This window comes from Brassica napus, chromosome C3, assembly GCF_020379485.1.
Source record: "Brassica napus cultivar Da-Ae chromosome C3, Da-Ae, whole genome shotgun sequence".
Taxonomy (NCBI): Eukaryota; Viridiplantae; Streptophyta; class Magnoliopsida; order Brassicales; family Brassicaceae; genus Brassica; species Brassica napus.
This window is the reverse complement of record NC_063446.1, coordinates 7,727,123-7,798,142: the sequence shown is the minus strand read 5'-3', so window position 1 is coordinate 7,798,142 and position 71,020 is coordinate 7,727,123. Positions and strand designations below refer to the sequence as shown.

At 34.3% G+C, this 71,020-nt stretch overlaps 9 protein-coding genes across 10 annotated transcripts in view; 4 read left to right on the top strand and 5 right to left on the bottom strand.

Annotated features, from left to right (window-relative positions):
• The window catches only part of LOC106346033 (receptor-like protein kinase THESEUS 1), a 2,973-nt gene extending 2,144 nt beyond the window's left edge, over positions 1-829 (bottom strand). Inside the window, exon 1 of the mRNA XM_013785275.3 lies at positions 1-829. This exon is cut by the window's left edge and continues 2,144 nt beyond it. Within this exon, the coding sequence (XP_013640729.1) occupies positions 1-526 (526 nt within the window). The 5' untranslated portion in view covers positions 527-829.
• A 1,056-nt stretch (positions 830-1,885) lies between these two features.
• LOC106346028 (serine/threonine-protein kinase ZRK1-like) lies at positions 1,886-3,316 on the bottom strand. The gene has a single exon (XM_013785269.3). It carries the CDS (start codon positions 3,126-3,128, stop codon positions 2,109-2,111), a length of 1,020 nt encoding a protein of 339 aa, XP_013640723.1. The 5' UTR covers positions 3,129-3,316; the 3' UTR covers positions 1,886-2,108.
• A 10,258-nt stretch (positions 3,317-13,574) lies between these two features.
• LOC106346027 (universal stress protein PHOS32-like) lies at positions 13,575-15,508 on the top strand. Its single transcript, XM_013785268.3, has 2 exons — positions 13,575-14,388; positions 15,139-15,508. Exons 1-2 carry the CDS (start codon positions 13,680-13,682, stop codon positions 15,144-15,146), a joined length of 717 nt encoding a protein of 238 aa, XP_013640722.2. The 5' UTR covers positions 13,575-13,679; the 3' UTR covers positions 15,147-15,508.
• A 13,058-nt stretch (positions 15,509-28,566) lies between these two features.
• LOC106346023 (NAD(P)H dehydrogenase (quinone) FQR1-like) lies at positions 28,567-30,243 on the top strand. The gene is made up of 4 exons (XM_013785264.3): positions 28,567-28,745; positions 28,993-29,086; positions 29,407-29,669; positions 29,761-30,243. The coding sequence occupies exons 1-4, from the start codon at positions 28,723-28,725 to the stop codon at positions 29,996-29,998; spliced, it is 618 nt and encodes a 205-aa protein (XP_013640718.1). The 5' UTR covers positions 28,567-28,722; the 3' UTR covers positions 29,999-30,243.
• Positions 30,244-33,516: 3,273 nt separating this feature from the next.
• Positions 33,517-37,054, bottom strand: LOC111203917 (glutathione S-transferase T3-like). Of its 2 annotated transcripts, none has more exons than XM_022698066.2 (4): positions 36,492-37,054; positions 36,285-36,361; positions 36,117-36,186; positions 33,517-36,034 (listed from the first exon to the last, which is right to left on the bottom strand). In XM_022698066.2, the coding sequence occupies exon 4, from the start codon at positions 35,410-35,412 to the stop codon at positions 34,528-34,530; it is 885 nt and encodes a 294-aa protein (XP_022553787.2). In that variant the 5' UTR covers positions 35,413-36,034; positions 36,117-36,186; positions 36,285-36,361; positions 36,492-37,054; the 3' UTR covers positions 33,517-34,527. The 2 variants fall into 2 exon arrangements, with proteins under 2 accessions (XP_022553787.2, XP_048608302.1); XM_048752345.1 differs by having other exon boundaries at positions 36,117-36,177.
• Positions 37,055-39,411: 2,357 nt separating this feature from the next.
• Positions 39,412-41,789, bottom strand: LOC106346022 (indole-3-acetic acid-amido synthetase GH3.6). Its single transcript, XM_013785263.3, has 3 exons — positions 41,344-41,789; positions 40,305-41,233; positions 39,412-40,143 (listed from the first exon to the last, which is right to left on the bottom strand). Exons 1-3 carry the CDS (start codon positions 41,667-41,669, stop codon positions 39,560-39,562), a joined length of 1,839 nt encoding a protein of 612 aa, XP_013640717.1. The 5' UTR covers positions 41,670-41,789; the 3' UTR covers positions 39,412-39,559.
• A 17,968-nt stretch (positions 41,790-59,757) lies between these two features.
• LOC106346021 (WD repeat-containing protein 25) lies at positions 59,758-61,473 on the bottom strand. The gene is made up of 3 exons (XM_013785262.2): positions 61,070-61,473; positions 60,851-60,997; positions 59,758-60,760 (listed from the first exon to the last, which is right to left on the bottom strand). Exons 1-3 carry the CDS (start codon positions 61,392-61,394, stop codon positions 59,904-59,906), a joined length of 1,329 nt encoding a protein of 442 aa, XP_013640716.1. The 5' UTR covers positions 61,395-61,473; the 3' UTR covers positions 59,758-59,903.
• Positions 61,474-62,185: 712 nt separating this feature from the next.
• On the top strand, positions 62,186-63,617 carry LOC106346020 (organelle RRM domain-containing protein 2, mitochondrial-like). The gene is made up of 4 exons (XM_013785261.3): positions 62,186-62,515; positions 62,968-63,036; positions 63,113-63,219; positions 63,344-63,617. The coding sequence occupies exons 1-4, from the start codon at positions 62,332-62,334 to the stop codon at positions 63,443-63,445; spliced, it is 462 nt and encodes a 153-aa protein (XP_013640715.1). The 5' UTR covers positions 62,186-62,331; the 3' UTR covers positions 63,446-63,617.
• Positions 63,618-66,939: 3,322 nt separating this feature from the next.
• LOC106351078 lies at positions 66,940-68,123 on the top strand. Its single transcript, XM_013790898.3, has 2 exons — positions 66,940-67,696; positions 67,901-68,123. The coding sequence occupies exons 1-2, from the start codon at positions 67,383-67,385 to the stop codon at positions 67,956-67,958; spliced, it is 372 nt and encodes a 123-aa protein (XP_013646352.1). The 5' UTR covers positions 66,940-67,382; the 3' UTR covers positions 67,959-68,123.
• Positions 68,124-71,020: the final 2,897 nt, after the last annotated feature.

The following is a 71,020-nucleotide window of genomic DNA, read 5'->3' as shown; positions in this document are numbered from 1 at the left end:
GGATAAGGGTGTCCGGAACAGAGACGACTTCGATCGCGTTGACGAACGCCACGGAGTAGCTGTTCGAAGGGATGAAAGTCAGCGTTAAGGAGTCTGTGGCGACGTTGACTGTGTACTCCTTGAAGATTTGGTTACTGAGCGAGACGTTGTTCAAGAGGACGAAGTCGTCGGTTAGGACTGTGATCGAAGCGGAGGTTAGGTTCCAGGTGTAGTTTTTGATTGGGGAGAAATGGAGGCGGATCCAATGTCGGCCCGGTGATGCGATTTTGAACCGGTACGAAGCTAAACCGGAGAAGACGCAAGCGGTTTGGTAGATGGAGATATTGCTGGAGTTGGAGTTGGTTGATGCTGCTACGGAGGAGTTTCCGGTTTTGAGGAAGAGAGACTCTGGAACGAAGGTTCTGCCTTGGAAGGTTATGTTCTGCGACGAGCCACAAGAGATTAGGTAGTTATCTGGCGGAGTGTACAAGGCAGAACAAGAGAGGAACAGAACAAGAAGAACAAGTGGTCTTGTAATGAACACCATTGTTTTTTAGTAAATCCCTAAATCTAATCCCAATGCCAATAAGAATCACAGTTTGGAAGGGAAGAAGAGGTGTTGTTTGAGATTGCTCAATGAATTGGGATGTTTGGATTCACATGATGAGAAACCTAATTTGGGTGGGAATGTGTTTTGGGACGAACATGAATCGACCAACTGCTAGAGAGTAGAGACTGAAAAGGGAAAAAGACAAGAGACTTTTGAAGTGGAAGTTTCTGCAGATTTTCTTCTCTGTACCTACTTTACAGGCTGGTTCGTTAGGCTGCACTCAAATGGAGACCTTCACAAGGGCCTACACAAAAGATATTTGTGAGAGTGAGAGACTAATTAATTAGATTAAAGATTAAAGAATATTAGGACAGTTTTCGGTTTTGAAGTTTAATAATGACCTTTTTACATATAGCTACGACCTGCGATTTACAATTAATCTCAAATCTCAGTTTATTGTTTGTTTTGTTGTGTGGCTAATTCTTTGCAGATTATGAGTTTATGTCGTTAGAATTCTAATGATTTAGAATTATTTTCTCTGTTGATTTTGTAATTAACTGATGCGATTAGTTGTAAGATGCGATGGATAGAAAAACATTTGATTATAGCTCGCGGCCGTATGTGAGAGTGACATGATTAAATATTTCTTTTTGTATGTTGTTAACTGATGAGGTTGCATGACTATCAAAACGCGGCGGGTGTTAGCTGTTTTTTTGTAACACTTTTTTTTCGTAACACAACGGGTGTTAGCTGTTAATTTGATTATTTTGTGAGGTCTTTTCCGAAAGATCAGAAGAAAATAAAAACGTCTATCTTTTGGTTATCGTTGTAGTATTGTTGGTCTTTTGGCTATTGTTGTAGACTTTTAGTATTGTGGGTCACTATCTATCAGTCTATCACCACCTCTTGTTTCAGATCTTTCAATGTTATGTTTCCGTGCAACTCTCTCAATCACTTTGTGCTGAAAACTGCATATCTCTGGGAATAAGTTATCCAGATTTATTGCAAGTGTTTTGCATGTATTATTTTGCAAAGTATATAAAGTATATATCTTATGTGACTGTCATAAAGATTGGATTGGATCAGTTCTGTTTTATACCAGTAAACAATCATACATTACCTGACTATGAGACAGTTTCATACCTTGCTTTCACACACTACATTATCATCACCATTCAAAACTTACTGTGGCAAAGCATGTACAACACTTTTATCATTACCTGACTATGAGACAGAAACTTAGAACAACACTTTTTAACAAAACAAATACTAGAACTAGCAATAGTAACTATACGAAAAATAAAATGTTAATGGAAACCTATATAAAACTTACTGTGGCAAAGCATGTACATCTGATAGCTCGAAAATGATTTTTTTGTTTGTCTTAAATAAGGCACACATATATGAGCATAATACAGATTATATACCTAAAAATGATGTTTTGTCCTGAATAAGAGAGATGTTTTAGAAAACAAAAACTCTTTTTTTTTTTTTTTTTTTTGATCAAAGAAAACAAAAACTCTTAAAAATTAGAAATCCAGCAATACACAACCCGAATATGAGCATAATCTCAAAAATCTTAAATTTGACCATCCTCAGAACAATCATGGGATCCTTTTGCTAGTAGCTTAATCTCTTTTGCTACCAAAATCATCTTTGGCCTGTCTTCACTCCTCTCCTTGCAGCATCTCAGTGCCAGATCGAGAAACATTTTCATCTGACCAGGCATCATATCGTTCGAACCACCCACGAATTCAACAGGTTCTCCTCTCTCCTGTAGATCCTTCACATAATCAAGAATATTACAATGATACCCATCTGATCCAGGGAAACTTGCCGGTTTTCCCAACAAAAGAACGAACATAAAGATTCCAAAACTGAACACATCTGTGTATTCCGTCACTAAACCCCTGGAGAAGTAAACCGGATCTATGTAACCGAAAGTTCCCACCACTTTATCCTTAATCCATGACTTCCCCACAGGGAGTGATACCGAAAACGTGAAATCAGTCAGCTTAGCATTCCAGTTCTTATCCAAGAAAACATTAGTCGGCTTGATATCTCTGTGAATAATAATCCTAGGGAAAGCCGTGTGGAGATAAGTCACAGCACTGGCCACCTCCTTGGCAATCTTCAAGCGAACTTTCCAAGGCAATAACGTGCCGTCAACGACGCAAGCTCCTCGCTCGTTCAAAACTTCATTCTCTGGGTATTCGAATACAATAACCGGAAGTGGAAACTCGAGAGAGCATCCTAAAAGTTTGAGAAAGCTACTATGGTTGCTTACCCGAGAAGATAAGACGATGTCGTTGTAAACCTCTCGCTCACTCTCTTCTGAAAACCATGAATCTGTGAATTTCTTGATCGCGTAAGGTCGGTCTTCGATGACGCCCTTGTACCAGGTGAAGAATCTGTGACGAGAGATAAAGCAGTTTGGATGGAATCGATCCGTGGCCTTGAGGATTTGATCCGAAGAGAAGAACCGGATCGGGTTTGAAATACCGTTGGAATCTGCGATGAGTTCTTGTAGGAAAGTGCTGCCGTTTTTCAAGAACCACTCCCTCTGCTCGCTCACCTTCTTTCTTCTCCAGGGTCTCATCCTCCAATAATGTAAAAATGAATATATTAACGAATATGTTGTGTATTAATAATTTATAAAGACAAAGCTTTGTGGTCTTTGTAAGTGAGAACGAGAGATGAATATTTATTATTGAACTTTCTTATGTGATCAAAAGTGACGAGAGGAAAAGAGTAAAAGCTGAAGTCTTTCATTAATTTTCTTGTACACAAACGAACAATATATATAGGGAGGTAAGGTCGGTTAATGTTCAGATATTTATTTAGTTAATAATATAATACTCCATCCGTTTCATAATACTTGATGTTTTGTAATAGTACACAAAGATTAAGAAAATTATATTTCTTAGAAAAATATTTTAAAGATATAATTTTAAAATCGGTTAACCAATTATAAAAAAGACGGTAAAATCTAATTGGTTGAACAGTTTTCAATAAAGTTAAAGTTAACCTTAAAATCTCAAAACTTTCTTAAAATCTCAAAACTTCATGTAAATTGAAACAAAACAAACCTTCTAAAACATCATCTATATTGAAACGAAGGGAGTATGTCTAGTGGATAATCATTAGCCAAACTTAAAGTTATCTCGTAACACTCCCCCTTGATTATCCATCTAGCATTACGTAGTGCCTCGTTAAAAACCTTGTTATGGAAAAATCTATTGGGACAAAAACCATGACTAGGAAAAAGAGTACACTGCCGTAATCTCCCCCTAAAAATAGTGGAACTAGCTTTCTCGTCACAGATCACGCAAATGCCGCATTCCGATACCATAAACGTGTTTTCGGAATGTTGTAGTCGGAAGAGCTTTTGTGAACAAGTCAGCCAGATTGTCGCATGACCGTACATACTCGATGTCCACCTCTTTATTTTTCTCGAACTCCCTTATGTATGAGAAAAATCTCGGAGGTATATGCTTTGTTTTGTCGCTTTTGATGTAGTCTTCTTTGAGGTGAGCGACACAAGCCGAATTGTCTTCAAATACTTTCGTCGACTCTTTCTCGTTAACTATTCCGCTTGATTCTTGTATGTGGTGACTTATTGACCGAAGCCACACACATTCTCGACATGTTTCGTGAAGCGCAATAGTTTCTTCATGATTTGAAGAAGTTGCAACCAGAGTTTGTTTCTGGGACCGCCAAGTGATCGCGGTTCCACCAATTGTAAAAACATAGCCGGTTTGCGATCGAACCTTATAAGGATCTGATAAGTATCATGCATCTGCAAAACAAACCATACCAAACTCGGGTTTTCTATAATAAATCAACCCTAAATCAACTGTACCTTGGAGAGAACGGATATGTTCTCGACGCCGTTCTAATTTCCATAAATAGGAAATGAGCTATATCTCACAAAGATATTAGTGTCTAAAAGTATATTTAATCAAACACAACTCGCAATATATATATAAGCTCATATATGCTTTATTACCATTAGCATCTCCAAAGTACTTATTTATATAAGATTTTACCAGGATCTTTTAAACATCTCTTTCAACATCTAGAGATCTATTTACCATGGGAGTACTCAAAGGAGTCGCTTTATTCATACAAAAGTGTTTCAATAACCTTTTCGTATGATTTGATTGATGTCCAATTATTTTTTCTCGGAGATCCTCTATTTGGAGCCCAAGACAAAACTTTGTCTTTCCGAGATCTTTCATTTCAAACTCCTCTTTCATATGAGTTCGAGCATCATCAACCTCCTTTTGAGTTCCAATTATGTCCAGGTCATCTACATATACAGCAATGATCACAAAGCCAGATGACGATTTCTTTATAATCCATATAGTGATCGCTGTAACTGACCGAACAAATCTCCCTGGATTTTTCTTTCAATGCCCCTGGCATTTTCAATCCCTCAGGGAGTTTCATATACATACATATATACATATATATATATATATATCATTATCCAACGATCCATACAAATACGCAGTCACAACGTCCATGAGATGCATTTTAAGATTTTTAGACGCCGTTAGGCTCATCAAAATCTAAAAGTAATTGCATCCATTACCGGAAAATACGTTTCCTCAAAATCAATTCCCGGTCTCTGAGAAAATCTTTGGGCAACTAATCAGGTTTTATATCATGTTACTTTTCTCACGAATACCCACTTATACCCAACAAGATTTATATTCTCAGGCGTTATGACTATAGGTCCAAAGACATTCCTTTTATTTAGGGAGAATAATTCAATTTGAATGGCCTTCTGCCACTCCTCTCAATCATGTCTTTTTAACATTCCAAAATGGACCTTGGATCGGGATCATCATTTTTATGATCGATCTCTTTGGACACAGAAAAGGAGAACATTCCATCAACATCTTTTATCTTATAACTTTTCATCAAGGGTGTAGTTGATGGAAATCTCATACTTTTCTGTTTCCTTTTCGTCATCCGGATCATCTTTATTTGGTTCATCTTGACCTTTTTCATCTATGACTTCTTTCAAACATTTTTCAGTATCAGGTTCTTTTGGAACCTTTCCACTTATGCCTTCTTTCAGACATCTTATAATATCAGGTTCTTCTCGAACCTTACCATTTATGCCTTCTTTCAGACATCTTTCAGTATCAGGTTCTTTTTGAACCTTTCCACTTATGTCTTCTTTCAGACATTTTTCAGTATCAGGTTCTTTAGGAACCTTGCAACTTTTTTCAACCAATTTCTTTCAGGGATTTTTATCTCTAGAACCCGCTAGTCTCCCCCTCTTTAACTGAACCCTAGGCTCATTCATTTTGTTACCATCAGTTTGTTATTTAGGAACATCAACTCTTGATGGAACATTTTCAGAGGATATATCATGTCGTATCTGTGAACACATTTGGTAACTGGTTTGCCAAATTATGCAAATGCACAATTTTCTGAAGTTCCAGCTCTCCTTGATTCGTAGGGAGATCAAGGTGTAACAACGACGGTGTACACCAAGTAATCTCTTTAGGAATTCTACCAATTCCTCCCCCTAACGCTGGAAATTCATCCTCATTAAAATGGCAATCGGCAAATCGTGCCGTAAACATATTACCAGTTACTGGTTCAAGATACCTTATATACGTGGCTTGTTCTAACTCTTCCAGAGTTTTATACATTCCCGAGAGCATCTTTAACTCTCCAGGGACTACTAAATATCAAGATGCAATCCAACTCGTTTATGTCCTGCCAGACATTTCAATATACTGCATCTATTTTAAAATTTCTCCAGGGACCTTGGAACAAACCGTTTTTCATACCTCAAGGTCATCTTTCATTTCATTTTCTGGAGAAATATATACCTTGGACTTTTGGTCCAAAAATCTCTCGTTTTTCTAACGAGCTTTATATCGAATTGATGGCCAATCAATTCACTCTACCCTCATACATAGAGGTAGATTCATAATCCTTATTTATATAGCGCTTTTTCATTTATTGTCGACAATCTATTTTCTTTTTGGTTTCATCTTTTTATCAGTACTGATATGGTTAATCGAGATCTCTTTATCATCATCAATGATTTACCCAGGTACCTGACTGTAATATTATCCATATCAACGGTCTCATCATGAGATTCATCCTCTATTCATAGATTTACTCCTTTTCGAGGACTCATTGGAACCAAAATGGTTTATCACGTCTCTAGCGTGCCATAGACTTATATATCGTTTTTTTAGGACACTATTTTCTTATTGGAGCATTTTCAGCTGGAATATGAGATTTCATTATTTCATCAAAATGTCTGGCAGGCATTTTGTAAAAGGATTATCCTACTTTTCATTGTAATCCATTTCACATATCTCATTCCATCAGTTTATCATATGCTTCTAGCAAACTTGCGAGCATATTTCTAAGTATCCATATACTTTATCATTTTGGATTGTATATGTCTTTATTACATGCACAATTGCATATTTTCACCCGATCATGGGGATCATCTTATTTGAATTTACTTTATCAAGTTCTTTTTCGAGTGCGAACATAATTTTTTCAATGTTCCACTTACTAGGATTCTTTAATTCTGCCTCTCGTGATGATGACACTCCATGTCTAAAATCTCGTACTGAATCCCACTCTATAACCAATAACATATTCAGTTTTCTCATTTGGGATGAATTAAGTTTCAAATCCTTTAGAGTGAGATCTTAATTTGGGGTCTGCTTAAAGAAATCATATATAGTGAACTTGTTTGATGATTCATCACCATGATGGTTTCCTTTATTTTCTTGACATGCTATATGTGAAAAACTTCGGGTTTTTCAACATTTCACAATAATGTGAATAACATTATTGGAGATGGCTATATATGAGTAAACTTCAGGTTTACCACTCATTTATAATTTTGTCATCTTTTTCTTATGCATGTCTTTTCATCATAAGCTCTTCATAATAATATGTTTATATTACTAGATACTATACTTATTTAGTTTGAGAGAAGAAAGATATTTGTTACCTTTAGTAGTTATGACGATGACCCAATATCTGTTAGGTATATTTATCTCCATCCTTAATCTCAAAATCTTATTCAGGAAGATAATTCTCATATCACATCGATATTTTATTTTCATTTTCTGGACCAACCAGAAAATCTGAATCATCAAGATGAGTATTCAAGCTATGAAATATGGTTCGGGCTCATAAGAGACGAAGTTTGATATACTTCCTTTCTCTTTTTTTCTTTTTGATTCTCGATATAGATCGGCTAAATATTTTGCGTACGATAACTATGTACCCAATTATCTTTCTGGCCGTATCTATAGCAAATCTTTTCTGTTTGCCTTTTATCACCCGACCACTTTCATTTTTCGTGGAAGTTCTAATTGTTTCACATGGACGGAATCTTCTTCCTCGTCCTCTTCCACGACCACGATAGCGATTTCAACCGCATCCACACCCTTGTACTTTTCAAGAAGGACCGATTTGATGGTTTAGTATCATGAGTTTCTTTTCTTTTCAATTCTCACGGAGGATTTACATCAACTCCAACAATTTGGTGAATCCTTTCTTTCAAGGATTTGATTATTCAAAGATCTTCTAGATCTTTCTCATGATACACCTCATCTTATAAACCATCATTAAAGTGGTGTAAATTATCATGGCTTTATCTTTTTCTCATCCGATATAGTTTCAACTTATCGATGATTTCTCAAAGCTCATTTTTTCTCAGGTGCATCTTTGAACCCACTGTCCAAGTCTTATAATTATTTCTCGTAATATTAAGGGCATTTATTTTGAGCTTTGTCAAATTTGACATGATAACCGTATTCATAGAATAATATATAAAGACGGAAATTGAAATGCAGAAACTAAAGACATAAATTTAAATTGCAGAAATTTAAAGAGCATAAATTAAATTGTAGGGTTAGCCTACCACATGATCCGAGGAGTTTTAGAATACCATATTGATCATTTTTTAAAGTCCGAGGAGACATGGTCTACCATTTTGACTTTTACTTATTTCAAGGTCCGAGAAGATTTAGTCTGTCATTTTTGACCTTTATTTTTTTTTATTCACGGAGGCAACGCCTACCACGTGTTTTTCTGATCGTGAAGGCATAGCCTACCATAACGATAAGTCGAGGAAGGCAACGCCTATCATCCCGAAAATAAACGGAGAAAGCCTACCCTCTCACTCCAGAACAATAATAAAATTTAAATAAATTAAGTATATTGAAACATATAAATTTAAACATTACCTCGACTGGTTTAAGAATTTTCGGATTGATAAACCTCAGTTGGTCAGAGTTTTGTGTTGATAATGTGTTGTGTATTAATAATTATAAAGACAAAGCTTTGTGGTTTTTGTAAGTGAAAACGAGAGATGAATATTTATTATTGAACTTTATTATGTGATCAAAAGTGACGAGAGGAAAAGAGTAAAAGCTGAACTCTTCCATAAATTTTCTTGTACACAAACGAACAATATATATAGGGAGGTAAGTAGCCCTGGAACGGATCCGGATATCCGAGAAATTCAGGGTATCCGGATCCGTGAACTTAATATTCGGATCCAGCTTCGTGGTTTTCGGATATCCGGATTTCGGATATCCGTCCCGATATTCTATTACCCGCGGATATCCGGATCCAGATCCGTAAAAATAATTAAAAATATTTTATTAAAAAAAATACTAATTTTTTAATATAATATATAAATCAAATATTTCTAAATATATTTATATATGTCTATAATATTGTAAAAACTAAAATATAATATTATAAGATTAATTCATGTATAAATATCAATATATCAAATATAAATATTAATGAAATTTAAAAATTTAATGTGTTTTAAAAATACGGATCCGGATATCCGAACCTAAAAATTAAGATATCCAGATTCGGTTTGGACGGATCCAAGATTTTACTATCCGGATTCGGATCTGGACACCCCAGATATTATATTTTCGAAACAGATCCGAAGCGGATCTCGGATCGAATCTGGATCTCGGATAATAAGTCTTAGGCCTAATGGTAAGGTCGGTTAATGTTCAGATACTTATTTAGTTAATAATATAATATGTCTAGTGGATAATCATTATCCAAACTTAAACTTATCTCGTAACAGACTGGAGGATTAACCAACAAATGGAAGCCTTTTTTAGGTTCTGATAGGTTTCCCCTTTTTTTTAGGTTCTGGTAGGTAGCAATTGTTGGGTTTTACAACAATTGTACAAAAAGCTACAAATCGTTTTACACCGTTCCAAAGTTCTAAAAATCAAAAGGTGGTTCTAGCTATCGTTTGCGGTTACGAGAGAGTAAATTTTTTTTTATTTTTTTTGTAAAAATTATGTAAATATAAAAATAAATAATTATAAATAAGTTTTTATAAATACTAATCTATGTATAAAATTTTAATACTATGATTTTATAAATATAATTTTTATATTTATTATAATAATATGATTTATACGTATAGTTTTTATATTTATTATAATAATATTATAATACTATATTTTATATTTATTATTTATTATTTTATATTAGATTTTAAAATTATCATTTTGTAATTAAACTTTTTTTCTATTAAATATTTTTTATTAATTGATTTTTGCATCTGTGGGTAAACCAGTAAAAAAAACCCGCAAACGCAACAATTTTCAAACGTTATGCCATTCGTACGAAACTTTTAATAACGTTTTAAATCGCAACCACCCACTTTCAAAAACTCCCGCAGCCGCGATCACAACCGATGCTTTTGAATTAGTCAAGCACTTATTAGTCTTTTAGTTTGACTAGTGCGACACACCATGATGTCTAAATTTCAATTACTAACCATTATAAAAATTAATAAATAAAAAGTTATCCAAAATTTAACGGAAAATTAAGCTATATAACCAAAAAAAAATTATAATTCGCTAAATAATCAAAATCCTCGCTCTCCCTTCGTTTTTTTCTTATTTCTCATTTATCTGCAAATCTAATTTCTCCATGTTTTTGTTATTTCACAAAGAATCCCCAATTCAATTGGAACTATTTGCGTGAATATTCTTTTTTTTTAACAGCATAGACGTGAATACTCATGAAACAATTCATAATGGTACAGATAAAACTACTAGACTCGAAGAAAGGTATATAATTTGTTCTAAAAAAGTATATAATTATCATACATAACATCATTTACAAATCAATATGATTGTTTCTAAAAATATACAAAAAAATATTTTTAAATCATACATTATATATTAAGGGTCTGACTGGTTCAAACGCAGCAGTTGCGGTTGTGGAAGTTTACGGATGCGGATGTTACGGTTTCTAGCGGTTTTAAAAAATTTGTATGACTGGTTATGCGGTTAAAAATTGGTGTGTTTGCGGAATACTTATGATTGGTTAACTACCAAATGCAGCAGCGTTTAAATGATAAATTAACAATATTTATACTTTATATAATTATAAAAATATCAAAAATCATAATATTATAATAAAATATAAAAATTATATTTAGAAAGTTATAGTTTTAAATTTTTAAAAATTATAGAAAATATTTTTATTTTTAAATTTTATAATATTAATTAAAATATAAGAGATATATTTTAGTATTTTTATAATTCCAATTTAAATTTTTTATTGAATATTTTTTTTTGTATTTTTTTTTAAGAAAAAGAAATATCTTTCCGCAACCGGCTGCAACCTCAAACGCTAGCTGGAACCAGCTTTTGAATTTATGAGGTTTATAGCGGTTTGAAGCGGTTTGAGCGATTGTTACAAAATGCCAACAATCGCTATCAACCGCAAAAGCTGCGTTTGCGGGTGGCAGCGAGAAAACCAGTCATACCATAAATCGATGATAACTTCTAAGTTCAACATTATGACTGGGTGACCACATACTTTGCATATTTTATGAATCTTCTTCCTTCACTGGATTGCGCAAGTACTCGAGGGATGTCTTACTTTATCGTGGAGTTGCGTCAACAATATTACTAACACCTCTTCCTTCAGTGAATGCTGTATACGTAGAAATTAAAGATCTATAAGTAGAAAACTTGGCATATTTTTTATCAGGTCTCCTCATCGTCGGCAACGATCAGCCAAAATGGTCGATTGGATACATATATCTAGAACGTTTTTAATGGTAAAAGTTTAATGGAATAGTTAAAAAGTTTTTTAAATAGTACAAAAGATGGGTTTATGCATTTGGATACAAGAACCACCAAGCTCATCACACCCTTCTTGAAAGACTCCTTAGGGTTGCCAGAAGCCTCTTTTATCTCACAACTAATCTCCACCTCCATTAGTCTGTGATTCTCCTTCGACCGTTCATTACCAAACCAATATTCAGATTATCACCTTCCCCAACAGTTAGTTATAGGATTGGACATAATGAAAAACTGCCACATTCACATCATACATGTCCTTCCAGTTTGAAGCCTTAATCATATCATAGAGCAAGAACTCGGAAAGTTACGTACCTGTTGTCCCCAATGAGGGCAATGCTGTTCACTTGGAAGCTGAGGTTAACTCAATTTCTTGCTGCGCAGGATCTTCTTGTCTCCCCTAGTTAGAGAAAAAAAAAAGAGTATAAGAGTTTCTTCAACATGACACACAAACATGATGCAACACTAAATGAACTAACCGGAAGTAAACATCAAACCATCCACCAAAACCACATAGCCTCGTGTTCTGCGGTTAGGCCAATTCACTACTCGCCAATTGGTTTTAAATTGGAAATTCATAATAACCCGAATCTAACATGGTATCAGAGCCCAGATCCTAAATACCCTAAACTCCTAATTAACATTAACTCTTCCAACCGGGTATAAAGGTCATGACTAACCCTTCCGACTGGGTACAAAGTCGTATTAAACTCGTTCGACCGAGTATAAATGTCCTAAAGTTCCGAAATTTCTGGCCGATAAGAACCATCATCTCGAAGAGGGATATTAGGGATATATATCCCACATCAGGAATTTTAAGGGACATTAAGTAATATATAAAGGGTTATGGTCAGTCCACTAATCGTCAATTGATTTTAAGTTGGAAGCTCATAATAACCCTAATCTACCATGGTATCAGAGCCAGATCCATGTAATCCAACCAGATCCACATCTACCTGCCCCAAAGTTAGCTCTAGATCCTTACCCGAATATTCCGAGATTGACGCTTAAAGAGTCATCTTCTCGAGGGGGCGTGCTAGGGACACATGTCTCACATCGATAGTTGGAAGGGATCCTTAATAATATATACGATAGATGGACCACTCCTCTTATCACTAATTAATTTTAGGTTGGAAGCTCATCTAGCTTAACGATTACATTCGATTTGACTCCCTCGATTTCACCGACATGCTGTCAAACAATCCATCTCTTTGACTACCGTACGTGTGCCTATCACTTGAAGTGGATTCAAGTCATTCCACATTGCTGTCTGCCTCCAAAGAAAAGTTTAACAATAACAAATGTTATGAATCAAGTTGCTTTGGTCTAGTGGTAAAAGAGTTCCAGCTGGAGTGTCCGCCTCTGGGTTCAAGCTTTGGCCCCTGCGGAATTTACATATGGGCTGCAGCATCCGAGACCGAAGACCATTCACGGTGAGCCACCTGGTGATCTTCGGGTCCATGCTCACTTCGGTCTCTAGTCTGGACCACCACGGTGGGGTCAGGATACTCGGTTAGCAAAAAAAAAAAAAAAAAAAAAAAATGTTATGAAACAGAGCAAAGGGTTGGTGAATCATTTTGTGAATTGTTGAGACCATATCTTAAGTCTCTACCTGTATGTAATACTTTTCTTGCTCTTCAGTCAAAGGTTTAGTTGAAACGTTCATATCAACCCCACAGAAGCTTTTGAACTCATCTGAAAAGTTGTCCCAATCAGTCAATGCCCCATCAAATTCATTCTTCTTCCGATCTGCCCTATTAGATCTGATAGGTGCAAGCCACATGCGAGCATGACCAGGGTACCTACTGGATCAAAATGTACCAAATGCTTTTTAATGTTAACCAAAAATGGACCGATCAAAAGATAAATAATTTAATAGTATTTTTTTTTAACTCTATATATTAAAGTTGATTAATAAGCGAGAAGACACACTCTTCTTCTTGTGCCTCTCCGTTAGTAAAAATCTCACTCACACTTTCCGACGATCAAAGAACAACCTCGAAACCATGGATCCAGATTCCGACCACCCTCACCTCCCCACGATCAAAATCCACCACCCTCCTTCCCCTCGCCACTCCCCCCACCACCACCACAACCACTCCTCCTCCGCAACCCCAACTCCCACCGCCGGCGCCCGCCGCAAAATCGGCGTCGCGATCGACCTATCCTACGAAAGCGCCTTCGCCGTCCGCTGGGCCGTGGACCACTACATCCGCCCCGGAGACGCCGTCGTCCTCCTCCACGTCTCCCCAACCTCCGTCCTCTACGGCGCCGACTGGGGACCTCTCCCCCTCAAAGCCCCGCAAGATCCTCCCTCCCTTCAGCCTAGCCAGGAGGACTTCGACGCCTTCACTTCCTCCAAGGTCGCGGATCTGGCGAAACCCTTGAAGGAGAGTGGGTTTCCGTATAAGATCCATATAGTGAAGGATCACGATATGAGGGAGAGGCTGTGTTTGGAGATCGAGAGGCTGGGGCTCAGCGCTGTGATTATGGGGAGTAGAGGGTTTGGTGCTGAGAAGAAGAAGAAAGGGAGTGATGGGAGGTTGGGGTCTGTTAGTGATTATTGTGTTCATCACTGTGTTTGCCCTGTTGTTGTTGTTAGATTCCCTGATGATCATCGTGATGGGCCTGTTGTTACTGTCAAGACTGGTGGGGATGATGATGGTGATGAAGATGGTATTGGTGTTGCTCCTCATCATCATGAACACATCAAAGGTCAGGACTTGTTTGATTGGGTTTAGTACTGAGTGTTGTGAGAGATTGCCCTAGATTGGATCATCGGAACGAAGTAAAAGTAACATTTTTTATAGAGCTGAGTTTGATTGCTTTGCTTAGCTTGTGTTGTTATTTTGTACATCTTGCTTCCGTTTTCTCTTCATATCTGCTAAGACTCTTTCTTCATGCTTTTGAGTTCTCTCAAGTTAGTTGTGTAATATTATACTTTTTGGTGGTTACATTATGGTTAAGACTCATGTCATTTAGGCAGCAGATTCAGCGTTTAAACTTTATATGTTGCATTGTGTACACTGCTTTTCCCCACTTTGATTCTCTCTCGATGGTGTTTTTCCCTTTTAGCTGCCTTCTGAATAACTCGGATTGTGTGTGTTTTGATTCAAATAGTCTTTGCTACTGATGTAGAAGAATATTGCTCTGTGCCCCTTGAAGAAATGAACCTTTTTAAAAAGTGATTTTGTTTTTTTTTTCTTGTGCTTCGTCGGTAAGACAAGTTGGTGTTAGTCAGAACATTTCGCATTACAGTATGTTTACATGTAGGAGAAATCTGAATGTATATTATGATAAGTTCAAAATGGCTAAATTATGTAGGATAGATTTGTTATCGTCATCATACTGCAATATGAATCGTAATACATTATCTGCTTGGTTAATTCTGTGGTTCCTCTTTGTGCTATGATCTAGAACAAATAACATTGTATTGTTCCTCATTTTCCTGTTTTTCTATCGCAGATGATTAACGCTTCTTGGGATCTTGGTACACAATTCAAGTCGGAGTTTTAGCGCAATGGTGAGAGGAGTGTGTGTTTGTGTTCTATGTTTATCTATTATGATGTTGAGGAATTTCTCAGGGTTATTTGGAGTCTCTTTATCTTTCTCTATTTGATGGTTTCTGCAGTAAACCTGAAGAAGTTTGTATGATTACCTAAACCTTTTTGGTTATTTTTCTTTTATGAAAAAAAGGAGAGGATTGTGACCATCTTCAGTAAAGTATGGTTTTGTAGGTTTTTCCTGTTGTGTGAGAGTGAATGCTGAATCTGTTTAGATTAAATTTGTCTTCAGGTGTTGTTATAATCAAATAAAAGACTTGGGTAGACAATGATTTTGGTTTGGCTTCTTGGATTTTAGATAAAACTCAAACCTTTTTGGTTATTTTTCTTTTATGAAAAAAAAAGGAGAGTTTGGTTCCTGTCTTTGAGGATTTTTGTTTTGGTAATTTTATGGCATTATCAGAACATTATATCTATTCTATTAAAACAGCAGTATGACCAATTGATAAATGTTTCGTCCATCAATTTATAATCTATATATGTTTTAATAATATTTCTACTTTATCTCCTCAATTAACGGATCCACTTAGCTCTAAACCTTTTTATATATGGCAATGGTTAGGATTTTCTTTTTAACAAGGCAACGGTTATGCTTTATAAAAATCGCTCATTCCTTTTGGTTTTATGCAAATCTGTATGATTATTTACTCTTTTCATTCTATTTGTCAAACACTCTATTCAAACGTTATCTAAATCACACTATAAAATAAAATCATAAAAAATTAATGAAAACATATAATTTATCTATTTAATTACTACTTGATTACTAAACATAATTGTAACTATACTTTATTATTATTATTTTTTTAAATTAATTACTGTTTAGGAATTTATTCTACCAAAACATGATCATGTCTAATTAATAAATGTTGGTCCAATTATGTATTTTGTCTGATCGTAGGCATTCATAATTTTTTAAAACAGGACGGGCATTGGCATTGTAGCTGGGTCAATGGTCAGACCGGTCCAATCAAGTTTTAAATTTTAGATTTAATTTTAAATTAAGTAATTACTAGATTATGATCCGCCTTTCAAAGGACCGGTATATTTTTTGTTTTAATTATTTTTTTGAAATTTAGTTTTTATATTTGTGTATTTTTTTTGTAATCATATTTGTGTATTTTTTTTTGTAATCATATTTGTGTATTTTTTTTTGTAATCATATTTGTGTATAAATATTCATCAAAATCTATTTTATAAAATAATAGCAATTTAAAAGTTGATTAAACACACGTTCGGTTCTTTGTAATTATATATACGTGTACCGGTTTCTTTGTTTCTAGATTTTGACCAGCGGGTATAATGTTGGTTTGTATTTTTTTTGTTTTTTATGTTTCTATAAATATGTTTCTAGAAATGTAATTTATGTCTAACTATTTATTGTTTTTATTTAAGGAGCTTCTTATTATTCTCTTTAAATAATTGTATCTAATTTTATTTTAAACAATAATTAGAGAGGTATCAATAAATGTTACATAGTTATAGAAACATAAAAAATAAAAAATTACAAACCAACATTAGATTTGCGGATCAAAATCTAGAACAGACAATATGATTACAAATAAACGGGTAGACAGACATATAATAACAAAGAACCGAACGTATGTTGGATCAATTTTTAAATTGCTAATATTTTATAAAATAGATTTTAATTAAAATTTATGATTACAAAAAATACACAAATAAAAAAATTAAATTTCTAAAAAAAATTAAAAAAAAAATACCCGCCCTTTGAAGGGCGGATCAGAATCTAGTGATTTCTTATATAGCAGTGTGAAAGGGTAAACGGATAGAACTCACTATTTTGATATTCCACGTTGCTTCAGCTATCTCCCACAACTACACACATGATATTTGAAGGAGCACAATTTAATGCTCATCAATTCCTCTCTACGATGTGGCCTGAAAATAAAGTTCACAAGTTCCAAATTTTTCTACAAACCGCTAAATCATTATCGCTATGTATCTACTACAAGTTATAGTGGTATATTCGTTACTAGGTGATTTTAAATATTTCTAAAGTAAATATACTATAAAAACTGATTGCTATTTACTTTTAATTTTTAAATTAATTTATAATTTTTATGCATCATTTATATTAATAATATTATATTACTTTAATTATACATATGATTTTATATATGTTATATATGATCCGTTTTGTTGTTTTTACAATAAATTTACTTATCATTTGGGTAAATTGGATTAAATCTCTGAATTCAACTGTAATATTTTTTATTCTATATATTAAAATTTTGATTAATTTCTTATTTGCATTTAGATATGTAAATATATTTTATGAAGATTATGTATAACTTAAGATATATTGTAATATTCTGAAGTCTCATGCATATATATAAATTTTACAAAATAACTAAATTGTAACAGTTAGTTAATATTTTATTTTCATTTTAATATGTTTTGAATTGTACTATGATTTATATTTATAAAATAAATTACTATTCTTATAAAATTATAAATTCTTTTCGTAGTTAAATCTATAATTTTAGATATAAGTTGAATTAGTTGAGTCACTCATGTTATGAGTATATTGAGTTACATATATTCTTTCAAATTCAAAATGAAGTATAATTATTTTTATTCTAATTAATTCAAATCAAATCAATTTTATTTATCGTCTAAATATGCATGTATTTTCATAATATTTATCAAATTATATGTTGATGTTTTTTAAAAAATATTAGAAAATAAAGTGATGAGTAATAGGAAGTTACATGCATAAGTAGCTGATACAAGTTGATAAAAAAAGTTGTTGATACATTTTTCGAAGCTCATGAACACATATCAATATTTACAATAATTAAAATATTTTATAAATTCTAAATAACTTCATGTCTTTGATTTATTGAATGGAAACTGAAATTTATTTTAAATAATCATAAAAATGAGAATTCAGATTTGCTTTGGTATTTTGATTATGGTTCTATTAAGTTCCACAAATATAAAAACATAAAAAATAAATAATAAAGTTAAACAAAAGTATATTTTATGTCATTTAAAAAAATTTAAAATGTAATATTACTATTTTTTCATCTTTTCCTTTTTTATGAAATCTTATTATATATACATATATTTTCGTTTTTCAATTCGTTTTTTTTTTAATTTGTTAAACTTTTCCTTTTTTATTATATGTATATGTTTTTTGGAAATTTTAAAAAGGAAATTAAATAGAAAAATAAATAATAGTATTTCAAATGTAATATTTTTAATTCATTAAGGGTATCAGTGTAATCAAACATCGTGAGAACTAACGTGAGAGCGACACATAGAAAACTGACTTCTCAAATAATATTATAGAGATGTATATTTATATTTTTACCTTAAGCTTTAGATTTGTCATGGAAATGGAAAATTCATCTTATGTTAATTTACCATTCAATCTCTCATTACATATCAAACTCTGTTTCGTTGTATATATTTTTGTTCTATTTCTACTGGTTCTTGAAAGTATTCAAAGAATGCGTTCAATGTAAACCAAACTGGCTCAGTGAACTGCAAATGCATAAAAATGTCAATTAACTTCTTGTTTTTGGTCATATATACATGTAAGTATTAGAGAGAAGTATTAAAATATATGAGAATACCTATTTTCGTCCATCTGCCTAACATCAACAGTTTGGTGATGATTTGGTACCTCAAATACTAATAGACAACTTATAATAGCATTATAGCAATACAGATTAATATATTTAACTCAAAACCAAGTTAACAACGACAAAAGAAAAGAAATCTTAGCATCTTTTTATAAAAAGATGAAAGATCTTTCTATTCCTTTTTAGCCTATGCATAATTGTACTCGTACACGGCCATGGAGTGAAGATTTCGAACGAACTCAAATTCCAGAAAGATCTTAATATGAGTTGTTTTTCCGCAGACGACAGGATAAAAGAAAGAACATTAAAACCAGGAACTCATTGGGAATTCAATTTCGGTTTGAATGTTGTGGGGAACACGCGTTACATGTGCACCTTGAAACAAGGACCTGGATTTAAACACCATCAGAGCTTTAGAGCATTTAAAAGACGTGGTTTATGGGATTGGAGAGCTAGAGAAGATGGCATCTATTTAACAAGAAAAAAAATCGGAACAACCACATAAAGAGTATGATTGGATATACTAGTTATCCGAGGGTAAAATGTTTTCTTCGATCTTCATGCAAGTGGTCTAAAAAGTTTAAATGTCATACGCTAATATTCAAATATGTACGTTCATATATTTTATCTAATAATCATATATGATAAAATATATAACTGTCTATCACTAACTCATAATATTTTTATTTTTATTGCATTTTCATAAATTTTTAAAACAATAGCCCACATATATAAAGTTAAACGCTCTCTTCTCATTAAGCCAACACCACAATTTAACATTTCAGCAAAAAGAAATTGAAATTTATGACATGTTAAGGAGAGTCTAGATGGTTCTAGACCGACATAAGTGGAGATAAAGATAAGTTCGGTTGTGAAGATAAGTGAGAATAGATATCGTTAGATTCTATAGTATATTTGAGGATCACGTTACGTGTATGTATATATAAGTCACGATTGTGATGATGAATAAGAGAAGAACCCTTTACCCTTTTCTCTTGTTTACATGGTATCAGAGCCATAAAGGCTAGATCAAGATTTATTTTTACACGAGAGAAACATGAGCTCGGAGAAATCAGCGATTGTGAGTTCATCCAAGCCTGGAGAGGGGCAGATGTCACCGTATTATCTGGCTCCTGCTGACAATCCTGGAATGTGTATCTCTCCTGTGACTCTGACGGGAGAAAACTATGCGGAGTGGTCCTCCGAGTTGGAGAACGCACTTAGGGCCAAGCGAAAGTTTGGTTTTATCAACGGTAGTTTGAAGATCCCTGATGAGAAGGAGAATCCAGTGGAGATGGAGATGTGGAGAACGGCTAATTCGATGATTGTAGGGTGGATAAGAGTGTCAATCTCTCCCACCATTCGATCGACTGTACCGTTCACTCCTGATGCGTCCAAGATGTGGTATGATCTCAAGAAGCGCTTCTCGGTGGGGAGTGCGGTTCGTGTTCATCAGCTCAAGGCTGAGTTGGCTTCGTGTAAGCAAGATGGTTCTAGTGTGATGGAGTATTTTGGGAAGTTATCTCAAAAGTGGGAAGAGCTGTTGACTTGTAAACCTTTTCCAGCGTGTACTTGCGATGCTTCTGAAGTGTATGCCAAGGAATATGAAGAGGAGAAGGTACACCAATTTCTTATGGGATTGGATGAGGCAAGGTATGGAAATGTGTGTACAACTCTAATCGGGTTAGAGACGTTGCCTGACCTTAACTCGGTTTATCAACGAGTCGTGCGTGAAGAAAAAAGGATTGGGGCATCGCGTCTTGAGCCTAAAGAAGCACCAGTTGGTTTCAGCGCGAAGGTAGGAGGAGCTGAATCACTAACAGGAGGAGTTATGGCTGCTATGGCTCGAGGGCGGAGTTCGGTTGTGTGTGATCATTGTGGAAGAACTGGTCATGAGAAGAAGGAGTGTTGGCAGCTCATTGGATTTCCAGACTGGTTTAATGAACGTAATCAATCTGGTGGAAGAGGTGGCCGAGGACGAGGTCGAGGGAGATCTAACAACCTCAAAGCCAATGCAATGCAAGCATCTACTGGAGGAACGACAAATAATCAGAATTCTGCGATTCCACAGCTGAGTGCAGAGCAATGGGCGTCGCTAACCTCACTTTTGGAGCGACAAAAGCCGGCCTCAATACCAGACAGGTTGAATGGTACGGTACAAACGGGTGAAGTTATTATAGATATTGGCGCATCACATCACATGACAGGGGATATTACATTACTTACTGAAGATAGGAGTATGATACCTTGTCCTGTGAGCTTTGCGGATGGTAGTTGTGTTATGGCAACTAAGAGCGGTAGCTTGAAGTTGTCTGAGAAGCTTACGTTGTTAAACGTTCTTTACGTTCAAAATCTGAATTGTACATTGTTATCAGTTGCGAAACTGCTTAGGCAAACTGGTTGTCTCGCAATGTTTACTGATACTCTTTGTGTGTTGCAGGACCGTTTTACGAGGACTCTGATTGGAGCAGGTGAGGTGAAGGATGGTGTCTATGTTTATCGAGATGTGACAGTAACGAGAGGTCATCGAGTCAAGGCGTCGGAGGATCAGACTTTGTGGCATCGTCGACTGGGGCATCCCGCATTTGGTGTTTTGAGTTATTTACCATTTATTTCTGGTGTTAAAGACGTCCCAAACAAGTTTGGTGGATGCGATATTTGTTTTCAGTCTAAACAGACAAGAGAGTTGTTTTCAGAAAGTTCTAATAAAAGTTTGGGTTCATTTGATTTAATACACACTGATCTTTGGGGTTCATATCGTGTACCGTCGTCATGTGGGGCAATTTATTTTCTCACAATTGTAGATGACTATTCGAGGGCTGTGTGGATACATCTTCTGCTTGAGAAGAGTGAAGTGAAAACAGTTCTCCCAAACTTCATCTCTTTGGCGTCTAGACAGTTTGGAAGGAAGGTCAAGACTGTTAGAAGTGATAATGGCACGGAGTTTATGTGCTTGTCAAGGTACTTTGCTGAGCAAGGAATTCTTCATCAGACGTCGTGTGTGAACTCGCCGCAACAAAATGGCAGGGTGGAGAGGAAGCACCGCCATATCTTGAACGTTGCGAGATCACTTTTGTTTCAGGCGAGTTTGCCCGTAAGATTTTGGGGAGAAAGCGTACTAACTGCTGCTCACCTTATAAACAGAACCCCATCAAAGGTTCTACAAGGAAAGTCCCCGTATGAGTGTTTGTATGAGAAGAGACCAACGTATGATGATATTAAGATGTTTGGTTGTCTTAGCTTCGCGCACAAGGCAAGAAGAGATAAAGATAAGTTCGGTTTACGAAGTAGGAAGTGCATCTTTGTTGGATATCCGTTTGGGAAGAAAGGATGGAAGCTTTATGATATGGAAACAAATGAGTTCTTTGTGTCTAGGGACGTGGTGTTTGATGAGGCTGTGTTTCCGTATGGAGGGAAAGAAGAAGACACAACACCCGTACCAGTTGCAATGGAGTTTGGGTCATACGATGATGATTCTCAGTCAGAGCGTGTAGTAGACAGGGGGAGTGTTGATAAAGAAGTGGTTCCAATGGCAGAGCGTGAGTCAGTCACGGAGGAAGACAATAACAACACAAGTGCTGACATGGAGGTGACGACAGAACAACCTGTAGCAGAGGAAGTGTTGGGGCGAGGACAACGACAGCCAACGCAGTCTGTAAGGTTGCGTGACTATGTGCTTTACAACGCGCACAAGCTGCCTGATAAACATAGCACCATCTCTCGCATCACCACCCCAGTAGAGTCGTCGACTTCGGTTCCAGGTAAAACACATTACCCTATTACTGATTATGTGACTGATGCTGCGTTCTCAGATGCTCATCAGGCTTTCCTTGCGGCTGTGAGTGATGGATTGATCCCAAAGAGCTACAAAGAAGCTTTCAAAGATAAGAAGTGGCGAAAGGCAGTGAAGGTAGAAGTAGATGCTCTCGAGCTGAGCAGGACATGGGATTTGGTTGATTTACCAAAAGGAAAGAAAGCTATTGGTAGCAAATGAGTCTTTACAATAAAGTATAATGCGAATGGAACGATAGAGAGGCACAAAGGTCGACTTGTGTGTTGTGGAAATCATCAAGTAGAGGGAGAAGATTATGAGGAAACATTCGCACCAGTGGCCAAGATGGACACTGTTAGAACACTTCTGGAGGTTGCTGCGGCTAAGAACTGGGAAGTGCATCAGATGGACGTTCACAATGCGTTCTTACACGGAGACTTGGAGGAAGAAGTGTACATGAGGCTACCGCCAGGGTTTCATTCAGACGATCCAAACAAAGTTTGCAAGCTGAGGAAATCTTTGTATGGTTTGAAACAAGCACCTAGGTGCTGGTTTGAGAAGTTAACAAAGGCTCTTACAGGGTTTGGTTTTGTGCAGTCTTATGAGGATTACTCGCTGTTCACATACATCAAGGGAGAAAAGAGTGTGAGAGTGCTCATATATGTTGATGACTTAATTGTGGCGGGTAACGATCTCGATATGATGATAAGGTTCAAGAAGTATTTGAGTGATTGTTTTCACATGAAGGATCTGGGAAAGGCAAAGTATTTCCTCGGAATAGAGATCGCAAGAGGACCTCAGGGAATGTTCTTATCACAGCGTAAGTATGCGCTTGATATAGTCAATGAGGTTGGGTTACTTGGATGTAAACCGGCGAGTACGCCAATGGAGATAAATCATCAGTTGCTGGCCGATGATAGTCCTCTTTGTGTTGACCCTATAAAGTTCCGAAGAGTAGTAGGTCGTCTAGTGTACTTAACGATCACGAGACCAGACTTGTCATATGCAGTTCATGTACTGTCTCAGGTGATGCATGAGCCACGTGAAGCTCACTGGAATGCAGTGATGAGAGTTCTGAGGTATTTGAAGGGGAGTCCAGGTCAAGGCATTATGTTACGATCGGATAGTGATCTGAAGATACGAGCTTACTGCGACTCTGACTACAACTCGTGTCCACGTACAAGGAGATCATTGTCGGCTTATATGGTCTTACTCGGGAACTCGCCAGTGGCGTGGAAAACCAAGAAGCAGGACACAGTGTCACACTCTTCAGCTGAAGCAGAGTATCGCGCAATGTCGGATGCTTTGAAGGAGTTGAAATGGTTGAAGAGACTCTTGGAGGATCTTGGAGTTAAGCATGAAGCGCCAATGGAGTTGTATTGCGATAGTAAAGCGGCTATCTACATTGCTGCGAATCCAGTATTTCATGAGCGGACGAAGCATATTGAGAAAGATTGCCACAGCGTGAGGGATGCAGTTAAAGCAAAACTTATTACTACAGTTCATGTCCGGACCAACGAACAACTTGCAGACATCTTGACAAAAGCTTTGGGGACCTCATCATTTTGTCACTTGTTATCCAAGTTTGGAGTGTGTGATTTGCACTCTCCAACTTGAGGGGGAGTGTTAAGGAGAGTCTAGATGGTTCTAGACCGACATAAGTGGAGATAAAGATAAGTTCGGTTGTGAAGATAAGTGAGAATAGATATCGTTAGATTCTATAGTATATTTGAGGATCACGTTACGTGTATGTATATATAAGTCACGATTGTGATGATGAATAAGAGAAGAACCCTTTACCCTTTTCTCTTGTTTACATGACATCTCCTACATTTCTTACTCCTTTATTATTTGAACCAAATATGTTAAAACAAAATCAAACAGTACTTAAATATTTTTATAATCAATGGCATATTTTTAGTTCAACCCAATTGTAACTTTTAAAGTTTAATTAGAGTTCAAATCTAAATGAAACCAATAATTAGAAACCTTTGATTTGCTTCATACGGTACTCTCATTATCATACCTAACCAACGTGTTGGAACTCTAAAATATTAAATCAAAACATAACTCTTTCAAAATGAACTCTACGCACAAAAAAAAGTAAATCCAGAGATCCTGCGAAATATGGTTGCACCTAGCACCTTCCGAGTTAGTCATCAGATAGGCTGATGCGTGTAGGCACGCAGTTCCTGCAAAAAAAGACCAAATCATGCATGTACGTATCTTAAGCGACACTTTGGTCAATAAAGCTATAAATACCAGGGTTACAATAAAAGCCGATGACTTTATTTACACGGAATATGAGCCAAAAATAGGAGTGGATCGAACATTATATAAGTAGCAGGGTGGAAAAGCTTAGCATCCTTACAACACAAGCTATTATCTTATCCCGTTTTACCATCATTTGTATAAATACGTTTGTTATTTGAATATTTTATCATATAGTTGGCGTGGAAATAAATGTCGTTGAACGTCTCTCGTTCTTGATTACAACGAAGGTTTCTGTAATTTTAAGGCATATAATTATTGCATCCAAATTTGAAGACGGATTGCCCTATCTCGGGTAACTTGCGTATTAACGTAGTGTTGTTTTATACTCTATCCGTTTCATTTTAATTGTCGTTCTAGGTTTATGCACACAGGTTAATAAAACATATGATTTTGTATATTTCTAAAATAAAAACACAATTACCTATACATCTAACCATATTTCAACCAATAAAAAAATGAAGTGGAAAATATTATTAATAAATTTTGCATTGAAACTCTAGAACGACACTTATTTTGAAACATTTTTTTCTCTACAACGACAATTAAATCGAAACGGATGGAGTATGGTACATGTAGACATGATTTTTTGACGTTATTGGATCATTCTCTCGACAAAATTATAGTCTATAGATAATCTTGTATTTAATTTTGAAATACAACGATGATCTTGTATATGAGAACTCGCGAATATTTTAGAATCTTTCCTAGAATTACAAAATGAAAGCAAATTCAAATCCTTTTGTATGATTGTATACATAGATATGTCGACGACGTTTTTCAAGTAGTTGGAATGAAATACTCTAATACTAAACTCATAATTACCTTAACAAAGAAAAACATGCATTAGATACTAATTTGATAGGATGACAGGTCAAAATCACGTCCTAGCTAGTTTATTTTATCTTGTATCACAACTATTATTATACTCAGTATGTAGCTATCATCAAAGAACGTATACTTGTCATTCAATACTATGTCATTGTTGAAATTTTCGATATTATAATACGTAGTAGTACTTTCATGAAATTTTTTTCTTAAAAACCAAAGAATCATAGTGACGAGAGTGATGATGCAAGGGATTCAAGTCGGAATCTAGACGGGATCAGGAACGATCGACAAAGAGATCCAACGGCTAGATTATTTTTGTCGATTAAAAGTTGGACGGGCAAGATTTGTTGACCCTACCCTCGGTCAATTTAGCACATACTTGGTTGTCTTCATGGGGATCGGATCATATTCGTTGACTTGTTATCTATCTCAATTTCAATCCTTCTCTACAAATATCTCATTGATAGATTCTAAAAAGTTGTGATGTTATGCATTTGGTGTAACAAAAATGAGGACTGATTGATTGGGGTATGGTAAACAAAATCATTGAACAATAAACAAATATAAAAAGGTAGCTTAATTCAAAATAAATTTATACTTCTTAAAATTATTTAAACAGTGGAAATTTGTTGGTCTACTAGTTAAAATATTAATGATTAATAAATTTGCAGATTATATATATATATATATATATATAAATTTCTTGAAGAATTTAACGTTGTAAGTACTGTACATCACATATAGAATTGTTTATGTTTATCGCTGATGTAAGTGTGTTATTTGGAAAATTATGTGTGTGGCTGTAGCTAAATTGATCAATACATGAACAGATTTGTAATAAGATAAATCAAATGTATCTTATTAAAATTATATAACTAATGATTAAAAACTAAATATACGATTTTAATCGAATACGTTCGTTAGTAAAATAATACTAGTGATATAATGTTTAAGTCAAATATTCATGGACGCCACTGATTAGAACTAAAATCATTTGATTTTGCAAACTTTTAATAAGTTTAATAAAGGCTCAAGCTACCGCCTTGTTTAAGATAGTTTTGTAATTTAATAGTTTTACCAAAAAAAATTTGTTTCACAATATAAATAGTTTACATATTTCAATGTATTTTTTTCATTTATTGGATATTGTGTGACCAATGAAATAATGTTAGGTTTTTGATAATTGGTTGAATTAATTGATTAAATGATAGTATATTTTTTTAAATAATAATTTTTTAAATATTCGTGTTTTTAAACAAAACTATTTACAATTAGAAACGGATGGAAGAGGGAGTATAATTCAGTGATTCTTGTTTGGAATAGACATCTAGAGAAAACAAGCAAGCTGCAGAAAGTTCTTTTTAATGCTAAATAATTAAATTAAACACAGTTTTGAGGGAAGACTAACATGATGATGATGAGCGTGACAGCAACATATCATCATTATTCTGTTATTTTAATCATTTAGATATTAAAATTAAACAAAAGTTTTAATTTCCCCGCACCAACCCTAGGCCTGGGCAAAATAACCGGAACCGAAAAATCGAACCGGAACCGAACCGAAATACCCGAAACCGGAACCAGACTAATACTCTCAAATACCCGAACGGTTCCTATATTTTTATATCCGAAATAACCGAACCGAACCGGAACCGAACCGAGAACCGAATGGGTACCCGAATATATAAAAATATTAATTATATATACATATAACATCACTAAATATATATTTTTAATTTAAAATTCTATTAAAAGTATCTGAAAATAGTTGAGGATAACTAAATTATTATAAAGTATCCAAACTACCCGAAAGTATCCGAAACTATCCAGATAGTTTTATCCGAAATATCCAAAGTAATCCGAAATATCCAAATTTTTTATCTAAATCATCCTAATTATTTGATATTTTACCCTAAATAACCGATATTTTATCCAAATTATCCGAACTACCCGAACTATCCGAACCCGAACCGGATCCAAATGAGAACCGAACTTTTTCCGGATATTTTCCGGTTCCTACATTTACTATCCGAACCGAACCGAACCCGAAACTATCCGAACCGAACCGAACCGAAAATAGGTCAAATACTAAATGGATCCTCTAGCCCCTATCCGAACTACCCAAAACCCGAAATACCCGAACCGAACCGAACCGATACCCGAAATGCCCAGGCCTAAACCCCACCATTCTTTTTCGCCGTCCAATACCAAGCCAGGCAACGAACGACGCCGTTTGAATTGACCACGTAATGCGGACACCCCTATTATTATCAGTCAAACTCAAAATTACCCCACTGGTTTTGTTTCTTTCAATTTGTTGGCCATAATCAACATAACAAAAGTATAGGAATGACATTTGACCCCAAAAAAAGAATGACATTGTAATTTTTTTTTTGTTTCTAAAATTTTATAGTTTGATTTTTAAAACACCCAAGCTTATCATGGTCATAGATAGATTATATAGGTTCTAGTTCATAAGTAATGACAAGTTATGAAAATTTAGTGACAACCTTATTGTATTACATGTCTATATATATATATGTGTTGTTCGTTTATCTATTGCAATATCGTATGATATAAAATAGCATCTTGTGAATAATCGTTAAATAATCAAATGAATAGCAAATCGTGAAATGTGACTAATTACATATCATATCATAGTGTAGGTCGACTTGAAAACGAACATGACAAGCGAAAATTGTTTCTTATGTAGTTTTTTTCTTAAAAACATCATGACCAAAAATTAATTTATGTGACAAATAAACGTAAATAGTCTTATTGGCTGGCTTAAGAATCAGTAATGGGGTTTAAATAAGAATATAAAAAAAGTATGGGGGCGAGATTTAATGTGACGAGAAATAGAGGGGGGGGGGTGTTGAAGATGATCATCTTCGACCTCTATAAATAGGCTCTTTCTGCAATCTACTGATTGATCAAACAGATAAATCAAACATTCAGAAAGAAAGCTTCAGAGAGATTCTCCAGAGACACTATTTCGATGGCGACCAAAGTGTATATCGTGTATGTAATAGCACTTGATTTTGCTTCTTCTTCATTGTCGATTCATCCCCCTAGGATTGCGGATTTTATGTAATCTAGGTCTGAATCGTGGGTTTATAGTTTGATTTACGATTTGGATTGAAGCAATTCGCCATTTTTGTTGGTTTAATTGGTCTTTCGGTTCCGATTTTGATATCTGATACTTAGAGCTACTAGTCAATTGCTTTTTTGTTGGGGTTTGATCTGAAGTTTGAGGTTTTGTTTGCAGGTACTACTCAATGTATGGTCATGTGGAGACATTGGCTGAAGAAATAAGGAAAGGAGCTGCCTCTGTTGAAGGCGTTGAAGCTAAATTATGGCAGGTGACAACTGCTAACTACTCTCTGCTTTAGTCCATATATAATGGCTTTGTTTTGTTCCAGTGAGAAACTATGTCACGTGGCTTTTAATACAGTTTATTATAAGTAGTTTGTGTATCTGGGAGAAAGGATAAGACTTTATGTTTCAAGTGATAAATTATGTTTATGAATAGAAGTGGATACAGTGTCCTTTATGTTTGTGTATCTTCCTTCACAGTTACCTTGTTGCAGTTTTATTTTACATGCTGGAATTTACTAATCACAAGTTACCATTAGCCTTATAGCTTTTACAAATCCATGTGAATCATTTTTTTTTCCCACAGGTACCTGAGACACTCCCAGAAGAAGTACTCTCTAAGATGAGCGCACCACCAAAGAGTGAATCCCCAATCATCACCCCCAACGAGCTAACCGAAGCTGATGGCTTTGTCTTTGGATTCCCAACGAGGTTCGGCATGATGGCCGCTCAGTTCAAGGCCTTCTTGGACGCTACCGGTGGACTCTGGAGGACTCAGTCGCTCGCTGGTAAACCAGCTGGTATCTTCTACAGCACTGGCTCTCAAGGTGGTGGCCAAGAAACCACCGCGTAAGTTGTTCTCTCATCTAAACAACAAACCACTTCACTTCATCCATCTCTTGCTTATGTATTAAAACATGTTTTTTTTGGTGATCTGTAGATTGACGGCGATAACTCAGCTCGTTCACCACGGGATGGTGTTTGTGCCCATTGGTTACACATTTGGTGCTGGAATGTTTGAGATGGAGAATGTGAAAGGAGGTAGCCCCTATGGAGCTGGAACATTTGCAGGAGATGGGTCGAGGCAGCCAACGGAGCTGGAGTTGCAGCAAGCGTTTCACCAAGGCAAGTACATTGCAACCATCACCAAGAAGCTCAAGGGATCTACCACTGCTTAGAGCTTTTTAAAAAGAATACATATCAAGAAGGAAAAGAAAACATGACCGGTTTGGTTCTGCTGTTTTATATATACAATCATAGATTCTTTCTCTCTTTTGTGATTTGTTTGGGTTTCATTATCTATCAACTACTTGGTATTATTTCATAGTAATAATAATTCTTGTCTTGGTTTTTACGTATAGATATGTAATGATTTGTACTTGTGTTGCACTCCAATCAAAACTTTCAAAGTAATTATGTTTTATGTTTGGTTCCTCGTATAGCTAGCTTTTGTTTAAGTTGAATTACGCTTCTCCTTAAAGCAGGACGAAAGACGAGTAAGTGAATGGAATTTTCTGTCAGATTAAGAAAAAATTTAAAAGTAATTGATCTCAATGGTAGACCAAAATCTCAGACCCTTATTTTATATGGAACTCACTGTTCAAGGGCCACATTTCTTGGTTATCCCGGAGGAGTGAGAGTGTTCTTGCAAACTATCAATCTGATCCATGTTGACTGGAACAACGAGAGCCAAGGAAAGGTAAGGACATAGACTGATTAAATGGGGGAGGACAGATATAGGCAGAATGTGAAGGTCCTTGGTTTGGGCAAGCAGCGTATTTAGAAGCCTGCTACCGAAATGGAATTCCTCGGTCGAGAACTTTCATTATAAAGCAGAAAACCTAATTGGTTACTTCCAATTACGTAAATCAAATAGTTCAAACCGCACTCAAAAGTAGGGCATTTCTCATTTTTATAGGAACTTCTGCACCAGAAGCCGCTGCCCCCTACTTAGAACGGCCTCTAAGGGGTTGTTGTGTAACAATTGCATAATGTCCACTAGAACGTCCGTGTATTTTATCATCAACTTGATGAATTAATTTCAAGATATAGGGCTAAGAGTGTTCTTGCAAACTATCAATCTGATCCATGTTGACTGGAACAACAAGAGCCAAGGTTTGTGGATACAAGATTTCCCCTGGGAAGATAATGGCAAAGATCTATCTAAAGGTTGCGAACCTGATCTTACTAATTAGTTCACTGTTTCTTGATTAGTTAGTCTATACAAAATGTCGCTTTTCAACAAGTTTGATTGTTCCAGTGCCACAATACTTACAATTTTCTAAAGTTAATGCAGTCTCAAAGCCAGAGCTATGATGAACCATACATATATTTGTTAAAGGAACGGGTAAGCCTCCATTGGCGTTTGATCTTTGCTTAAACTTAAATTGAGTTTCCTTACCAAGATTTCAAATTCAGTGGATTTGTAGGAGTATTAAGAGACACTCAAACAGGAAGTTGTAAATCATAGTATTAAGAACCACTTGTCAAATAATGAATGTACAAACAAATACCATTTCGCTTATATTATTGAATGCTTTTGTTGATAACAAATCATATATAAGATTAGGATTGATTGAATGCTTTTGTTGATAACAATTCATATAGTATAATATTACGATTGTACAACTACCATATAAAATATGTTAAACCATCACATCACACTCGTATGATTTGGTAGCTTCTCTTTCTTCTATTCCACCAGTGGTAAATTTCCACAACTGATATATATATATATGTTGTTGTCTTGTTGACCGTGGACTAACTAACCAAGTTGATTACGCAATTAAATACAAATTATGACAAAAGAAGACGTATACTACGATAAAATATTAGCAGTAGACCAGTAGTGGTCACTAGACACACAAACATTGCAGTGTTATGTTTGTTGTTTGCATGTGTCACAGTATGTATGGATGTATATAATATAAAGGATATTGCACATATATACACTTCTCTTTCATTGTCCAAATCTAATACAGCCCATGACGAACATTTTTGTGGTTATACTATCCTGATCAATAATTTTATACTTATCATGTATTCATGTTATTGTCCTGATGCAAAGAAAAAATGAAATAATTTGAAACTAGAGACAAAAAAAAGTGAAATGCAGAACGCACAATAGAATGTTGTCTACTTCTGCAGTACTACAGGGCCAATATATCTCATTATCTCCTACCCGAGCCACAATATTAGCCCAGACAGAGAACAAAGCTTTGATGTACCGCAAGTGCGGGATGCCTTATAGGGTCAGTCAAAAGTCAACAAGTTTTTAGCCACACGTGTTAGCATATTTGAGAAATTGTCGGATTGGCCACGTGAGAAATCCAGCAAAGAACCGACATTCGGTTTGTGCCATCTGAAATTTTATGTTCTGCTTACCAGATCATTGAAGTTTTTGTTCTTCTCTTTGTCGCCCAAGAAAATGATATGTGGAAATTGTGCTGGTTGCAATGTTAGGTAAACAAAAGAGTGTTGACAAAAAAATAAGGTAAACTAAAGACTTTCACGATACTGTTTGTTTTTTAGTGAGGTCAAATGTTTGCAATAATGCTTTTGTGAATGTTATCATTCTCCTCGTAGCTTTGTATAATCAATTTATTCTAAACTATTACTAAGAGCATGTTTAACCCTTAGAGCCAAAGTCGGTCTCTTAATAAATTTTTAGTAATTAATCATAGTTAAGAGTTTGATCTTAAGAGACATCTATTTTGTTAGCTCCAATGGTAAGTTTTTAATTAGGGGTTCTTAAGAAAAAAAAATTATTTAACTTAAATTTTTTAAAGAGAAAATTTATTTATTAAATTAAACATATTAAAATAAACATATTAAAACATTAATTTTTAAAAAGAACATCAAAAGAAAGATTAGTAAAATAAACGAGAATAATTTGAAAGAAACATCCGAGCTCGGTTGTTGTCCTCACCACGTCCGAATTTACGCCATACATGTTCAACCAAATCAGCTTTCAGTTGTTGATGCATTTGTTTATCACGAATTCTAGTTCGAGCAGCCATCATATTGCCGATATTTGTAGGGATATCTGTAGAGAACGTGAGATCCACATGTGAACTTCCGGTGTCTTCTCCTGGTTGGAACTCTGAAACATCATATTGAGTGTATCCATCTCGTTCGTCTTCTACTATCATGTTATGGAGTATGATACATGCTCTCATAATCTTTCCAATTTTGACTTTATCCCAAAAAAGTGCTGGATTTTTAACAATGGCAAAGCGAGCTTGAGGACCGAGTCTGAGGTATTCGTCAACCGTATCAGCCGCAGTACCATATGCCAAACAACGAATGGTAGCGGTACACTTTTGAAGAGGAGAGAGACTAAGCCTTCCGAGAGCATCTTTCTTTTGTCGAAAGAATTCAACTTCATTGACGTCGTCGGAATAGATTATCAGGGTATGTTGGAGTTTCACTGAAATAATCATTCCATAAACGTATATCGCCCTCTTCACGATTTCTTTCGATGTAAGCTCGTTTTTTTCTTTTTTTCTTTTCTTCTTCTTGATTACCATAATTAATGGTAAAATTCTTGAAACTTTGCTCAAAATGTTGTTCAAAATTTTGATCAAAATGTTGGTCAAAATATTGATCAAATTTTTCGTCCAATTTTTCATCATCCAATCCCTCGAAAGGATTTTGTGAAGAAGATGCCATATGGAAAGAGATTTTTTTTTTTTTGTTAAACGTTTGGAACAAGAATTGTTTGAAATGATAATAGAGAAAGGGAGAACAAGCGTAATTTGAAAAATGTGACTGATTCAAACTGAGAATATAAAAAAGGAGAGAAGAAGAGTTTGTGTTTCTTGAATGAGAGAAGCAGAGTTGTGTTTCTCGAATGAGAGAATACGAGTTGTGTTTCTTGAATGAGAGAATAAGAGTTGTGTTGTAGAATGAGAATTAGTTCTTAATTTATAGAACAAGAGAACCAAAAGTACAAGACTACCATACCAATAATACAAGACTACCAACTCTCGTGACTACACAAACATACAAAATGCATGCCTACAAAATAATCCAAGAGTCTCGTGACTGGTGACTACACAAACATACAAAATGCATGTCATACAATCCGTGACCTGCAAGAACCAAAATACAACATACAGGAGCCTGTCCGTGACCTTCCTCTCTCAGCTTCTTCTCTTCCTCTTCTTACCATCACCCTTAGAAGATTGGCCTACTTCTAGCTTGATTCCCGAGTTCAGTACCTTGAACTTCTCCTCTCTCAGCTTCTTCTCTTCCTGTTCCATCCTTTTCAGCATCCTTCTGAACTCAGGTTCGATGTCCTCAACCGATTCCTCCACCCTAATCAAGTACCCCATGTTTCTCCTGTATTCTTCAAAGCTCAACTCCACCATATCTTTTTCTTCTTCTTCTTCATCTGATATCTCCACCACTTCAACTTCAGTTGGTGTGCTATCCGCAACATCATCATCTGTATCTTCTTGTGGGAGAGGCGGTATGATTCCTCTTGCTGAGAGGCCACAAACAATCGGTTTTCTTGCTTCCATTTCGGTTTCTGTTCCCTTGAAAAACAAAAAAGTAAAACCATCAACTTATATTTAAAAGACTGATAACATTGATCACAAAGATTATTATATTACACATCAACTTATATTTCTAAGCAAGATTGATAACATTTATCACAAAGACTACTAATTGACTAACATTGATCTACTTATATTTTAAAGGATTACATTGACAACATTTCAGTAATCAGTTTGTTCTTAAGTGTCACTTCTAATTCACTAAGTGGCTCTGTTTTTGCAAGCAAACTGTCAAGCAGTTTGGTCTTGCTAAGTTTATCCTTCATAATTAAGTCCTTCGCCTTTATCTCCCACATTTGCCGCAACTCTTGCAGATTCTTCCCTTCTTCTCCCATTGGCCTTTTAGCCTTCGTCTTTTCTGCCTTAACACCCATAGGCCTAGCCATTGGTTCATCCTCTCCATTGACACTGGGCATAGATGCTGATGACTGAAAAGATTGTTCTTCCCCCACCCTCTTTCTTTTTGAACCAGAGCTTTGTTGACTACTTCCATAAGCCCCACACCATTTCTGATCATTCCTAAGCTCCCTCCAGGCATGCTCTAACGAGAACTTCACCTTGTAATCGTTAAAGAAAATTTCATGTGCAGCCTTCAGAACATCATCTTCACTCTGGCCACTGGTCCTCTGTTTTGTTGCAGCGTCATATGAACCCATGAACTTACAGACACCCTCATTTATCTTCCCCCACCTTTGCTTACAGTGGCTTTGCTCTCTCTTAGCCAAACCAATCACCTTGGGACTTGCATTATAATAAGCGGCAATCTTCTTCCAAAAGGTTCCTGCTCTTTGCTCATTTCCAACTAGTGGATCCTTGGAGGTGTTCAACCATACACTGATGAGGACCAGGTCTTCAGCTATTGACCACTTGCACCTTTGCTTACGGTCCTCACCATTTTGTGCACGTGAAGCAGAACCTCCAAGGTCTGGACTAGGTAAAGAACTCATAAACGGAGTTGGGTATTCATGGTTAGGTAGTTGACTGTTTAGTAGGTGTACAAAGCCAGAAGACTGGCTTTGATGAGAATCCATACAGAGAAGAGTTAGAGAAAAGATGAAGGAGATGAAGTTTATGAAGTAAACGAAGTTAAAGGAAGCTTTAATAGAGGAAAGTAGATGAAGTTTTAATGTTGCTTTTAATTTCTTTTAATTGTTTTAGGAAGTAGTTGTTTGTTGTAGATTTGTTTATATGAAGTTTTAATGTTTGTATATGTTTTTATGTTTCTATCTAACAAAGGACACACCATAAATGACAGACATCAAGAAACACGACTTTAATATAAATGACTTTTTATGATTTAGATTTCAAATTACGTATTGCATTTTTGAATTGATCAGCAAAAAGAAACATCAAATCGGAGATGTGTGAATGCTTTAACAAGATGAAAACATGATGATTATACATATAGCAAACAAGCAAACAAACTAATAAGCGATCAAAGAAAGAAAGAACAATTCACAGGATGCAAAATTAATCAGCATGGGAAAGCAATTCAAAGAACAACTCAGGTTTATTTCTATGTTTATCTACCTCTCGCAAACATCAAACAACATCTATATGTAAATAAAAAGACCAGAAGCTTACCAGATGTTCTGTCTGTAGAATGACTCTTCCTGCGGCCCCCTCTGTGATTCAGTACAACCCTCTTCAGAACTTAAAAAGAGGAACAACAAAGCATCAACACTCTTCACAACCAGATTCAACTTATATGAATTCAAATTCACCACAAGCTTACCTAAATCTTCTTTTGTATGATGAATCTTGTTGTGGCTACCTCTTTGATTCACGCGATCACACTTGAGAACCTCAAAAACGCACAAAACATCACATTAAGTTCGACCCTGAATCTAACCAACTCAACACACATGCATGTCCTATAAACGATGAAAAAAACACAGTTTACCTTTTGTTCTTCAACTCCGAGATACACGAAAACAGAATAGCTCCTATCTCTACTTCTTTCTAACCGATTTGGCTCACCTGAAGACAAATAAATCATCAAATCAGTTCTTATTAGGGTTTCAATTCGAGGGTTTGATGACAATATAGGAAGACGATAGAGCAAGAAGAGGATAGAGGAAGAACAGAAGACGATTGAGGGAGATCATACCTTCGACGATGTGGTCTGATGGGAGCTTTGCTTCGCCGGGTCCGCAAACACGGCCACCGAGTCGAAGAAGATGAAGAGATCTCTCTCGCGGCTGATTTTGGCTGGATTTGGTCGGAGAAGAACGAATTCTCTGTGAGAAAGGAGAGAGAGAGAGAGAGAGACGAAAAAATAGTCACAAGAGGCGCCTCCTCCGTAGGGTTTTCTGGAACCCAGCTCTTACCACATTTTTTTTTTTTTTAATTTTAAAATGGCATTTTGGGTTTAGAGCCCAACTAAGATCCAGCGTTAAACACGCTCTAAGTGTTTGACTATATTTTATTTTAAAAATTGATCAACTACCAAATTAAAAGATAAACTGAAAAGCAAACTTCATCTTCATACAAATTATTACAAAAACTAAACAGAACCTTAAGCTTAAACAATCATTTTGATAAACTTGCCGTACTATTCGACACTTGTGTAGTTTTTTGAATTATGTTAGAACCCGGTATTTGTTTCTAACGACTACTTACACACTGAGAAAATTCCAGAAGAGTCTTTTAATGTATTTTGTTAATTTTTTTTTTTTTCTTAAGATGTTTCGACTTTAGCTTTCTAACTTAAACATTTTAATAAACAATGTCAGAAGCGATTGTGAATATTGTATGTTGTTTTCTGTGGCACATAAATAAAATATTTAAATCTCATAAAATAGCATTTCTTCCTCTCTTTTTTAAGACCTTTTCCATTATGTTGGAGTTTTGAATAGTTTCCTTTACTCAGAATTGAGTCTGTTACGTGTGAAAGAAAAAAACAATGTTAGGCCAGTTTTGTGGTCTCTGACACACAGGCAGGGCGGTGCCTGATACCAAGCAGATCAAGCATTGGCTTTGGGGTCAACAAGAGAATATTTATTTTAGGGGCCAAGAATAAGCGAAGTTTTTTTAAATATTTTCATGTTTTATTTAGATCATGGGTAAAAAAATTTTTTAAATATTTTCATGTTTTATTTAGATCATGGGTAAAAAAATTTTTTTGCTTCTGGGCCCGAAATTGTTATGTCCGGCCCTGCACACAGGGAGCAATTGTTCTCACAACTTGGCGAAATTTCATCATGTTTAATTGATACTTACAAGACGATATGTATATTCATATACTATATGTGCACTATGAAGATTCAATAATAATTTATTGTCATGTGTGCTACCTCTGACGTTAATGTGGATTAAGGTGATGGAATACTTGCTCGAGTTATATAATAGTTTGGAAATGCAGGACATTATTATATTACACGACATAAAGTGTCGGATCTACTACATACATATTATTTATTTAATTAACTCAGTAGTATTCTTTAACGCCAAAATATACTATTTACAAACGCAGCGGTTGCGGTTGCGGAAGTTTGCGGATGCGAGTGGCTGCGGTTTCTAGCGATTTTAAGAGATTTGTACGACTGATCATGCGGTTAGAAATTGATGCGTTTGCGGGATACTTATGACTGTTTAACTACCAAATGCAGCAGCGGTTAAATAATAAATTAATAATATTTACATTTTATATAATTATAAAAATATCAAAAATCACAATATTATAATAAATATAAAAATTATATTTAGAAAGTTATAGTTTTAAATTTTTAAAAAGTTATAGAAAATATTTTTATTTTAAAATTTTATAATATTAATTAAAATATAATAGATATATTTTAGTATTTTTATAATTCTAATTTAAAATTTTTATTGAATATTTTTAATTTTGTATTTATATTGTTTAAAAAAAAAGAAAAAAATTTATCCTCCCACAACCGCAAACGGTAGCTGGAACCCGCTTTTGAATTTATAAGGTTTATAACGATTTGAAACGGTTTAGAGTGATTTGAGTGATTGTTGCAAAACACCAATAACCGCTACCAACTGCAGAAGCCCATGGCAACGGGAAAACGAGAGGGCCTGACTGGTTCAAACGCAGCGGTTGCGGTTGCGGTTGCGGGAGTTTGCGGATGCGGGTGGTTACGGTTTCTAACGGTTTTAAGAGATTTGTACGACTGGTTTTGCGGTTAAAAATTGGTGCGTTTGCGGGATACTTATGACTGGTTAACTACCATATACAGCAGTGGTTAAATAATAAATTAACAATATTTACATTTTATATAATTATAAGAACATCAAAAATCATAATATTATAATAAATATGAAATTTATATTAAAAATTATAGTTTTAAATTTTTAAAAATTATAGACAATAATTTTATTTTAAAATTTTATAATATTAATTAAAATATAATAGATATATTTTAGTATTTTTATAATTCCAATTTAAAATTTTTATTGAATATTTTTATTTTTGTATTTATATGGTTTAAAAAAAAATTATCCTCCCGCAACCGCAAACGCTAGCTGGAACCAACTTTTGATTTTAAAAGGTTCGGAGCGGTTTGAAGCGATTTGTACCGGTTTGTATGATTGTTTCGAAACGCTGTCAACCGCTACTAACCGCAAAAGCTGCGTTTGCGGGTGGTAGCGGAGAAACCAGTCAGCCCTTTACTCGATCCTTGAATCTTTGATGATTCTTGTTCATCTCTGATCTCTCGATGGTATATCTATGAAAAACTATAGTTTACTAGAAGGTAGAAACACATACAGTCAGAGTAGATTATTATGGCTTTCTAATGATATTTATTTTTGAAACATACATGCGTGTTTACAAGTAATGTTCTCATATTATTTATATATATATATATATATGCTTGATATGTTAATAATTCTTTTCTTTTTAACAAATTCACCCTAGCAAATCAATTGCAAGTTTGACTCCAAAAAAGCAGATCAATTGCAAAAAAGAATTAAAAATAAAATTGGATTACAGAAACATAAATATGATTAGGACTAATTAAGCATATGATTAGGACTATGCCTAGTATTTTAAAGCGGCAAAGCAATAAAAATAAATTAAGCTTGAAATTAAAATTAAAATTAGATAGACAGACAAAATGATTACACACTTTTCTCGATATTCATCTGATTACAAAAACAGTTCAAATTGGCCTCTGCCTCATACATAGTCTCTTTTTCCTCAAAGTTATCTCATTAGTTACTTCCCCATTGCTTGTGACCAGGGATCCATTTTGGACACTTGGGGCTGAAGTAAGTCTTAACAACCCTAGAATTCAAAAGCTCAATGATCGGAGCAAACTTCACACACCTAGGTGTCTTGTACTGATTGATCGATGCCCCTAGGCTTATCGCATAATCCATGAGCTTATCAAAAGTCCCTGACTCGACTACCTTGATCTCCAACGGTCCAATGGACTTATCACTGACCCTTCCTTGTCTATAGACACTGTTAAGTGATTCCTCTATGGTTAAACAACAATCCTCCAAGACCGAGGGAGGAACCGGCGTGCCACCGTTCAAACAAAGCTCCCAGAACAAGACATAGTGGCCTGGGATAGATGATGTGTCTGCATAGCTAGTGTACTCGGAGAGTGAAGCATCGAACGGAACAAGGTGTGTTACCGCGTTTTTAACTGCGTTTTGAAGCTCGACCTCGTCAGTTTTGTCAGAATCAATGCTTAGGACCACGTTCTTGCGGCATATGAAGTTGAACTGAGGTGCATTGTTCTTGAAACCAGCCACTCTTAGGACATCACCAACTCTGTATCGATACAATCCTGAAAATAATATCACAAAACAACACAACATTCAACATATTTTCAGTGTTCTGTAAACAAATTTAAAGTAACATTTTTGACAAAAAAAAAAAAAGTAACCTTCTATATTTTTTTTTTGTTACAAAAATCAATAAATTTAGATGTAATTTTCTTTTGTTTACCGGCATAGGTGGTGACGACAAGCTCATACTCCTGACCAAGCTTAACATCAACGAGATCAACAAGCTCTTGCTGTTCTTTCTCAGTGAGTGCTTTTGGAAGACTGATGGAACTAGTGACTCCACTATTCCTATGAACCGGCAAGAACTCGAAATAGGCCATAGTCGGTATGAGAGTGTAAGAGACCTCGCTTGGTTTGCAAAGCGGCCTGAGATTCACACCAAAGTAACACTCGGAAGAAGCATACATTGTGCAAACAAGAGGCAAACCATTGCTGTAATAATCCAAAGTTGGAATATACTGTGACATTGTCCCAGTCACAATCACATCCACATACTTTGTGTTTGGCCAAAGCCTAGTGATGATCCCTTGCCAAGAGGTCTTCCTGCATTCGGTTTCGACGAAATCAGCAAGCTTTGGATCCGGTTTAAGAATCTCCTCGACCGCCTCACGAACCGAAAGATCGGTTATCTCCGAGTTAAGTGTACCGGTTCTAATATCATGGACTAGCTCAGGCCAATGTTTCTCAAGAAACTTGATAGCTCTGATGAAACCAGAGGCAAAGACAGCGCCGACACGAAGTACCTCATTGTGTTGGCATAAACCACAGAGCATTTGAGAGTACATACTCTGGTAAGAGTCAGGGCAAAGGATGGTTTGGTTAGGGCTTGTGTAGTTGGTGTAAGGGTCATAGGGTCTGTTTTTGAAGTGGGAAGATTTGTAGTAACTGGTTAAGACAGGACGAGCAGGGAGACCACCTGGCGTCTTGGATTCGGATTTGATGAAGAGAAAGTACATTCCTTTGCCTTTGTCGAGACCAGGAACAAACTGGCTCATCACAGGCATCAAGAGACTGTAGAGAAGTGATCTTCTATCTAGCTCCTCTTCAATTGTTGGCATCAGTTTCCTCTCTCCACCAGATGTTCCAGAACTGTTTGAAAGTGATAGACAAAGACCCAATAAAGATTCGAATTTTAAATCTCAGCCAAAGTGACGGAACCGAGCAAAAACAGAGTAAAAACAGAGCAGCAGTGGACAAACCTGGTGAGGAACTCGGAGATGGGGCTAGAACAGAGGATTTGAGACTTATCGCCATTAGAGATTCTGTTGATATCAGGCTGAATATCTTCGTAGGTTACGACAGGCATGACGTGTTTGAAAGACTCGCGGTCGGTTCGTCCTTGGAGGCCGTGTCGTTTGAGGTACTCAACGTCAGCATTGCGTGAAAGGATCTCCTCAAGAACCCGTCTCTGGACATCGTCTGCGTTCGAGGTCACTTCCTCGATGAATTGGAGTTTGTTTTTGTTCTTCTCCGCGAGAGTCTGATCAGAAAGCTCCGAAACTGCAAGCTCTGGTGCCTCAGGCATCGTTTAAGTTTTACCTTGTTGTGGTTTCAAAGATCTAAATGAGAGAATTTGAGAAAGAGAGTGTAAATGGTGAACAATCTTGGTCTGGTCTTAGAGCTTTAAGGGTGTGAGGAAGAATGGGAAATAAAGGGTTTGATATATATAGAGGCAATGAGGAAGATGGTGAAGACGTTGTCGAAGGGTATAAAGGTCAAATAACAGTATGTTATATCCAGGATTTAAGTGCACGGCTTACTATTCGTGTTTAACTTGATTTAAACTATTATATTTAGTTTCAATATAAAGTAGTAGTATATTTTTATTTTGTAATGGTCAATACCCATAATGCATTGATTAATATTTTAAGGAAATTCAAACTATATAGTAGTACTCTCTGATTCGCCCACTTTATTTTCAGCTGATAAAATTATTTCATTTGTTGTGACAAAAATGATTTCATTTACATTCTGTTTGGTTTCGATTTTGTTTGATTTGGGTAAAAATATTATCTATCATATTTTTAAAGCATGTGCAACAAAAATTTCAGTTCTTATTATATTTCGATCTATCTGGGGTGATTACACTCTTAAGTTTCAATTTTCAAAATAATATAAGTTTTTTTTTTTTTTTTTTTTTTGCTAAAATTTGGAATAATATAAGTTTTTAACAAACATTAGTTTGATTTCATGTTAAACTTTTAGGTTTGATATAGTTCAGCTTTCCCATTAGACTACTACGGTAAAACTAAGAATTTCTTCTTTTTTCTAAAGTAAAAAACATAAGAGCAATAATCTTACAGAAGAGATGAGATGCAAACAGAACCTTATTATGAGAGATACAAAACGGGCATAAATGTGGGCACAGATTTTATAACGGGATTTTTACCCGGTTGACCAGGACAGTGAAACAAGAAAAAATGAAATATCCGGTTAATCCGCAGTAGTTTCTAACGGAGTTGTCTCCCCCTTTTATAAAACCCTAAGTTACACCATCTTCCGTTTCCCGGTACACACCCAAAAACGGCACTCCCTCAGAACTTCTGGCGGTATCGCGGCAAGAAGAAGTGGAGATCAAGAGTTGGGGACCATTACAGCTGGACTCCATTGCTATTGGTTGACCCGTGTACGTGGTGTTGTACTCTACTAGTTTGTTGCCTTCACGTAGTTTATTTTCATCCTACTTTCTTGCTGGATTTGTTATAAGTTTTATCATACATGAAAATCAAATGAGTGTATAATTAACATTTTGTTGAGTGTGAACACCTTTTATGTTTCCTTCTAATTGGTTTTATAAAGAAAAAGTCTTTCAAATATTAGCAGACGTCTTAGATTGTTAAACTCAAATTTTGCTAATGAGTTATATATATCATATAGGGAACACTACTAGTTGACCTCAAGGTCTAGATATTAACTAGAATTGGATACGACACCATGTTAATTATTTTTAGCAAAGATATTATTCCCGTCAAAGTGTCATCTGCTTTTCAATTTTATATTCTTGTTTATCTAAGTTACATTTTCAGTGTTTGTTTCGGAATGTTCTATTATATATAATTCAAGAAAATTCAAGAAGAAGTTATATAAGAAAAGGATACTAGGGGAATGATATATAAAAAGGAAGACGTCTACCCACGGTTGTAGGTTTTGTTTGAATTTTTAAGAAATGTAAAACAACAGCTCTATGAAAAATAAATGATTAATGCCGGGGCAAAAAAACCGGAACCAAAAAATCAAACCAGATTCGAACCAAAATACTTGAAACCGGACTGAAACCTTCAAATATTCAAACGGTTCTTATATTTCTATATCCGAAATAACCTAACCGAATCGGAATCGAACCGAGAACCGAACGGGTACCCGAATATATAAAAATATTAATTATATATACATATAATATAACTAAATATATATATTTTTAATTTAAAAATCTATTAAAAGTATTATTATAAAGTATCCCATTACCCGAAACTATCTGAAACTATCCGGATAGTTTTATCCGAAATATTCAAAATAATCCAAAATATCCAAACTTTTTATTTAAATCATCCTAATTATTTGATATTTTATCCTAAATAACTGATAATTTATCTGAATTATCCAAACTACCCGAATCCGAACCGGAACCAAATGAGAACCAATTTTTTTGGATATTTTCTGGTTCCTAGTTTTACTATCCGAACCGAATGAAAAATAAGTCAAGTTGTAAATGAATCCTCTAGCCCCTTACCCAAACTATCTGGAACCCGAAATATCCGAACCGATATCCGAAATGTCCATGCCTAATTGAAACTATGTATGTGTTTTATAGAGAGGGACACAGTTATTACGGTATTTATGAATTTTGTTAAATTACTTAACCTAAAAGTAACTTTAAACCACTGTATATACTTACATGTACTTGTCTTATCATTAAAAGTATATATATTTTTAAAAAAGTGTATATATTCTTTTTTCGACAAAGTAAGTTCAAATTCTATTCGACAAGCATCCATATTTAATCTTTTTTTTTTTTTTATGGTAATCCAGGGTTCCCCGCTTCGCGGGTCATTCCCTGGGTCCGGTCAGGCAGCGGGCCGGCTTCACCCGGGAAGGTATGTCCTGAGCCCGAAGGTCCAGTACCCGCTTCGTGACATGGATGAGCAGTTCGCCTCTGGCTGGCGTCGAATCCGGAAGCATGACAATTGGCCCCCAAAGCTCTAACCAGTAGAGCTGACTCATCCCGTCATCCATATTTAATCTTCCAAACTCAATATCGATTAAAGTCACTGGTGGTTTACATAGATTATAACAAATGATCATTAGACGTTGTCAAATTCGTAGAAACGTATATCACTGATAAAAAAAGGATTCAAATAAATATATTAGGTCTCAAAAACATATGACCGCTAATTCAACTACTATATACACTTTAGGTTTAATACATGCGTAGATGAACATACAAGGTAATATTCTCCAATTCGTGTTTGGTTTCCCTTTTTTTTTTCACTTCCGTGTTTGTATTTAAGAAGTCCAATACTTAGGTAAAGAAAATGACATACCAAGAAGAGCGAATCACTCCGAAGTAGTCAAAAAGAAAAAGAAAATGGCTAAGAAGGTAGTTAAACTTTATACTTATACTATTATGAGTTAATTTTTTTTTGCGTAAATGACTTTGAACTTCATCGTATAATCGAAAAGAAATCTAAGAATTGTAAGATGTTAAATTCATAAGAGCAGCCGCATTAATGAACCCCCGGTTGGGGTTCATCATGTGAATTTTTTATTATTATTTTTTTCATTTTTCGTTTGATTTTTTTTTTTTTTAAAAAAAAATTGACCAATAGCGGGCCGACACGTGGTGTGGGGCCCGCTGAACAGTAACAATCCGGGTTCATGCAGAAAGAGCGTTGCGAGACAGAGTCGTGACTGTAGCATATTTTAATAATTTTTTTTTTCGGGAAGCGTGTGAACCCCCCTTATGAACTCCTAATGCCGGTGCCCTAATGGAAAATTTAGTAAATAGCATCGCAAGATAATAAGGTCAGCAATCGAGCCTGCGTTTCTTTATATGCGGTTGCCAATTTTAGGCTTGCAATCTCCGTTAATCCCGGGAATGATCCATAAATTCACTAGGCAATTCCAAGAAATATAACTAGAACAATCCAAACTATTTAAATACTGACAACACAAATTAATAGTACTAAATCTTTTATCAACAAAAAAAATATGGAGAAGAGTTTTAATCCTCTGTTTCATTATAAATGTCATTTTAGGTTTCGACACACGATTAAGAAAACAATTAATTTTGTACATTTCCTATAAAAAAATACTATTATTTATACACCTAACCATATTTTAACCAATAGAAAAATAAATTTTGCATAAAATTAATAAATTTTGCATTAAAAATCGAAAACAACATTTATTTTGTAACGAAATTTTTTTTCTAAAACGATACTTAATACGAAACGGAGGGAGTAGTTTATATTTTATTCTTGACACAAGCCATCAGGCAATACCACGTGGGAGCTCCCCACCGATAAGGCCGAAAATCAGGTGGTGGCGGGTGCACCGATATACAAGGTAGAACTGCACTCTTTGAATTGAGGCCAGTTTCGTAATACATAAGCATATCTAGTACGTAGCGTGAGGCGTTTTCTGAACCTTTTCATCATGTACAACCCGTACTTAATTAGTGGGTTCTGATCTAAACGTTTCATCGCGACACAAAGAGATTTTGTGCTATATGGAAAGGCATTGGGAGGCACCGACAGATCACTACAAATCTTTGACCATTGATGCTTCTTTGTTTTCTTTTTATTCTTTGATTTTCGTAGTTTTACACCCAAAAAAAAAAAAAAAATTGTTGTGGACTGTGGAGGAACGAAAAAAATGTTCTTGTAAAGTATTAAATGTTAAATATCCAAAGTCTCGTCCATGCATATGTAATCTCTACTTAAACCTAATCATATATACTTCGCACGTGATACTGCAAAATCTATACGACGTACGTGTGTTGCACTTGTATATGTTTGTTTATACGTACATGCAAGTTATTTTTCTTGTGAACTAAGAAAAAGAAAACAGATAACTAAAGCTGCTAACTTGTAAGATAGAAAATATATTTGAAAAAGCTGCTAATCTATGTTAATTGCTGGGTTTTGGAATAACTTATAATGATGGGTATCACAAAGTGCATGTGGATGGTTGAAGTTGAGAGATGGCTTTTTGGTTCACTTTCTTTCTTTTTGGCTTTATGGTTTACTTACAGGGAACATCACATAGGATATAAAGCGTTAATTAATTACTCTTAGTTATTGCTTAAAATTAAATTGTCATTAATATCAAATTAGTTCATGGAACCAATGACGTGGTCCCTGATTTCTTGTTTCCCGATACCATGAGATATAGTCAAAACTCAAAACCCTAGTTGTTACATGTGTACACACCAATTTTCCGGTTCGATGTAAAAGTGAAAGCTGACAAGTTTTTCAGTAAATAATGTTTTGTAGGCCCATGATTCGACAAATTGTCGAACCATCCAAAACTTAATATATGAAAAATATCTTCTGTAGACAATACAAATTTAATCTTTGGAAATTCCAAATCTATGGTCGTCTCAAAATGTTTACCACCTTATCAAAATAATTATGCATCAGCAGACATTTCAGTGCCCTTGTTAAGCTCAGTAATTCTAGGTGAAGTGTTGAAATGGCTCTTCGATTTCCTTGGAGCCCAACAATCCAATCGAACTGTATATTTTGGAGTCATAATTGCTTCCCTACGCCACTGGCCACACTGTCAGCTGAGCCATCCACACTCTCAGGTTAATCTTCCAATATATTTTGCATCGAACCAGATCTTCCATTTTTTTGATGCAGTCTCTTGCATATATTGAGACAATAAATCATTATCAGTCTCGTTTGTTTATCATTCTTTGGCTTCCAAATATACTATAGTATTCAGCTCCATACATAAATAACTTTCTTTTAATTTTTTCGTTTTTTTTTGACAACGTCTTTTAATTTTTTCGTTAAAAAAAATACAAATACAAGTGTGTCACATGAAGCCATGACCGTGTCTAATGAAGTGGTTAAAATGATAATAAAGTATATTAAGTGATGCAATCAAGATTGCAAGTAAGAATTAAAGTGGAGACGACTGGAAATTGATTGGGTAAGGGAAGATTCAAAAGCCACATGAGAAGGTGGCTTATCTTTGACAGTTGAAAAGGGCTTTGGAGATTGTGTTAAAAATTTCTATTTCTCATCTTTTTATGTAGATGGAATCTGTAAATAGTGACATAAATCATGGAGATATTTTCTTTTCTATGGATATATATGTGTGATATATCTTTTAGAAGGGAAATAAATTTTGCAGGTCATGATAAATATTATTTTGTAAAAAATTTCATGTATATCACTGATTCCACGACCAAATTTGTGGCTACACGTTGATGCAGTTACCTTGCCAATTACTCGGCTTATTTATATTGTTTTTGGTTTTTTGAAAAAAAATTATCAGAAGAGATATTGTTCATTTTAATATTATTTTCGTCGATATCATATTTATTCAATTGTATAGTTTAACATATTGACATACAGGTTTTTTTCGCCCACAAAACTAAATTTTAAAAGAATTTGTAGCTTATTTTCATTTGATGAATTTGGATTTAGGGTATGGCCGTGTTTTTTCTTCTCCAGCTATATTACGAAATGTCAAATTAGAAACATCAAAGGAAAAGGTGAATCGTAATTGGAAAAAATCAGGTTTCAATGAATATGTTTTTTTTATTATTGTACGAAGAAATCGTACGGTCTTCGCACAAAGACAATGGCACATATAAAGAAGCAAGAAATGAAATGACAAATGCCACATACAACTTTGAAATAATAAAATATAACAACATCAATTGCCTTTCGAATTTTGGTAACGAAGAAGGTAAGGACAGTGAAGAACGGAAAGGTGAAAGAAAAATCACGAGCAAATAAATAAAGGTTTGATGCCGACAAAAAATTTTGATTTGATGCCGACAATAAATTTGTTAATATACAAGTTCTTTTTGTATTATTAGCCAATTGACTCTTTTTATTTTCTAAAAGCATGATTCCAATGCGATGCGTCATTTCTTCATGCATTATCATTGCACCATGCCACATCTTTTTATCATATCATCTAGTATGTTTTTACTGATAATCCGTAAAACTATGCAAACACGAAATAAACTCATAAATTTGCAAACTTTTTTCTAATTTTGTAAAAAATGTCATTTAAATATTATTCACATATATCAAAAGATTGAAATACATATATTATTATATTTAATTATACCTATTAAACTAATAATATTTAAATTAAATAAATTATCGATAAGATTAATACATTCTAAAATGATACTCTTTGTGTAACAAGAAAAAATAACAAAATAACACATTTTATAAAGTAGATAGAATACAATTTTACTTACCCTTAAATTTAAAAACTTTTCCATCACATGAAACAACTCTACAAAGAAGAAAAGCATGTAGTAATTTATTTTTGTTAAAGTATCTTTAATTCACTTTTATATTTGCTTTTAAATGTTATCATACGAAATTTTATCTTTAATTCATTTCTATTTTTACTCTGAAATGGATATTACTATTTTCTTATATATTAAAAAAATTCTTCTATATTTAGAATGTATAAAACTAACATTTTAAAAGTGAAGTTTGAAGCTAACTCATCTTTAAAATAGAGCTTTTGTATATAGAAAAATCCCCAAAACATCTAAATATTCTACTGTATTTATAATTTGGTTATCTTTGAGGCGTCTTCTTGCGTTATTTTTGAGGCGACTTCTTGCATGTGCATTAACTTACTTCTAAATGTTTTTTTGGAATGATTATATTTTAAAAATTGGACATACCAAATAATATTCGACCTTAAAGTCTAGTTAATTAAACAAGGAAAACCAAGCAATTAGTTAATAATCTTTGTTCTTAAAATCAACGTTGACAAATAAAACTGAACCATTTTTAATCATCATTTTAATTGCATGCACCAAAAATTTATCCCAGCTATAACAAAAACAAAAAACTATAACATTTACCAGCGAATCTTTTGATGATGTTTTTTCGATTGTACCTAACTTGTTTACCTACTAGGCTACTACACCACTTCTAGCATCGTCGTCACCATGTAAAACTTAATGCCTATCGATCGGTTGTCCATATATACTTCAAAATTATATAGAAGTACTGTTTACTTTATCCTTATCCTTGACTTTTTTGAGAGGGAACTATTAAAATAAACCTACTAAAACTACTAAACTAGGACAAATAAAACCTCTTGCTATTGAAAGAAGTTTTGAGAAATTGAGTTTAATGTCTTCTTTCTTTACTCCTTTCTGTAGAAAAATAAGATTTTGCTCTGCTGTACAATCCATGGATATCCAAATAGTGTTAGGTGTCTAAGTATCGTATCTATTAAAATGTTTCATCCTTTTTTTTGAACGAATTAAAATGTTTCATCCTATATTCATATGGGTGAGTAAAATAGTTCATCAGGAGATCATATATTGGGACAAAAATTTCAGATTTATGTATTTCACCTTCCACCGCGTGCTTTTGTGGACACATATATGATTAAGGTGAGACTTTTCTCACTCATTTATTTTCCTTCAAAGTTGAAACATTTTATTTACCAGTTTTCAGTTAGAAAATTGTCTGAAGTGTCCATCTAGTTACAACATATGAATGTTATCCATTAATCATTTGAGCTATAATATTGTAAAGATTATGTATCTAAAATAATTATATATTTACGATATGATACAAAATAGAATAAGAATCAATATTGAATCCAGTTACTTAGTCACGCAATGAAATGATAAGCTATGTAATGACTATATATTTCTATAAAATAGAAATACTTTTATGATGAAAAGTTGGTAAACAAACTAGTAGAATGTTATTTTTCATTAACAAACAAAATTGATAGATGAAGAATTGAAATTTACCTTATATACTGAGTAACTAGAATTGAGTTTAAGTTACAAAAAAAAACTAGAATTGAGTTTTATGAGATCAAGTTAGAATATATATATATATATATATATCATTTAAAAATAATTGATCGCGATACGTCACTCGGTGAATAAAAATGATATGCTTTCTTTTGGTGTGTAAGCATAAAATTGAAATGCTTCACCAAACAAGCTGAATATCTTAGAAAGTAATGTAACTTGTGACTAACTGTATCTTTTTGACGGAAATTTTAATATTGTGAGCATATATTGTAGATATATATATTATATAATCCGCATGATATGCGCATGCTAAAAGATTTGTTAATGCGATCAGCTCCAGACATACAGTAGTTACCAATTGGAGTTCGTTTGATTTTCAATCAGGTTACAAACCTATATTTTTCTTCTCGCTAATTGTTTTGATTGTTAATTTCATTTGAGTTTTAGTTTAAACTTGCTACTTTCTATATACGGGGGGACATTATAGCAAGACGGAATGATTTTGGAAGACGTACGCTTTGTGACATAACAAAGTTGATAGCGCAACGAACTAAATGAAGAAAAATTGATGGTACGGAAAGAAAACACATGCTACTACGTACAATATGAAAATGACTGTCGATTTACCTTTTCAAGTTTGCGTTTCAGTAAAATATTAGATATAATATTTTTTTATGTTAGTAGTTTGTATTTTGGTATTCTGTATTATCACTCTAACTACGTTACGTACTATCACGAATTGTAGACTTGGACTTAGGTTTGGAAACTAAACAGTGGCACGATGAAAAGCAGGGGTGATTAGCAATTCCCAAAAAGATAAAACATTCATATGAATCATATAAAGTTTGACAAGATGGGTCAAAAAAAGATAGCGCACAGTTTTTTTTGGACAACAGAAAACTTATATTAAAATTAAAAGCCTAAAGGGGTGAGTCGGTTACAACCGGAGATATACTCGACGGCAAATCGATAAGCTAGCATAAACAAAACATAATCAAATATAGGAGTGGCTAAGGAGAGAAGAAGCCCGTAGAAAATCTTCACTTGTAATCTTGAAGCCCACGTTCGAAAGAACACAAAAAGTCGAAATCGGCGTTGAAGAACTCAACTAATGGGGTTTTGAGAACAGATAAAATCTGTCTCTGAAGACACTCGGATCTCCCAACATTGCAGTGAGGTGCAGAGAGGCTGCCGGAGTAGGACCACACACAGGGTCATCAACGGTACAACCTCTAAAAAATAGCAATTAACAGAATCGGGAGATGAGATGCGGAGAACCTGAACATGAACAAGAGAGGCTTTGGAAATAGGGTTTAAACCCATATCTAATAAAGAACCGGCCCAAAATAACTTGTTATGTGTTGAAAACTGTATGGACTTTGATGAGGCAACCAAATGGGCCTGGCCCACCCAGATACATATCTCAGATGCAGTAATGAGGAGGTGGATGAAGACGACGGGGAGGCGGGAGGAAGCACCAGCATTGGAAGAGATGAAGTGACCGGTTAGACATGAGCGACGGTTCGGTGCTTGCTCGGTGGTAGTGCGAAAAGGTAACGCTAAGGCGACGGCGGAGGGGAGAGTGTTCCGATTTGCTCTCTAGTTTGTTGTAATCACGGAGCAGTACGGTGGAGGCATGCCTCCTTTTCCGGGAGTGACTCGAACCGGAAGAGGAGAGAGGCACGGCGGAGGGAGCGAACGGATAACAGCGAAGGAATGCCAAGTAGATCCGATGAACGCACACTCTGTTTTAGCAGATTTGGAACCTCTTCTCATCCTAAAAGGAGGAGCGGCGACGAGGATAGAAGAGGTAGAGGCGGCGGCGACTGAGACAGTGACAAAGGTAGTGGCGACGAAAGGAAGCGAAGGGTGGTGTCGAGATGAAGTAGTGGAACAGCGGCGAGGCAAACGTAACAAAAGCTGATGAGAGCCATGGGAGGAGACGTACAGCGGTGACCTCTGTTACTTTCGTAGTCGGCAAACGGCGAACTAGAAGAGAACATGAGGAAGAAGATGACGAAACAAAGTTGATGTCGAGAGAACCAAAACATGACGGTGAGAAGCAGTGAGAGATCTATCATTGAGTCCAAGCGCCGGCGTGAAACACCTTTGCCGGCGCCGGAAGAGAGAGCTTCGGTTCTTGCCTCGATGTTCATGTCAGAGAGCCCTGCGGCTAAGGTTTTCCCCTTAAGATTTTAACGCCGCACAGATAGCGCACAGTTAAAACTCTAAAGATAGATCATCCTTAAACCATCGGCATTGGTAAAACTTTTGAGAAACGTTGGCAAAAATGTTAAAAATATATAATTAATACAATTTAATTATATAACTAAATTTTTGATTATTAAAATGTTTAGACCAATTTATTTATTATAAACTAGGGGGGTGTCCGCGCTTCGCGCGGAATATTGTTTTTATTATTGCTAGAACATGATTTTTTGGATAACGTAATTATGTTGTCGTTTTTATTTGTTAAGATCATTATTTGGTGTTTTTAGTGTGTTATGTAGCAATAGATGATAGGTTAATATATTTTGTGTTTGTTTTTTTCGAATAATGTGTTGTTGTGTGTATAGTACTTGTTAGTAGTGAAATGAGCATCTAACGTAAAAGAATATTGAATTTCAATAACTTTGTTGATTCTAAGATTAACGGTTTCAGTGTCAAAATTGTATTATATTTTTTTCATATTTTTAAAAATTATAACTTTTAAGATGTTTTTTGCCCTCTTCCTATATTTTGACCTTGAGCCATCACCGTCTATGTATTTCCTTACCTTCTGGTGTGCGGTGCTTCTCACCATCACCGGAAAAAGACTTACATCTTTCTCTTGTCTTTCCTTGTCTTCTTCACCTGTGAGATTATATGGTATTTGTTGTAGATCGGGTATATAAGTTTTCAGTTTTTCGGTTGATTCTCACGGCATTGTAGGTTATTGACTGCTCCTCTTCTTCCTTAGATTTCAGCTGATGTTAGGAACTGCATTTTCTTGGTTGGATCAAAGTTTAGTCATTTTTGATGTTGTATTCCTCAACGTTGGCTTACCGTCAATAGTCACTGCTCGTCTTGATTTTCAAGATCTAATTTTTGGTGTTCTGACTTCTATGCTCTCTTTCATAGCTCGAGGACAGTTTCATAGTTTTCTAATTTCGTTTCGTCTCCCTTTCCCTCTCTATTCTCGCATCTCTTTGCAGATTTCATCGCATCTCTAGTGGTTCTCCCTTTCACCATGTTTGCCACTCGAGGTTTGGATAATGTTTTCGTCCGTGCATGTTATATGGGCTTGGAAGGTTATTTCTGGTCTCAAGTTTAGTCTCTAATTTCGTGGTGGTTGTCTTCCATTCTCCCTCCCTCAAGTTGTTTCTTTTCTTTCCATGTTTCCTTTGGTATAGGTATGCGGAATTAGTCTCTTGGAGCTTTGGTCCCTTCTATAACAAAGCTTTGTGGTTTTTCACTTTCATGGCCGTGCTGTATATTCTTGTTTAGTTTGAGAGGTGTTTCTTACCTTTTGGCTACTGATTGTGATTCTGGTGCTTTAAGCATATATATATGTTCCTGCTTCTTGGTGGCTTTGGCCTTTCGATTATTATTCTCCTTCTGACCAGCTTTCTTGGTTATTTGCGTTGGTGCTCTAGTTTCTTATTATTAGTTTGATTATCTTATGATATTGATAGTGAAATAAATATATAATTTGTAAATGAAATAATAAAAATTAGTAAAAATAATAAAATAGTGAAAGTTTATGCTATTTTTAATTGTAAATAAATTAAATATTTAAAATATATTTATATTATTTTATTTATTTCTTGAATTTTATGGACTAATAAGTGTGAGAAGGATTAGATAGTACAAAAAAAGAGATTGGTGGAACAAATTGCAATAATTTAAAAGTAAAAGGATTTAAAATACAAAAAAAAATATGAGGACACATGTCAACAAACCCCCCTTCCACATGTCATAAGAAGGGAAAAAACCAACTTTATATATATAGATAGATTAATTTAAACTATAATTAGATTAATATATATTATATAAATTAGTTATACTCAACAATTTCGCTTGTGTTTGGTCAATAAGAAATAATAAATTAGTATATTAAGAATAAAATAGATGGTTCTACTTCTATGCGTGGTGGTGCAGTAATTAGAATGTCTAAAATTTGCTCCAAAAGTTAATACGGTTGAAGACTTAAGGCTCCAAAAGTGAAGTTATCAACGATTTGAAAACAAAAATTAAACAATTATTTCCTTTCAGGCAAAAGGTGATGCTTTCTTAAGAAGGTAGGGTCATGGTAAGCGAAAGAATAAGAAATGAAACTGAGGCACAATTACAAACCAAGTTGGTAGTTAATTAGTCTCCTTAGTATGATAGTATATCAGTATCTATAAATAAATACAAGGTGCATCAAAATGTCAGGAGACCATGAAGCTAATATCCAATGAGAAGTGATGAAATTAATTAACTTTAGTTTTTTTTGGGGTCAAAAATTAACTCTTAGTTAAGTCGTAAGAACTTTTTATCCCATCGGTTCATGTCTCTAATAACACGATCCGGTGGGTCCATATACCTATCGAACACTCGCTTGATATCACATTCCTTGAAAACAAATAGATCTTTTTAATTTATTTCGTACCGATGTCACAAAACAGTAATTTCACTTCAATTTACATGGGGTTATTTTATTCTAACTCACTTATCCATTAAAATTTATAGTTTATTTCTTAAGAAAACCTATTTAATAAAATTTTCTTCATCATAAATTTAGAAGTGATGTCATCAATTTCACATGAATGCTTTCTATCATATATTTAGTTAGAATAATTTTTTTTTTTTATGAAGCTGGTTCGTTACCTTTTTTTCCTATGTATGCTATATTCTTTTTAGTCTGAAATCTCAATGATTTTTGGATCATTAGTTTTATTTCTTATAATATTATAAACCCATAAAATCTTTTGTGACAAAAAAACACAAACACATAAAATCATTAATAAGTCAAAACTTCGATTAAAAGTTTTAGACATTGGATAGCCATATAATTGTTTTTTTGTTTACATCATATATGAAAGATAGTTACTGGATGCATGATATAACAACGCAATCAAACGATGCTATAGTACATGAATTTGCTAGGCCTTTGATCCTAGCAACAATACTACTGCTGATTCTTGTCGGATCGTTGTAAAGACTTAAGATGTGTGGGGCTGAGAGGGCATGGGAAATAATTTTGGATTATGACATTTTGGATGATGCAATGATGGATTTTCGTAGCTTGGATATAGTTAGTGCCCTCTATATTAATTTTGAGAGAAAATTATATAATGGTATATAATACAAGAAAGCAGAAAAAGTTAGAAAAAAGGAAAGAAAAGGAGAAGATCTTTTGTTGGAGACCAGAGAAGGTGGGGAACAAACTCAAGACATATGTGGAAAACACAGAGTTGTATAGACGATAGGCTCCGTAGCTAGGCGAATAGTAAATAAGTTTGCACAAAACAAAAGGTTGGGAATATATCAAGGATAGCAGACGCATACGTTCGACCTTAATCTGGAAAATTCCAATTAGATTATCTACTAAACGGGGCAAAATACCATAGGAAAATGCGAAAAGGGGTTGACCATGGAAATTAAGAAGTCGCTATAAAAAATAAACAACAAACAAATCGAATCAAATCAAATCAAATCACGCATTTGACTATTGTGTACATCAATGTTGGACTAGCTAGGGCATAGTTCTCGCTAGTTTTTAAAAGTTAATTATGTGCGTATACGTCATGCACAAGTAGTTTTTGGTGGAACTGTTGAGTGTTTATTCTTAGACAATGAGATTAATCTTGTTTCGAAGACCATATGAATATAAGTTAGAGATTGTTTTTGTTTTGACAATTTAGACCATTTGACAAACAAACCTTTCAATATCTCAAAAATTGACGCTCATTTTAACATTAGTGTATCAAAAATTTGTGGGATGGTAAAAATGTATGAGCATTTAAATTATTCGTAGACACCTTGCCAATTGAAGATGAGATACTAATTAGATTCATTCAATACAACTAAAGCTTGAAGACAAACTTTGGTAATGGAAAACCTTTAGGCTTTAAAGGGTTTGTGTTTGTGGACCAAGTGATGTCTTGAATATGAATTGTTTGGTCGTCTACTTAGTGCGATCAAAAAGACAAAGAGGAAGACGAAGAAGACGAAAATGTGATGATATGGAGAATTTTTTTAACTTTTTCAAATGAATATGTATTCTAAATTGGATTTTTCCTAAAGATATTTGTTTCCTCTTTCTGTTGAATTATGGTGTATGTGTTTTGTCAATAATATATTATATGGTTTATGTGTGACTGGGTGTGAAAGATAAGGAGGCTTCTCTTTTCTTTTTGCTGGAATTCCACTATCTTAAATTGTTACCCCCTGAAAAAGGTATATATCTCACCATTTCATTACCTTTGTGTGTTTACAATTTTTATGAGGAACTTCGATATACTAAACAAAAAATTCAGACAAATCATCTATAATATTTTATTTATTATATTTCAAAATATTTATTATATACTGGATGAAAATATTATTTCCTTTATATAATTGTATATTTCATTTTTTTATATACTACTTTTTCTGTACCATACCATTTAGGTCATTTTATTATATTTAATTATTATTTTAACTTTACAATATCAATTGACTTAAATTTCTAAATATACTTAAATAATAATTTATGTATCTATTATTTATTATATAAATTATTTTTCTTTTTAGTTTACATATTTCATTATTTACATTTTAAAATATACCTGAAGTTTTTTTTTTTTTTTGAAAAAGGGCATAAATGTACCTGAAGTTGATTACCTACCCGAACCCATATTGTTTTTTTTTTAACTTAGCTTAACCCATATTGTTGTTGATATGGTTAGATGTTTGAATTATAATTTTAAAAAGGTTATACAATGCAGTTAATCATATTTAGATGATATAATTGATTTTTTTTTTTTTAAACATCAGACAAAAACCAATGGTTCACGATTTTATGCACGTCTACCGCATAAATATGCAGTACTTCGATTCTGTATACATGAACAGTTGTGTTGTATAAAAAAAAAGAACAGTTGTGTTGTATACGACGACTGTTTTTTTCCCTGAAAAAACAATTTTTTCTAGAAATAATCAACCTTTAAAATTATGCGACTGTTACTAGTATTTCAATGTATTGTTTTTTTTTTGTTTTTGTAAATGAATGTATTGTTTGGTTGACACTATTGTGTATTTTGTGTGATCATATTTTCAATTGGGGCACATTTCAGTAAATATAAAAAATAACGACAAAATCATCAATTGGGTATATTAAGAACAATTTCAATGGGTGCACATAGGGGTGGACATTTCGGTTATTTTCTCGGTTTTGTTTGAGCTCGGTTCGGTTTGGTTAGTTTGGTTCTAGTATTTTTCCAACTGAAATAAACCATAGTTAATTTGGTTTGGTTCAGTTCGGTTCGGTTTATATTTGGTTCGGTTAGATTTGTTTTTTTTGGATCAGTTTAATTAGGTTATTCTTAGTTTAATTTTTTAAAAGAAAAATTATGTTTTAAAACATAAATTATGTAAACATAAACTATGTGAACTAAATTCAATATAAAACTCAAACAAAAACCTTTAAAAAGTCACAAAAAAATATAAGAATTAAAACAAATGAAAGTTTACTAACCGGTTTTGGTTCGGTTGGTTCGGTTTGATTCGGTTCGGTTCGGTTTTTTTGCCCACCCCTAGGTGCACATACATATGTTGGCTAAAACTGTCAATATTTAAGCAGTTGTCTTTATAAAACAATCATTTTTAAGAAAGTAACTTGGTGCACTTGCACCCACACCATAACCATGTAGGTAGATTAATCACTAATCATAATTCTAAAATGCTTTAACGTCATATTTTCAGTAATTAATAATAAAATAAAATAATTTAAAAGCAGAATTACAAATTTCGTTAACATATGCATACAGTATCTTATTAGTTATTAAATAGCTTTTACTATAATTGTTGTTGTTGATGGCTTCTACAAGCGTGGAGTTGTCGGAGTAGACCCTGAAGTTCAGAATCTCAAAGATTACTACCATGCAATTTTTGAGATTCCGAACTTCAGGGTTTATTACGACAACTCCACGCTCATAGGAACCATCAGAAACAAGACAAAGAGAAAAGAGCATTTGAGAGAAAAGAGCATTTGAGAATCATCAACGACATCCAAAAAATCTCCTCTGTATTCGTTTCTATCAGTTTTTTTTCTTCATATTTTTCGCAAAAACAACATCGAAGCTGATTCTTTGGCAAAAAGTACCTTCAAAAACTCTATTGTGTAATAGATCCACGTTTATACTTGCTCCTTATGGGCCTTGTTTAGCGGTCTTGATTTAAATGAAATTTGTGACAAAAAAAAACTAAAATATTTTTTAGTAAAGAATTAAACGACAATAGTATTATCATTTATAAGACTGATCAATTATCTATGAAACATAAAAATAATTGAAAACTCGAAATAATAAAATCAAAATTTCGATTTTTCTTTCAAATCTGTTTTAATTTTTTTCTCCATTTTTTTTATAAAACTTATTTTTCTTTTACAATCTGAAGGTTTTCCAAATTCGGAAATTCGACTAATTTTTTGGCGGCGACCTTTCGGCGACAAGTAAGCTCAGTTCCTCTATGTGAGAATTAGGTATTTATACCGCCTGACCGCACATATGTCACATTTAAATGGTATTTTTCTAATCTATGGCGCTTAGCGGATTTCCGAACCTACCTTTGAACACGACTACACTCTAGCGGTTTGGAAAATGACTTTTTCAAAAAAAAAAAAGGAATTTAAGAAACCCTCTTGAATGTGCATGATATTTTCTAGAATTCGTAATTTTTTTCCTGAATTTAGTAATATCTTCAAAAATGTATAAATAGACTTCTTGAATATAATTTATATGTATATTTAAGAAGTTCTTACTAAATGCGTTTGTCCTCGTCCTCAATTTAATTTATATGCATATTTTGAAAAATACTACTAAATATATAACATCTATCAAAAATTTATGAAGATGTTTTTAAATATGTATAATATCTTTATAAATTTTAGATATAAAATTTGTGAAAGTATTCCTTCAATTTTAAGATCTTATATTTATTCATGAATGTATCCCTAAATTCAAATTGAGAAAATATTATACACTTTTGAAAAGGTTTTTTTAAACTCAAATTTAGTGAGATATCATATATATATATATTCTGGAATGTTTTCGTAAATTTTTATTTAAAAGAAATTAAAGAACAAATTTTTGGATTTTTTTTTGAAATTAAACAATATAAAAATTCCTTTTGAAAAGAATTTTCAAAAAAAAAATGATTCAAAATTTTTTGTTCAATAAGTGTTTATTTAAATGTCTATTTATTTTTATTCACCATAAAGATGAGATACAGTTGTTATTTAACTCTTTAATGAAATTTATTTAACCATTTTGATTTTTAAGTACTATTTTGTGATGAAAATGCATACTATTTTGTGATAAAAACGCTATCATGGGATTTTTATCTTGTTTTTATTCAATTCTAAATTTCAAAGTGTTTCTAAGGTTAACATTAGAAGTTGTAATATAATATATCTCACGTTATAAGTAATTCATCCTCCAACATCAATGAGTAACAGTCTCACAAGATCCACAATAAGAACACAACTCCTACTACCATGAACTTTTTTTGATTGGTACTAGCCACTGTGTGGACACACTGAGATTATTCAAAAACAGAGACCTGTCCGTCCCAGCTACAACACGCGATCACGTTAGGCAGTACAGGGTGGTATGCAACATCCACGCAGGGATGTTCATAAGCCTTGAGCTTCTTAATGAGCTCAGTGGATTTATATCCGTACATGTATAAGGAACCATCAGATGAGCCAGAGACCAAGGTTTCTCCGTCAGGGCTGAAGTTGCATTTGATAGGGAAACCTGCGACCCAGTGACCTTCGTACCTCTTGTATTTGTTCAGCTTGAAAGGCGGGTTTGCTGAGAAGATCGCTGTGTAGTTCCCGTGCGATTGTGCGATGAAGACTGAGTCTTTTGGGTGATGTTTGATGCAAGGGCATGTGTATGCTTCTGCATAGACCTGGTTAGATAGAGGAACCTCTCTCGAAACATCCCAAACTATAACAGCATTCTCGCTTATATTCCTTCCTGAAACATCGCTCGAGGAGATGAACCGATTCCCACCAGCCATAAACTCAACATCAAGAATCGGACCAAGATCCTTGACGTAATCATGCACAACTTTGTTACTCCTAATGTCCCATAACCTAAGACTGCCCTTGAGCCCTCCCGAAAGAAACAGGTTGGCATTGTCTGGATGGAACTTAACAACTCCAACGACCTGATCCTCCTTGAAAGCTTGCGTCTCTACCCCTCTCTCAACATCAAACAGACTCGAAGTGCAGTCGTATCCACAAGAAAGCAGAGACAGTCCTTGCTTCGACCACTTCACATCTTTGACCGGGGCATTGTGATGGAGAAAGGAACGTACTTTCTTCTCACCGCTGCTCCACACATTCCACACGTAGACAGCACCATCTAGCCCCGCTGAAGCAAGAAGATGAACTGCAAAACAGCTCTAACGAACAAATGAATGAGGCAAGAGATACAACTTGTATCAATCATAAAGTTTGAAACTTTGGGACAAGAACGTACCATGACTTGTTGACCAATCAATAGAAGTAACAGCCTTTGTATGACCGGTTAACGAAACCGACATTCTACTCGGCATACCGGTTCGAAAAGAAGATCCTTTCGATAGAACATGACGAGGCACTTGTGAATCAGAGATGCTCCCGAGAACTTGAGATTTTAAGAAAGGTTAATACTTTACTAGCAGAAGATAACGGAGGGTTGAGAGTAATCGCAAGTTACCAGTAGGAGAGCTAACGGAGGGTTTGTGAATCGAATCGGAGCTTTGATTTTGAGTCGGAGCAGTTGAAAGAGAAGCTAGAAGGGATCGCTCTCTCTTGGAAACGTACCGACCTGGGATTGCTGAAGAGCTGGTTTGAGGATCGGAGTAAGAACTGTACGGAGGATTTGGTTTACGAGCTGGTTTGTAATGTTGCTCCTCCGGTTCAGGATATGGGCGCTTTGAAGGAAGAGACGGTGTGGCGGTCTTAGATGTTAACCGGTTATCGGTAACCGGTTCAGGTTCGTCGTCGGAGTCATTGGCGTACGAGTTGCGTAAGAGATCCATCGGAGGACTCTGATTTAGACAACAGGAGAGGTGTTTGTAGATCGGAATGTAGTGTTCGGTTTTGGCGGAGAACTAAGGTGAAGCTGAAGCTATTAGTGGGCTTTATTTTGGGCCATAAGATGGCCGAAAACATATTTATAAATCGGAACTATTATCAAATATGGGCCAAGACTCTCTATTGTAAAATAGAAACATGCGTCTTGAAATGTTCATCTACCATGAAATTGTTTGGTATGCGAAAGATTTGGAGGCAAGAATATGGAGTTTTGATTTGTGAAGTTGAAGAAGATGGGAGAAGAGTGCAAATCAAAAGCTCTATTTTTCTTTGTGGTGACATTTGTTTCCCTTTTCTTCTGATGTACACATTTATTTTACTTCTTCTGCCAAAAACTAGAAATGTACTGTAAAAAGAATTACATTTGTTAGGGAGACAATGATTCATTTTATTAATTTCCTACAAGATATAATCAAATTGAACAGTAAAGATACAATTTCGAGTAGATAAGCTAATGGAAATTTAAGTTTTTAAATAAATCAGAAGTTTTTTTTTTTTTTTTTTTGGAACACTAATCAAAAGATTATTAATTTAGGCATTTACAGTTGTTAAGTTGTTCATTGATCTATGTCAACATCTTTTTGTCCCAAATTTCAAGTAATTTACTTCCAACAGAAAGAAGAGCACATTTCACTACCTATCAGCTACGGTGATTTGGAGGAGTTACTATGGTAATTTTTGAAGTGCTGGCAGCTGCAGGGGTATAATTGTCATTTTGCGTGTGTCTTTTTAGGTCGTCTCTCTCTCTGCATAAACCCTTTGTTCGCAGAATCTTAATCAATCGGCTTTCGTTAGGGTTTTAGCTCTCAAAGTTGAAACCTTTTTATTTTTCTTTCTTAAATCAGAAGAAGAGATCAATCCGCCGATCGGTCAATTGAATCAATGGCGATGGCTATGAGACTCCCTGCGATAGCGAGAGCGGCGACGGAAATGGCTTCGGCTCCCGTTGGATTGAGACGTCTCTTGTGCTCGAACGCTACAAACTTTTCATTCCTCTCTCCACAGGCTAATTCCGAAACTCCGGCTCGTCCTCAGGCGGATCCCACCACCAATCTCTTCGTCTCCGGTAAAAAACCCTCTTTCTATCTCTCATTTTTCATTTCTATCTTCGCTCGTAGCTAACTGATGCTTAAAATCATTTGTATTGATTACATGAACAAAGGTGAATTCTTTTTATATATGTCGGAAGACACATTTATGGTTTCTCAATTGGAATTAGGGAAAGTGAGCTTCCTTTGCTGTTCCTTCTTGATCAATGATCACTGTGTCTTAGCTGTATGATTCTATGTGTATCAGATGTTTCGTCTCCGTGTTCTGCTTCTAGCTTTTTAAAGGTCTTGTTTTTTTCATTTTCAAATCTGGTTACTATCTTTGTGTGGAACTAGAGTATATGTTCTGTTCTGATGCTCTGTCTCAGTTTCCTCAAGTGTCGTTTCCTTATGTTATCTTTATATATGAAGCTGAGTATGTTTTGAAATCTAAAGGATTATCTTTTTGTCATCTTATTTTTTTTTTCAGGGCTTAGTAAGCGCACCACTTCTGAAGGTCTTAGGACAGCTTTCGCTCAGTTTGGAGAAGTTGCTGATGGTAACTAAACTTCCTTTATTTATCCACGTTGATACTAGTCGAACAGAGAACTAACTGTCAGATTGGTTTATTACAGCCAAGGTTGTCACAGACAGAGTCTCAGGATATTCTAAAGGGTTTGGATTTGTTCGATATGCCACCTTGGAAGATTCTGCCAAAGGCATCGCTGGAATGGATGGCAAGGTAATTATTAATATTCCTTCTAATCCTATGACCCATTTTCTCATATACAAAATGTCTAATCAAAATCTATTATTTATATATACTAACATCTGGGGCTAATTCTCTTCTCTTTGTTTCCCTGCAGTTTCTTGACGGGTGGGTCATATTCGCAGAGTATGCAAGACCAAGAGAGCCATACCGACCTCAGAACAACATGCCTCCTTCTCCATATGGTAACCGCTATTGAAACAAGACTGGTGCTGAAATCTTTGCGGACGAATCTTTATATCAGTGTTGTGCGTCATTCTATTATCTACTATAAATTGAACTGTCTCTTAGTAGTCTTGTGCCTTGAGAAGTTCAGAAACTTAAATTATATTTTCGAGTAATAACCAAAAGAATATCATTTACAAGACAAATATTAAGTTTATAAGCTCTCTGAGGAAGAGATGCCAATCTAAGCATACATGGTGTATGTCTGAAAAACTTCGTAGATAGATTCTTTGAATTGATCTAATCATAAACATAACTAGACCCTGACCTGCGCGCCATCGCGGATGTGAATTTTCAGTTTTTAATTATTTATTTTATTAAATGATGTATTTGTAATATTCGTTCATATTATATTCATTAAGTAAATATTTTTTTTTGCATCTTAAACTATCTATTTTTTTACGAATGTGTGATATAATATAAAAAATATTAAAAAAATGAGTATAGAGTTAATTAGATAATTTTAAAAACAGAAATTTTTCTTTCGTGTGCGATATCATATAAATAATGATCCGTCCAGTTAACAAAAATGATGATTATTTTATGTGTAATTTTTTTTATTTTGACCATTTCCTTAAAACTATATTAAATTTTACATATTTTAATTAGAATATTTTTAATATCTTTACTTTTTTATTTGAAATGCAACTCAATATTTTTTTAACAATTATAACAAAATATTTAAAAAATATTTTTAGAATTTGTTTGAAAAATATGAAAATTACATTTTAAATTAAAATTATCCTAAAATATGATAAGTTTTGATGTAAACGAAAACTCAAATTATGTCAAAAATAATGATATTCAATGATAATAACAATTTTAATTGATTATTTTTTTTAAAAATACATTTACAAAATATTGTTTGAAAGAAAATTCATTTATCTTTCAAATATAAAATGAAAATATTATAATTAAATAATAAAAAATATAAACAAAAATCATAAATTTAGCAAATGACAACTGAGTTATATTATGCTAAAATTTTCTTTCTAACAATTTATCAAATGACAAATGAGTTATGAGCAAATAATACCATATAATTTTTAAAAACATAGCCATTCTTAAATATTTTTTGAATAAATAATTATTTTTAAATTTAATCAACTGAAAATAATATCCGTACAATTGTGTGAGTCAAATTCTAGTTTTATTGATGCATGCTATATATTAGTGCTGCATGTTTTAGGTAACATTTTAATGATGCACGTTTTTAAAAATCTCCATTATTAAAATTATGCACATAATGATAACTCATGAATTTTTTTGGTTGATTAAATGACATTATGTCCAAATTTATTTAAGGATATTTCATTAAGGTAACTGAAAAAGACAAACAATAAAATAGGAAGTTTAAATTCATTTAAGCATATTTCATTAATGTAACTGAAAAGACAAGTAATAAATTAGGCAGTTTTATTCGTTTTAAGATATTTCATAAATGCAACTGAAAAAGACAAGTAAAAAAAAAGAGTTTAATTAATGAAGTAAGAACATTTTCAAATGGGTAATTCTCTTTTAATAATATAGATGAATTTATATCAGCGGGTTTATACTGAGATTGATTGCTCTTTTGATCATGGAAAATTCAGACCCGGTTTGGTATGTTGATTTTTGATAATGTACCTATCATATGTACCATAATATCTTTTAACAAATTAATTTTGCACTTAACTTATTATGTATTTGAAATATTTTTTTATGTTCGTTTGTGAACCAAAAAATTTTGAACCCCAGTCTGATTGAACATTTTCATGAAACCCAATGGGTCCGTACACTAGCCAATCACCAACTCATAATCTGTTGAGAATCTTGAGATGATTGAACACTTTCATTATGCAACCATCATGATGATTTCAACATATGGGAATGTCACCATTGGACCACAACAAAACACCATTGAGTTCTCAAATCTTAGCATGGAGTTATCTAGAATCTATACGAACATTTCTATAACATGTGGACCGAACAAAAAAAATATCAGAATACTAATGGCTTATATAAGTTTATGCAATAAATGTCACAAAGACAAAAGAGGAAACAAAACAAAAGAGATACCATTCATACTATGACATTCCTCGGCTGTCCCAATTATGTTTGTTACGACAGTTCCCTCTTTCTCATGCAACCAATTCTGTTTTACAAGCGAGACCCATTACTCTCTCCCTCTTTTATCAGTTAGAATTTTTGGAGTTTGCTTAGCTTATAATGGTGATAATGATATGTTTTATTGTTTGATTGTCTAATTCTTTGACGCAAATATTAGTTATAATGAGGATATCGACCGCAACGTGCTGAAGGGCTTTTGTTTCCGACTATTAAGTTTAAGGAATTAGCACAAGTCAAATTTAACTGTATCAAGAAACTAAATGCGATTGTTTCAAGTCGGATAACGTTTGTAATCAAGTTCTTTCCTCTTAAGGTTGTTATGTTAGTCGATGGTGTGGGTTACGATCATATATATTCGTGTCAATGTTCGATCAATACATCTTACAATTACATTGGCACGTGATACCTACTAGGTATCTATTACCTAGCGAGTAGCAACATAACTTTTTTTTTTTTTTTTTTTGTTTAACCAGGTGTTGGCCAACCTTCGGCCAGTCCACCACCTAGGCTCGGCGCCAGCCTTTGCCTGTACCGGTTAGGGTCCTGGGCACGTCTCCCCGCCCTGCGAATCGAACAGCTGACCTCCCCAAGGCGCAGATACCACTGGACTATCGAGTCCGGGTAGTAGCAACATAACTAACAAGTTAAACTCCAATATTCATGATAATATGTTACTATAAAGTCGTCGTATGAATAAGAAAATGAGAGCATGCATATTTGTATTATTTTAATTAGTACAAGCAAATTAACAGGAGATGATTAATCGTTGCTTTTGTTGCGTCGCATGTGTGATTACTTCAAACGTGGCAGCATTTTGGATATGTCGTCCTCTGTCGTTAAATTAGGGTTTAAATGGAGTTGTTTTCGTTTCATGAATTTATTACACATATTACGTTGGACCTTCATGTTCTATATGGCTAGGAGATATGAATCTGGTCTATACATTTATTGTAGTTCTTATCTACAGGAGTTTAAACATTATAAGTTCTTGCAATATAAGGTTTTCTCATCGCCAAGTATTATTTACACAATGCAATTTTTTCAGTATATAGATCGTATCATCATACCATCAAATATTTACTGAGATTACAAAATACAAATGTCCGAAGGAAAAAATGACAGTGATATTGAATATGAATGATTTTAATTAGTAATGTAATACTAGATCAAGCATATTATAGCTAGGTTTATATTTATTCAGTATATATACTATAAGATTTAAGCCACCATGTGATACCGTATCTTTTTTCAACAAAACAATGGATTTCATAACTCATATGGTATGAGAGACGACTTTATATACTCATGTGGTAGAGGTGGTCACTATAAATAATCCCATTTGAAAACATTTGGTATAAATTTTATATTTATAAAGATTGATGGTATCAAGCCCTTTTACAAAAAAAAAAAAAGAGTGATGGGATCTTTTATTTCAAAAGTTCATTTGTAAACAATAATAACGCCGCCGAATCCGATTATGTTATTTGGCAATGAGACCACCCCTCGATTTCAGTGTGGAACCAGTTGATTTTAAAGATTAGGTGGTAAGGGCATTTTAGTAATAATGCCACAAATCACATACATGTTCACGTAATCAAGCCAGTCCCGACTTCTGACTTGCTCCTATAAATAGCATCTGTTCCGGAAGAGGAACACCACTCCAGTAACCTTCTCAAACATTTTCTTAAAAACATCTCTAATCATTCCAAAATATTAGACACTTTTACGATTAGATTCAGATTTAAATTACAAATAAAATAAAAAAAGGTAGAAAAGAGTTCAGGTGAGGAGTGGTGTAGGGCATGAAATTCTTACTGGAGCTCGTCGTGCCTTGCTTTGGTTCGCAGCAGTTCCACCACTCCGCCGTGGATGATTCCATTTCAGGCGAAACGCAGTCGCTAATGAAACAGCGAAGGCGGCGGAAACGCGTCAGACTTGCGGGCCAACCGGGACAAGAGTGGAGACCGTCCCTCAGCGTGATCTCCGAGCACAAGCCGGCGATAACTGAGAAATCGGAAGAAGAGCGGAAAGTCCGTCGGAAAAGTGAAGTCTGCGGCGGAGACTCGTCGTCCCGATCCGGTGGTAGTCATGTTCGTTTCCGCAGTGACGGTTTGGGGTAAAACACACAATTCTTGAATTTTTGGTTTGTTATTTAGGAATAATTATTATGAATTGTTTTACAAAACTATTTATCGAAAAATCTAAAAATTCACTTATAGTTTCGTAATAAAAATCTAAACTAAAATAAAAAAACCACAAACAATCATCACCTATATAGTTTTGACATGTTTACTTTGTTTTTGTTTTATCGGTTTTGCAGGAGTAATGATTTGGAACCAGTAATTCCGACATTCTCACCGACCCCGTTCATGTTTTGAGTTTTAGTAGTTTATCTATGTATATATATTTGATACTAATTAGTAACTGCCACCGATATATAAACATATATAAATAAATATGTTTCGCCGAGCTCAAATAATAGAGTTTGTTGATGACACAAAAAAAGTTTGTCTATCAATTTGCTTGTTAAGTTTATCTGCTTACCCTACGGAGCACGTTAGAGTAACCAAAATGGGTATCTAAAGAAAATTTTATGTGAAAATATTGCTCAATACGTGGTTGAAATCCAGTTTTTCCCAACGACATCATCAATCGTTTCTATCTCTTGGGCACTATTTTAAGCTCACACAAACATTAGATTATACCAAAGATCGCTTCTAAACATGGTTCGAATTTCAAAACTTGACAATTTCTTCTTTCTACACTTTCCCAGCTCTTTGTCTTTGTCATATTATTCTGTTTTGACAAAACATTGGAGAATTCTCGGAAAGAAAAACCTCATTTTATCATTTCGGTATTATCATAACTATGTTATTGTCTCAAAAGCGCTACCTAACACTCGGAAACGGACGAGCAAGATGACATTAGTTAAGTTCGCCTCCAATTAATGGTCAGGTTTCCTACTGGTGCTAGCCAAATATCCAACAAAGATGGCGTTCTCTGAAAAACAGTGACAACAGAACTAACCATATGGTGAACGACCCCCCAGCAATAATCAATTTTAACAGGTTCTAGGTTTAATGATAATTACTGTATTAGTTTTCTGAGCTTGTTTATAAGTTATTCATTATGATATATGTACACTCAGCATCAAAACTTGTATTAGGCTTTGAATATTTGAAGGTTCAAATTCTGTGATAGTTACAGACGCAATTATGATAACCACAGACGAATAGTCTGTTCAACGAATTTTCATGTGGCCGGATTATGGGCCGAAACCAATCGCCATGGCCCATTAAATCTCCAATCTTATTTCTGAATTCTGAATATGTATGTGCTCGGTTGCTTCATTAGACGTCAATCTGGTTGATTTTGTCTCAAAAACTACTATGTAAATTTGTAATGATTCACACGTAGACTTGTACCTTAGGTCCTTAACCGAACTCAGATTCTTAAATCCTAAAATATATGTACACTACGAAGGCCTTAACGCGTTTTTTTTCATCTTTAATCACATTTAGTCTGTATCACCTTTTCTCTCTTTTTTTGAACGACTATCACCTTTTCTCTCTATAATCAATAAATATCCAAATTTGGATGTATCTACGTATATGTATACGACTATGTAAATATATATAGATGGAGACATGCGAACATGGGGCTGTAGCGTGCACGTGGAGAAGTCATCTCTTGCTTAATGATCCTACGACCATGTAACAAAGCAAACTTTGAATTTGAGGAATATCTGCTCTCTAAGTTATCAAAGTCATCTCATCCTCTCAAATTTAAAAGACAAAGGAGTTTTGGATCTAGATATATATAGAAAATACAATCAAAATTATCGGATCTTGTGTTGCGCCCACTCTATCCTCCGCGCCAACATCAAATCTAAGCAAAGAAACATTATAATTTTGATTAAACTAACAATATATAATTAGTATAGTATGTACAAATGATCTCTCCCACACCATGTCGTAACAATAGATAAAGTGGTCAAATACATTAACATGGAGAATCTGCACGTGATCTCTTGGTTGTCTTGGCATAAGCCACTCTGTGTAATCCAAGAAAGTGCATTATAAAGTTTAACGTCAAAATTTCAGTCCAAATGACAAATCCTACCGTTTATTTAGAATTGAAGTGAAAATTGTAGACTAGAAAGAAAGAAATATCTTTAACTCCTTTAAATTTGAAAATTGAATCATTGGAGTTTAAGAAATTTCTTTTTAGGACAATCTTTTTATGTACGAGAATGTTTCGTGTCGTGGGCCTGTGGGCATTATATTTGGTTGTCCAAGTATATTAGAATGACTTGCGGCAGTACTTCCGGGATTTTATCTTCTTTCTATTCATCTTCTTGCTCAAACAAACTAAATAATATTTTACTCAATTTTCGAAATAGTTAATAAATAGAGAATTTTCATGCTTAACACATTGTTAATATTATTATTCACGTTTACCTTTACTAAAAAAACATTTTCAAAAATATCTTATTCATCAAGAGGCAAAAGACTCTTATACCTTTGATATATATATATATATATATATATATATATATATATACAATAAATAATTATTTAAATAAATAAATAATAAATAATAATAAATTTTTTAATGTTTTCGAATTATACTTTTTCAAATTTGAATATTTTTATAAGAAAAAAAATTTGAATCTTTTTTCATAATTGTTTTTTTCAAATTTTCTTTTTGAAATTCAAAAATTCTTTTTGAAACTATTTTTTAATTTTATATTTATTAGAATTCTACTTTACCCCTCAACTCTAAACCTCAAATCTAAACTAGTTAACCATAGAGTTATAAGTATATTTTTTCCTCTTTAAAAATGAGGATAAAAATGGTTAAAATAAACATGAAAAATAGTATTACGAATGTGGTATTTTTGGTAATTTTTCCAAAGAAATCTTGATATCATATCAGAAGAACTGAAACAAGTTAACATATTTCAGTTTGGTATCAAGGAATTGTTAGAATGGTGGTGGAGAAATAAGCAAGAACATCATATTGTCCTTTTGAACTGGTGTCATTATTTATGTCGCCTTGGATGAAAATGAACTATAACTAATAATCCTGAATATGAGATTAGGTGAGTTTTAGGTGAACATATTGTAACTGCTTGCAACTGGATATGGAAGTATATATAGTTTGACATTTTATCTTCTCACCTATTAACCTCCAAACTCTCAACTGCATTCATAAGATAAACCGGATATTTGGATAATATAGTTTTCTGTCATCAATCCTTGACACAATTAAATTACTCCAATTTACCTTCATATGATGAGTTGGTGAGATTATATGATCACGATGATCATAGATTTGGATAAATGAGCTAACGTACGCTTGACGACTAGCATAAAAGCATATAAATTATATGGAGAGTAGGTTAAATTTAGATTTCTTTTCTTTGCTGTAGGGATGA

Excerpts from the sequence above, each read along its gene's own strand:
- LOC106346028 (XM_013785269.3), bottom strand. The coding sequence starts at position 3,128 with ATGAGACCCTGGAGAAGAAAGAAGGTGAGCGAGCAGAGGGAGTGGTTC.
- LOC106346027 (XM_013785268.3), top strand. The coding sequence starts at position 13,680 with ATGGATCCAGATTCCGACCACCCTCACCTCCCCACGATCAAAATCCAC.
- LOC106346023 (XM_013785264.3), top strand. The coding sequence starts at position 28,723 with ATGGCGACCAAAGTGTATATCGT. Across the intron at positions 28,746-28,992 it reads GCGACCAAAGTGTATATCGT|GTACTACTCAATGTATGGTC; the intron begins GTATGTAATAGC and ends TTTTGTTTGCAG. Across the intron at positions 29,670-29,760 it reads GGTGGCCAAGAAACCACCGC|ATTGACGGCGATAACTCAGC; the intron begins GTAAGTTGTTCT and ends GGTGATCTGTAG.
- LOC111203917 (XM_022698066.2), bottom strand. The coding sequence starts at position 35,412 with ATGGATTCTCATCAAAGCCAGTCTTCTGGCTTTGTACACCTACTAAAC.
- LOC106346022 (XM_013785263.3), bottom strand. The coding sequence starts at position 41,669 with ATGCCTGAGGCACCAGAGCTTGCAGTTTCGGAGCTTTCTGATCAGACT. Across the intron at positions 41,234-41,343 it reads ATCTCCGAGTTCCTCACCAG|TTCTGGAACATCTGGTGGAG; the intron begins GTTTGTCCACTG and ends ACTTTCAAACAG. Across the intron at positions 40,144-40,304 it reads TGTCGTCACCACCTATGCCG|GATTGTATCGATACAGAGTT; the intron begins GTAAACAAAAGA and ends TATTATTTTCAG.
- LOC106346021 (XM_013785262.2), bottom strand. The coding sequence starts at position 61,394 with ATGGATCTCTTACGCAACTCGTACGCCAATGACTCCGACGACGAACCT. Across the intron at positions 60,998-61,069 it reads CTCCGTTAGCTCTCCTACTG|TTCTCGGGAGCATCTCTGAT; the intron begins GTAACTTGCGAT and ends TAAAATCTCAAG. Across the intron at positions 60,761-60,850 it reads TGATTGGTCAACAAGTCATG|TTCATCTTCTTGCTTCAGCG; the intron begins GTACGTTCTTGT and ends GCTGTTTTGCAG.
- LOC106346020 (XM_013785261.3), top strand. The coding sequence starts at position 62,332 with ATGGCGATGGCTATGAGACTCCCTGCGATAGCGAGAGCGGCGACGGAA. Across the intron at positions 63,037-63,112 it reads GTTTGGAGAAGTTGCTGATG|CCAAGGTTGTCACAGACAGA; the intron begins GTAACTAAACTT and ends GGTTTATTACAG. Across the intron at positions 63,220-63,343 it reads TCGCTGGAATGGATGGCAAG|TTTCTTGACGGGTGGGTCAT; the intron begins GTAATTATTAAT and ends GTTTCCCTGCAG.
- LOC106351078 (XM_013790898.3), top strand. The coding sequence starts at position 67,383 with ATGAAATTCTTACTGGAGCTCGTCGTGCCTTGCTTTGGTTCGCAGCAG. Across the intron at positions 67,697-67,900 it reads TTCCGCAGTGACGGTTTGGG|GAGTAATGATTTGGAACCAG; the intron begins GTAAAACACACA and ends TCGGTTTTGCAG.